A 72,089-nucleotide genomic window follows, 5' to 3' on the forward strand; every position below is an offset into this window, starting at 1 on the left:
GGAATTTTCCATTGTTAACGCCCCCGCTAACCCCTTGGGGGTGGAATTTCTTAAAATCCGTTTTTAGCTGACCTCTACTCGGCGAAAGGAATATTCCTACCAAATTTCAAGTCTACGCTTTATGGTTCCAGAGACATCGTGATGAGTCAATATATAGGTGGAAACGTCTTATTTATTTTATACTATTAAGCTGTAATGTCATCAATAAATAATCATCAAATCCACTAAATGTAAGTTAATACATGCTTTAGAGCTATACTCTAACATTATAAGTATTATTAGTGATGTGATCTGAAATTTGACGTTCAGAATCACCGCAAAAATTCTTAGGAATCGAACCCGCAACCATTAAAGGTCTGATTGAGATGTGGCATTTATTAACCATATATGCGCGCGGCGTGAACCAAACTATAGCTTGAATTTTTTTGATGCAGCGACATCTATCGTACCATTATCGTAACTTAGTAACAACTAAACTAATCTCTTCACAGTTGTTGATGATAAGAAGATATACCTGAGGATTGATTGGTGAATGTTTAATAACCATTTTTATACAATAAAAATAATACTAAAATGTTACATAATCCACAAATAAATCCAACGACACTAAAAAAACACGATATCAATATCGAATATTATATGAGTACAAAAGCTATGCACATTAACGCAAAATTTGAAATAAACTATTTAAATTAAAAAAAAAAAAAAAAAAAAAAAAACGACATAGAACATGGATGAAACGGTAATTCTTGCAATTTTTTTAGGTCACTTATAGTGTTTAACCTATTATGCATATTTAAGGTTCGGCATTTTTTTTTAGTTTAATTGGTCTACACGAAGTATTATTCCACGCGAGACATGGATTTCCGTTGAATGAAATAATATAACACTTTTCAAGTCAATACGACTTTAAGTCATCAGAATCTTTATTAAAAAACCGGTCAAGTGTGAGTCGGAAAAAAATTGCACAATATCGTTAGAACACGAAATTTCGCGTTTGTTAATAAACTTGCTATTTCTCAGGTGGATAATCGGCCGGTCGCGATCTACCGAGAAGATCCCGGTTCAAATCCTTAAGCCTCTAGATCGATGGTTTTTTCCCTTTTTTTTTCTAGTTGCTATCATGATTTTTTTATTTAAATAACTAGTTCATATTTTTTATTATTATGTCGGTGAAAAAAAAAGTTATGTCGGGTTATTATATGATGTAACTAAAAATTCATGATTTTTGCAATTTTTATTTTATCTGTGCTATAAGACGTTGCTTCGTACCAAATTTCAAGATTCTGAGTTCACAGGAAGTACCCTGTAGGATTTGATTCCATTGCGAGTTTCGAAAATTTGCAGCATAAACGGCTGTTCCTATCTTTTAATAGCGTTGGCTTAGAAATTTGATTTTAGTACAGCTCCAAAGGAAAGTAGACTTGAGTATTTGATATGAATTTCAGCTTGATATCCCCACGCGTTCCTGAGAAAAGGGCTCTTGACAGACAGACGGAAATATTATTATTAAATTTATTAAATATATTCTGCATTATGTTAAAGCGATTAATTAACTCGTAAAATAAAATAAATATTAAATTTAATAACTGTCTAACAATAAACTTTGTTTGTACACAATCTTTATAAAAGAGCACACACAAACAACACACAAAAATGGTTTTGTAGCCTCTCAGATATTCGCATCGGTAAAAGATACAGTTTTCAAATAGATTTTTTTTCGAAAACAATATGCGTTAATTCGTTTTAGTTTTGCCTGTTAATTTTCAGTTGAAATGGATTTCTATAAAAATAGATAGTATATATAGTGACTAAATGATAGCCGGTTTTAAGGTCTCACTACAATTGACTTTCTAGATATTTTTCACTAACCAATAATAACACACTTACTTTGACATGATTAAAACGGTGTTAAAAATTTTGAATAAATCATCATCATCATTTCAGCCGATCACAGTCCACTGTTGGACATAGGCCTCCATAAGTTCACCCCAGAAATGGCGTGAACTCATGTGTGTTGCCCATAGTCACCACGCTGGGCAGGCGGGTTGGCGACCGCAGGACTGGCTTTGTCGCACCGAAAACGCTGCTGCCCGTCTTCGGCCTGTGTATTTCAAAGCCAGCAGGTGGATGGTTATCCCACCATCGGTCGGCTTTGTAAGTTCCAAGGTGGTAGTGGAAGTGTGTTATCCCTTAGTCGCCTCTTACGTCACCTACGGGAAGAGAGGGGATGGCTATATTCTTTACTACCGTAGCCACACAGTAGATAAAAAGAACATTTAATTTTTAAAATATTTTTTTTCTTCGTTGTCCTATTGAAAGACACATCTTAAAGGCATAGCTTAACTCTAAGAATCAAGTATAAATATTTTTTAACGTTTTTATATTTGTGTTAATTGATGTGTAAGTGTCAAAATAAATTAAATGAAATAAATTATTAATACCTACAACAATATTCATTACTTTTATATAAATTATAAATGCTCCTAGATGGGCTATAAATTTTGTTAGACTCACCTACATTTGTAATAAATGGTATAAATTGTATAAGACAAATCAAGTCTAAGAAACGTGGTTAGATTTATGGCAATCAGAACGATTCATTGTGAAAGCGGATCCTTCATTAAATATTTACTTTGCCGAAAACCAACTTCATTACATCCTTTGTGGTTGTATTAAATAGAAAAAGGTAAAATTTAAGTAATTTCGTTTTATTTTAAATTATATAAAAACTAAAAAATAGAATTATAAAATAAATAGGGACGTAAATTACACAGTATTGTTAATTATACTAATATTACATTAGTAGCCGCTACAGATTTCTATTGTCAATCTCTCAATTTCATAAAACCTTCATTACTAAGTAGATTGTATTAGTAGAGATTGTGGCAAACATTAGTCCCAATTTGAGGGGATATTACTTTATTATCTTGGGAACTAAATATAAGAGTAAATTTGATATGAATTGGAATAGTAGGAGTGCTGAAATAGGCTCTCGCATTATTTAAAAGAATATCGCAAGCATATGTGTGAACGATGCAATAAAAAAACCGTTGAATTAGTCAATAATAATACACATATTACATTTCAGCTTTTAATTAGAAATAAATAATTGTTTTAGCAATATTAGCTCGTCCCTAACTCTATGCATCTTAAGAGTGTAGAATTACGGAAGGTTGTATAATAGTTAGTTTTTTTTTTTAACAAAAAAAGTAGTGGCAAAACTAGATAAAATTTAAAAACTTTCTCAGCCCCTTTAACATATCAAATTGGTAAAATTACTGAGAAAACATCTGTGGCGTATCCACACAAATACAAACTTTTAAATTGGAATAATAATCAAACCTGATCTTGTTTTTACATTTTTTAGAAAAAAATTTTTTTGATAGATGTCACGAATTTATGTTTTAATTATATATATTTAATAATAATAATAATAACTTTATTTGTTAAACACACTGATCCTAACACAAAATATATATACATATACATATAACATCAGGCAGGCATTACATTCAAAGTTTTAAATCTAGTAGTTACAATATTTGAGAAAAAAAAAAAAAAAAATAAACAATAAAAGGTCCATTTGTTGTGGAATTATGTAGCAGTTTATAGCTTATTATTGGCAATAAATGGATACAACTTGTCTTTATATTATTTGTTATTCTAAGCTAAATAAAATAAATTAACGCTTTTTGTTTATTTTTCTTATTGTTTTACGCTTCAGCCTGTAATATCCCACTACTGGGCATAGGCCTCTTTCCCCATGTAGGAGAAGGAGAGCTTAATCCACCACGCTGCTCCAATGCGGGCGGGCGGATATGTTCTCTACTATGAGTAACTTCCTATTGTTTTATTAAGGGTAAATTAAAAGAAGATTATTTCCAATAGATTGAGCAGAATCACAGATTAGTCGTTTTGAATATACTCATAGAGGGTATGCGTCCATATTTTTAAGGGTAATAATGCCTTCCCCTTATGTAGACGTAAGTTGAATGCTCATCAAAAGAGTTTTATTTCTTATTATTTTGCTTCTTACAATCTTTTATATTCATAAAAGCTGAAAATTGACAACATGGAAAATTACCTTATAAAGGAATATTTATATTTTTATTAAATTTTCAAATATGATTTGACGTAATTCTATATACGGGGAAACAGAAAATAAATCCATTTTTTTTTGATATATTTCGATATTAAAAATATGAGTATTTCGTTGAAAATAGAATTTTGTTTTTGTGCCAATATGTTCATCATAAAGATGTCGAATTTTTCTGTTTACGTGTTTTGAAGTAGTACTTAGAATATTAATTAGAATGCTGTCCTGGGTGTGGTGGAAATAAGATCACTATCTGAGACATACTTATCCACATAGTGGTTAAATTGTAATGTTATGAGTTATATTACTTAATGATGTACATATGATTAAATAACAATTATCAATTAGTAACGTAACATTTACAAAATGCTTATAAAAACATTTTTTTTTAAATTTCACGTTTGACAGAATACAATCTCTTGAAACAGTTAACATCATTGACAAAAATACGGTGTAATATCTAAATTTAAAATATCATACTCTAATTAAAAAAAATCAGCAGAGACTCGATTCAATAATAATCAGACCAAAATCTCATTACGAAAACAGATCTTTAGTCTTAATGATGTAATTTAAAATGGTCTTCAAGATCGTATTTTTAAACTAACGGACAGATTTTAATTAACGTGATTGCAAGTTCGTCTCTGAGACAATAGGTATTTTCGAAATAATTTCAGCGACAGAAGATAAAACTTCTTGATTAATTTACTTATTTTTCCTAAATCGATCTACTTATTTTGATAAAGCCTTTTATCCCTTAAAATATATTTTTATCCTTAACATAATTGTATTTTCTAAGAAACGTGTGTATGAATGATGTATATACGTGTACTTCTTAACATTTTCCTCAAACAGAACAAGGATGATTGTGCAAATCTGTCGCTGTCTGTGAAAAGATTCTTTCAGTGTCGCGTGTTGTAATTTCGTCATTTATAAAGTAGTCAGACGCTACACAACTACATACAAGCTATAATTGTGCTATAAATACTTGGTTGTGACAGGTCTGTCGATCTGTAGTCTTTTACTAATATGCCTCTATGGGATAAGTAATAATGCATCACGTTTTAAAAAATGGATAAGGTCTCTTATTTAAGTAAATCAGTAATTGCGTATGCTTGCAAACGAAAAATAAAACTAACTTTAACTATAACGATAAGTAATACGACGTAGATAGGCATTAAAAAAGTCAACTCATCACATCGTCACATCAGTCTATCGCAGTCCACTACTGGACATAGGCCCTTACAAGTTCGAGCCAAAAATGGTATGAACTCATATGTTTTGCTCATAGTCACCACGCTGGGCAGGTGGGTTGGTGACCGTGGGGCTGACTTTGTCGTCTTCGGCCTGTGTATTTCAAAGCCAGTAATTGGACGGTTATCCCGCCATCGGTCGGCTTGGAACTGTGTTACCCCTTAGTCGCCTCTTACGACACCCTGTCGCGAAAAATGATGATGAAATCAAAAATAACAGATTTGAATTAATTTATTGTAAAGTATAACACATCATAGTACATAATAATTCAATGCAACACACTCATGTAGTTTAAATAAAGATGGCAATTTTTTAATATAAAAATTAAAATTATGAACACACAAACTCGTAAAAAAAAACTATAGCTCTAGCTTATCTAAGGTTCGAATTATTCCTGGCATATGGTTGGAGGTTATAGAAGGTCACTTAGCCGAATCATGTTCCGAAGCACCACGTGGCACCGCCCGAAGCGCTACCTTGCGCCACGTGGTTAGGCTCACGTAGCTGCCCACGGTTTCTGGTGATGTAAACAAGCGTCGCCAACTGCCACAGAGTCGAAAACATCAGAACCAGGAACATTGGGCAAAATGTCTCGCCACGTGGTCACAAAAGAAGCATCCAGCACTGCTCGTGACTGCCTGCCAAGGACACCAACAAATTGCACCCTGAACCTGGCCGTGGCTGGAGACGAAGGAAAAGAAGGAGCCACTCGCCGTAAGCGCTTATATACTCATGAGCTAAACCCTACTCACCTGATCCCCACCTTTGGCCCCATACGCAAAACCACCCGTCACAATGACCGCGCGACGATGATGACAACGCCTAGCAAAAGAAAAGAGCAATTACGCACCAAAATAAATTAGTAAGATTATATATATTACATTCCAAGGGAAGAGAGGGGGTGGCTATATTCTTTAATGCCGTAACTACACAGTCAACTAAATATGCATTATAAGGATAACTCAATAACTACTGGACAGATCTCAAAAAAATTTAAATGCGACAGAGACAAGAAAAGCTTTTGAAATAATTTTTAACAAAAAAAAACCGACTTCAAACAGGAAACTAAAAAGTGAAAAATAAATTTACTTAGTACAAAGTAATTCGTATTTTGATTTAGTTAATCAGAAATGATTAAATAAATATTTTATAATTTTGAAGTCGTCAATTAAAAAACATACACTACCGTGCCCTACTATTCTACTACTATTTATATCTATCTATATCTATCAATATCTATAATCTATAATCTATGCATATATAAAAGCGAAAGGTCACTCATCACGAAAACTCTGAAACTATAATACTTACAAACTTGAAATTAGGCAGGTAGACTCCTTATAGGACGTAGACATCCGCTAAGAACGGATTTTACGAAACTCGACCCCTAAGGGGTAAAATGGGGGTTGGAAGTTTGTATGAGAGTCCCATGTTTTTGAAGTAAGAGACTTGAAATTTAAAATGTTTGCTTTATAGATGGTAACAAGATGTCCAAATAATGCATCGTAATATATATATAAAAGAGAAAGTTCACTGACTCACTCATCACGAGAACTCAAAAACCGCTGGATGGTCCGGTCCATCCATCCAGGATGGACAAAGATGAAATTTAGCAGGGAAGTAGATTATAGTTAGTAAACGTCCGCTAAGAACGGATTCTCCGATATTCCACTGCTAAGGGCGTTTGATTGGGGTTGATAGTTTGTATGAAACATAGTCGCGGGCAACAGTTAGTGTATTATTTTATTATAACAAAAAGTCCCCAAAAGTGTATGTGACCGATTCCCTCAAAATTTACTGAACGGCTTTTCATGCGGTTTCACCAATGGACTGAGAGCTTCAAGAGGAAGGTTTACGGAACGACTAAGCCGATTTTGATGAGATTTTGAGTTTCACTGGAAGTTTGCCGGGAAAACTTTTTGACTCACTGATTTCAACGCGGGCGAAGCCGCGGGCACAGCTAGTAAGTGCATAATATCCTTATAATATCCTCTCCTTTCTATGTTAGATCCATTTTTACGAAAGATCATCATCGACCGATCGGTCAAAAAAAGGCGTAAGTTATTGTTGTACTATGTTAGTACTTTGTACTTGTTTAAGTAAGGTGGGGCACATCGGGAAATATCCTGCTCAAAATCACAGTAGCTTGACTAAGAAAGTACAACAACTTACAGAAGATCACAGCTAAATAAACTGCGTTTAAGCAGTGTTGTGTTCCTGTGGTAAGGTGTCCAAATCTCCTGGAAGATTGGGGGTAGCGCCGGCAACGCGCTTGCGATGCTTCTGGTGTTGCAGTAGTCTATAAGCTACAGTGATCGCTTACCATCGGGCGAGCCGTACGCTTGTTTGCCAACCTAGTATAAAAATAAAAAACTATGTACTTCTATTTACACAACACTTTTAATATCAAAAAGATATCTGTCGGCTGGAAAAAGTGAAGAAGGATTCGATATTGTAGTTATTAAATGTTAGATGCGAGTAGTTCCTGATGCGCCTATTAAAGTTTGAGATTAACTTTGACGTGTGTTTATGATAAGTAAGAACGTTTTTATTGTACAAATTCTAAATATCGACGACAAAGCTTTCAGTAAAAAAGTATTTAGGCTACGATCACACAGCTTCTGTGATTTTACGACAGTATAATATGAGGGTGATAGATTTGTTTGCGGTAGCAGCAGGTAACAAAAATTCTCGTTGGGTTTTTGTACTACAAATGGTAAATATCTCTTCCCATAAACGTTATTTTATTTCTGGACAGATTATCGTTTTTTGACTTAATTTTCTTTTTTATTAAATTTGCCTCAGACATTTTGAATTATTTATCCTTATTTGTATGATGTGTATACTCAGACACAAAGATATACACGATTTTTTTTTTAATTTTTAGTTTAATGTACTATTGAGTAATGGTAATTATAGCGGTAGTTATTATTGAAAAAAAGAGAGGCATGCAAGAAATGCAAAAACGACTTCATGGCGATTTCACTACAACAGTTTACTGTGTTATTTCACATCCAGACGGTTCATCGTGATAGAATATAATTATTATGTTTACATTTTCTATTATTACACATTGTATCGTTTATAAAAAAAAATTTTTTACAGAAGATAGCGTAAACAAAATGTTACTGAAAATAAAATGAAAAATTAGTTTAATATCGAGAACATAATATACTAATAGACACTTAGAACTCGAGAATCTAATAAATTCTTCTTGATCTCCATATTCTTTACAACGTAACACGAGTATCGTAAAAATTGTTTTCGACAATAAGTATAAGTTAAACGTGTATATTTAAAACAGTAAGATACGATTCAATCATCCAGTCTTCGTTAAAATTAATTCACCCCTTTCCATTTTCCAGGATTGAGACCTCATCACAAATGACATTGTTATTGTGAAAATGAATATCAGAAATGGATCTTTAGCTCAACGTACAAATTGTAGTTACTCGAATATACTTAAATGTATACCTATACTTTCTTTATTATTTGTCAAGAATGTAATTAATTATCTGCATAATTAAATTAAAATTATTATTATTTTATTAAAGATTCTTATCAAATGTTCCCTTTTAAAACATCCTTACTATTAATTAATCTTCCTTAAGCAAATTTTCTCTCTGAAGACCGAAGATACTGTTTTAACAAGATAAATAAAAGGCACACAGTACCGAGAAAATATTAAAAATATATTTTCGATTGAAGTATAAACATATTTTATCTTTACACAGTCTTTAGGGTGGCAGTATATATTTAGTATATTATATTATTGAATACATTATATAATCTTTCTTATTGTACCTAGTCGCTTATGGTACACCAAAAACGTACCCAACTTTACAAAAGGACACTGCGCATTTTTGCATGCATATATGAATATATCTAATATATAAAATTCTCGTGTCGCGGTGTTTGTAGTTAAACTCCTCCGAAACGGCTTGAACGATTTTCATGAAATTATGTGTGTATGTCGGGTAGGTCTGAGAATCGAACAACATCTATTTTTCACCCTCCTAAATGTTAAGGGTAGTCCACCCCTATTTTTTTTAATTTTTAGATGAATTATTTATTTTTTATTTTATCATATTTATATAACTTAAACTATAAAATTATATTATTTTATAGTTTTAAAGAGAAATACAAATTTATAAACAAAAATTGGCCAAGTGCGAGTCGGACTCGCGCTCGCAGGGTTCCGTACCATTGACTAGGTAGACAAAAGTAGGTACATTGATTTTAATATCGAGAAAATAATTCACATATGAGCCCTGTAAATATTTTTATTTTTTACTTTAATTTAGTTATTTATTATTAAATTAAAAATACAACAAAGTATTTTGTGGATATTTCAACTGTGCTATTATTGATATCGAGCAAAAAAGGGCAAAAAATCGCGTTTGTTGTATGGGAGCCCTTACATAGTTCTTTTATTTTGTTTTTAGTATTTGTTGTTATAGCGGAAACAGAAATACATAATTTGTAAAAATTTTAACTGTCTAGCTATCTAGATTTTTTTTAATATATTTGAGTTGATCGAATGAAAGGTAAATTGTCGTTTACGATTTATGACGTATTAAAAAAAAAAACTACTAACTAGATCTAGTTCAAACTAGTTTATATTGGAAGTTTGCATGGTAATGTACAACATATATTTTTTAGTTTTATCATTCTCTTATTTTATAAGTTACAACACATGTTACCACTTTGGAAATGTCTCTCGCACAAAATTCATTTTAGAAAAAAATGATATATATATATATATATATATATATATATATATATATATATAGAAACCTCAATATCATTTTTGTAGTCCTCTCTATACTCTCTATACGGGTTTGATAAAAAAAAAATTTGAATTTTAGTTATAAGTATGGGGAGCCCCCAAAATTTTTATTTTTATTTTTATATGAAAATCTTAATGCGATTCACAGAATACACATACTTACCAAGTTTCAACAGAATAGTTCTTATAGTTTCGGAAAAAAGTGGCTGTGACAGACAGACAGACATCCATAAGGATTCTGTTTTTTGCCATTTGGCTACGGAACCTTAAAAATCGGTTGTACACAAAACCCATCAGTCAAGTCAGTACTACTTAATTAATTTTATAATTATTTCTCGATATTAAATACTTGTAACTGAAGTAATTTTTATTACATTTTATCTTAATATTTTCACCCACATTTATTTTGCAGTCTCTATATCAGAAATTAGCCGCGAAACCATGCAGTTATATTACTAATGTATATAGTGGAAGAAAAAGTTTGAAAAGCTCTTTTCGGTGTACGGAACGTAGTAATTTCAGACGAAATGTACGCTTAATAGCGCATGATGTATTTTACCCATTTTATTTGAAAAAATACTAAGTTGCGTTTTAAAATCATAGGTACTTAAATCACAAAGGGTCGGTCTCTTATGTGATATTTTATAGTAAATTAAGCAAGTGCTAACCACTGCGTAGAAAAACTATGTGGCCTACCTACTAGATTGATTTCATTTAAACATGTATATTTAAAAAAAAAATTCATAATCAGATATTTTAGTTGCGTTCGGAAATCCTCATTTCTATTAAGTTAAGGTTCCCTTTAATTGCAACTTATTATTAAGAAAGTCTAAAAAAAATCGTGTCGAAAAAAGAAAAATGACAAGGCTACAATTATCTTATCTAAAATTAAGTAAAAACGGTAAAAGTCAGTGCTTTCATGCATTGCGCGTCGAGTGTGTATCTATTAGGAACACAAATAGAACGGAGGTTGGTTATAAGATTATAAAATAATTATTTCTATTGTGCCTATGCAGCTCTACCGTCCTAATATCATTTTCTCAATCCCAAGATTGTCATTCAACGCCGTTATAAAGGCGAAGGCGCTTTACGTCGATAAATCCCTTTTGTTCTATCTAATATTCCTGTCTTGCTGGGTAATAAAGTGTAATCATCATTATTATTCTTGTTTTAATCAAATTAGTAGTTTATGCAACTGTCATATAATGAAGGGTATTAAAACACGAGTGTGAGTTTATGAAACGAGCGCAGCAAGTTTCATAATAGTAACGAGTGTTTTAATACCCGTGTTATATGCAGTTGCATACACTACTTTATCTTCACTAATGCAATTAATCAAACAACAAGAGTAAAAGCTGACAATAGTTTATTTATAATAATTGTTCAAATTTTGGATGGTACAATTTTGAAAGTTAATGTTAATTATTGATCCAGCAACTGTAGCGCTCGCGGGGCAAGCAGTAGAGCTCGTAGACGGAGTCGGAATAAGTTATTATATTCTTTTTCATATAATTTTCTAGATTTTTCTGGCAAAAGATTGTAAGTTAATTTTGTTGCCAATTCTAGAATATCCGGAGGCGTACAAATATCATCGTCGCTATCCATTTTTAACTTTTAATTTATTAAATTAAATTCACGCGTACGTGTATTGTCACAGTGATTTTGCCGCCATTAAAATGTAACCAATGAGAGCGCAGCTGCGCGCATGCGCGCGATGTTATAATGAGATTTTACGATATCGATGTGGATATTATACCATCATGTGAAATTGCTTAAATTGAGTGTTTTGTTGTCTGCGCTATAACAGTAGTAATTATAAGTCAAGTATTGGAAACATAAGTAGAATGTTACAACATTAGTGTAGATAAACAATATTAAAAAATTTATCCCTCATGAGTACTCACAATTTTTTTAGTTCTTTTAACTCCATCATATTCATTAGTCTTTAAACAATAATTTTTAAATTATAATTGTATTCAAATTATCGATGTCAGTCAGTTCAGCCTATTGTAGTCCACTGCTGGGCATAGGCCTACCCCAGTTCACGCCATTTTTGTATTTTAAATCATGCGTTTTGCCTATAGTCACCAGTTGTCCAACGGCCATTTGTTTTCTCGTGGATAGTCTCATTTTTAATCCTATATTTGAGAGAGAGAAACCCCAAGTATAGCCCGTTCCATTGCACGCTGAGCAACTTCAAACTTGTGGAGTAGTCCCTTCGTCAGCGTCCACGTCTCGGCTCCGTATGTTAACACAGGTAGGACGCATAGGTCGAAGACTTTTGTCTTCAAGCATTCCGGAATTTTCGAAGTGAAGACTCGACGAAGCCTATCGAACGCCGCCCAGACCAACCGAATCCTCCCATCGACCTCCTTCTCGAAGTTTAGTTAGTAATTTTTACAAATCTTAACGCGTCGGACTGTGTTTATCGTAATTTACTTCATACTAATAATAATTGTAGACTTTAGTGTACACCAAAAACAGTTATAATACATAAGCAAAGAAAGAAAGTATCATTAGATACAAAAAGCGGCTTTATTGCTAAAAAGCTATCTCTTCCACGCAACCTTAGGGCAAAGGAAATGGTCTGGTATCAGCATAGATAGGGTATAATACATTTATGATAAATATTCAAATGAACATAAACATACACACACATACATATAATCACATAGATATGTACATAGTATCTGGGTGACCAAGCTCAGCTCGGTATTTTTAGTAAATCGTGAAGGATTAGTAGTAGAAGAGAGAGTTAAAATGATTCGCTGCCGGTTTTTTCGTTGGAAAGGAGATATCCCTGGTGTGGTACCATGATAAGGAAACCAGGATCTGATGATGGGATCCCAGAGTAATTGATGGAAACTCTCGAAAATCCGCATAACTTTTTACTGGGTGTACCGATTTTGATGATTTTTAACTTAAACGAAAGCCGATGTTTATCAGGTGGTACATTTAAATTTCATCGAGATCTGATTACAACTTTTGGAGTAATCTTTGATAATGCGTATTTCCTGATTATTTTTTCGTTTACCTACATTGTATTACTTGTCGATCTAATTGAATTCGATTTTTTTTCGTTTGCCTACAAACACAATTATTAATAATGAATTAACGCAAAATAAAAATAAAAAATAACGATAAATTAAAAATTGATACAAAATACACAATTACAAGATTGAGAGTAATTGCTTTCAAAAACGAACGATTCGATGATAGGCGCTTCAACAAATCGTGTTCTTTTTTTTGGAAATTATATTTAAATACGAATTACATATTTATACATATGAATAATATTTTTTTACCGACAATAATACATACATATGTAATACATAGACATACATATATTATATTATAAATTACTTGTTTATTTTCGAGTTTTAAGAAAGTTCTTCTTGTCTTTTTAACCGACTTCAAAAAAGGAGGAGGATACTCAATTCGACCGTATATAATTTTTTTTCTTTTTTTTATGTATGTTCGGGGATAACCCCGTTGTTTATGAACCGATTTTGATAATTCTTTTTTGTTGGAAAGGGGATATCCCTAGTTTGGTACCATCATAAGGAAACCAGGATCTGATGATGGGATCCCAGAGAAATCGAGGGAACTTATTAATGGGTGTATCGATTCTAATGATTTTTAATTTAATCGAAAGCCGATGTTTATCAGGTGGTACATTTAAATTTCATCGAGATCTGATTACAACTTTTGGAGTAATCTTTGATAATGCGTATTTACTTAACTATTTTGTCGTCTACCTACGTTGTATTACTTGTCGATATAATTGAAGTCGGTTTTTCTTCGTTTGCCTGCAAACACAATTATTAAAAGTTGCAACTTGTTTATTATCATAAAAGGAAGATGAGTAAGAAGGAATTTCAAGAAGTAAATTATTATCAAAACAAAAACGGCGTTCATAGGAATCACCAAGGAATTTGAATTGGTTCTTCAGATAGGATGGGGTAACAGGATTAAATAAAGTAGAGTGAAGTAGGTTAAGGATATGAGTATTCCTGGGAAGGTGAATTGGGAGCCACTTGAGTTTTTTGCGATACCCTGATGAATACCCGTAATAATTGACCAACTTTCAGTCAAGATTATTCTAAATTTACGCTTACGCTTAACATGTAAATTTTACGTAATATTTACTTGTTCAAATAAAAATAATGAAACGCATTAATACACGTGTTTATATTTAAAAAAAATACTAAATATTTGTATGGTTTACAGTTTGGTTACATTTGGCAGGTAGACAGTTTTTGCGAAAACAGTGAATACACGAAAACATGGCTTCTTTATTGGAATGAATTTTGTCCTGTAAGAAAAGGCAAAGTAGTGGCATTTTAGACCCATGCTTATTTATATACAGGGTGTGGCGTAAATAGTGGTCCACCGTTAAGGATTCGATAAACCAGATAATTTACTGTAACATATTACAATTTTATCCATTTTTACACAAAGGTTCCGGAAATATTTTTATTTTTTTATTTTTTACGATATTTGTACCTCTTGTTACAAATTTGGTTGTAGTTTTAACAAATAGCATTATTTTTTCATTTTGATTACTGGTAATTACTGCCGAATACTAGAGCTATCGTTAAATAACATGTTTTTAATGTAAATTTAAAGTTTTTGAAAAAAAAATTGCTTTTACTCTACTTTTAACCAAAAATTTTAACATATCATGTTAATTCAAGAGCGATTTTTGTAAAAAAAAATGTACTAAGCTGTCAGTGCCCATTCATTTAAAAATATGCCTACTAAATACCGATTCCAAAATGGTATCACAATAGCAGATCCTTTTGTTTAACAGAAAGATATCCAATTTTAATTGAAGAAAAGAAGATTTTCATTAACATACATTTTAAAATTTAGTTGCGTTAATACTTATGATTTTTGTAAAAAAAGAAACTACACTGCCAGTGTCTATTCATTTTTAAATATTCCTACTAAACACAGATTTTAAAACGATTTGCCATCCCATTAATAAAAAAAAATTATTGCAATTTTAATTAAAAAAGACCTAAAATAAAAAAAAATTACTACTGTTACAGAGTGATCTTTACCTAACTTGTAAATTAGAACAAGGCATTAAAAAAAACAAGTCATACTAGTCATCGTTTATTTGGATATATCAACTTTAAACGCAGATAGTTATTTAAGTTTTTTGCGAATTGACTTGCCCTTGCTTCTTCAAAATGTCCCTCCTGAAGTCTAAGAAGACATGTGGCTACAGAAAGATGGCTGTCCCGCTCACTATGCTGTTAGGGTACGAGAGCACCTTAACACAGCGTAATCAAATAGGTGGATAGGGCGCTTAGGTTCAATAATGTGGCCACCGCGTTCGTCGGACCTAAATCCCCTGGACTTTTTTTATTGGGGTTGCCTGAAAGAAAATCTCTACAAGGAACAAATCACCTCTATTGACTACCTGAGGACTAGAATCCAGACAGCGGCTAGGAAAATCAGCGAGAGCGAGTTTACTCGACGACGTCGTTTATTCGACGTTGCAGAGCATAGCTGCGAATGGCTCCCCATTTCGAGCATTTGGTGTAATTTTTACAGTGTTTGTAATCATGTCAAAGAATAATAATAATAAACGATGACTAGTATGACTTGTTTTTTTTAATGCCTTGTTCTAATTTACAAGTTAGGTAAAGATCACTCTGTAACGGTAGTAATTTTTATTTTTATTTTAGGTCTTTTTTAATTAAAATTGCAATAATTTTTTTTATTAATGGGATGGCAAATCGTTTTAAAATCTGTGTTTAGTAGGAATATTTAAAAATGAATAGACACTGGCAGTGTAGTTTCTTTTTTTACAAAAATCATAAGTATTAACGCAACTAAATTTTAAAATGTATTTTAATGAAAATCTTCTTTTCTTCAATTAAAATTGGATATCTTTCTGTTAAACAAAAGGATCTGCTATTGTGATACCATTTTGAAATCGGTATTTAGTAGGCATATTTTTAAATGAATGGGCACTGACAGCTTAGTACATTTTTTTTTACAAAAATCGCTCTTGAATTAACATGATATGTTAAAAATTTTGGTTAAAAGTAGAGTAAAAGCAATTTTTTTCTTCAAAAACTTTAAATTTACATTAAAAACATGTTATTTAACGATAGCTCTAGTATTCGGCAGTAATTACCAGTAATCAAAATGAAAAAATAATGGTATTTGTTAAAACTACAACCAAATTTGTAACAAGAGGTACAAATATCGTAAAAAAATAAAAAAAAATAAAAATATTTCCGGAACCTTTGGGTAAAAATGGATAAAATTGTAATGTGTTACAGTAAATTATCTGGTTTATCGAATCCTTAACGGTGGACCACTATTTACGCCACACCCTGTATATTATATACATATTATATTTTTACAGTAATTTTATTAGTTTTTTTCTTTTTATTAACCAAATGAGAATACCAACAATCACGTTCACATTGTATAGTTACTATAGTAATCATTAAAAAGAAAACAGACTCAGAGTCTTGTAATAACTATGGCTTGTTCATCTAATTGATTAGCATTTTATTAGTTTTATATTTAGCGATGAAAATGATTATTTTTAAAATGGGTAACAATTTTAATATCATATTTCAGTAGCAAAGGTACTTTATTGGGTTCTACTTCAATAACATACCTATATTCATATTGTCATAGGACATATTGTGAGTTTTTTGTTTTAACACACGTATAATACACAATATGTATACAGCTAGCTATTTTAAACAAAAACACAAAGTAAAATAAACATTGTATAATCGTATCATTTCTACCTTAAATAATAAATAGCTTTAAACTTTTTTGATCACAAATAATATACAAAGTATAATACGAGTCTTAAATTGTTTTAAAACTATTTTATGTTTGAATAAAATAAACTTCTATATACTGTTTGATCTTGAATAGAAATAGCTCCTGAAAATGATATTTTGATATAATTATGAACAAAAGATACGGTCTACCTGAAGTTACCGGCAGCTGTGGTTTGATTCGATTGTTTGTTTCGGGATCCATTTGAATAAATATATGCACATATATACAAGATATCAGGTGATGTCGTCGTCATTCGATGGCAGTTCGACGATTCTAGTCAAGAGAATTTTTTTCTTTATTATTTGTTAAAAGACATAATATTATGGTGATATATTTAAGGAGTCGATTTTTTTAATACAAATAGGTATATTAAAATATATATATATATATATATATATATATATATATATATATATCTAGCCATAGCCCATAGCATCCGCGGATAGTGTAGCTTTCCAACAGTGAAAGAATTTTTCAAGGCATTACAGTAGTTTCGGAGCCTATTCAGTGCAAATGAATAAAAGTCTACTGTGTTGTAAATAAGTCATATTTATACTTTATTGTATCAATATTGTCTCTATAGGGTTGGTAGGTAGGTTATTGTTCTTTTTCCGTATGTTATTTCCAATGTGCAATTAAGTCTTAAATAAAAAAAATAATTAAAATTTTGGAATCCCACTTATATCTAAATTATCCAAAGTTACTGAAAAGCTCTGTTTCATAGAAGGTAAATCAAAATTTATAAAAGAGTGAAAACTGTAAACTCTAATATTACTCTTATAGTTTCCACAACGAGAATTATTTCTCCTAAATTAATTAATATTATTAATTTTTATCATATTTGCCTTAAGAATATGTTAAAAGAATATGTTATATATGTTTATATTATCGAGCGAGGCACCTATAAAGCGCTAGTATAATTTATCCTATCAAGAACACAAATAAGAAATGCGAACCAAGTTTAATATTGAAAATGCGTCCTTTAGACTTCACCAACAAATAATCGAAATCTACATAATTATGTAGGTGCCAAGTTCTGTTTTAACTTGGAATGTAATTTAAGCTAAAGATCTGACTCGGGAATTTTTTACTTACATGCTATTTACCCCTACATTTGAAAGTTGGCGTACTTTGTATGTACGTGCAGGGGGTTTTAAAATAATTCAGGAATCCAAGGAAATTTAAAATAAAAGACTGAGATCTTACTATGAGCAGTGCTAGCAGTATATTAAATAAATAATTTTTGTTCACCGTCACTTCCGATCGGCTGACGCCTTACAAAATAAAAAAGCAATTGCGTCTTGAAGCGAAGGTGAGCCTGATGCTTCAACATGCCCCCGGCCGTTGAAAGCTTGCCTTTCAACAGAATTTCTTCAATAAGAGACAAATTCTCGAGACTGGTCGTCGTATTATGCCAGTAGCAGTCTTGATGTCGACAACCCTGACAATGTTGTCCGTCCCAGGATGAAGGGCTACAACACGACCTATTCTCCACTTTAACGGTGGTAAGTTGTCTTCTTTGACAACGACTAGGGTGTTGACCTTGACGTTGCAACTAAGACATGTACTCCTTGTTCCATTGGCTCCAAAAATACTGTCTTAATTGTTCAATATGCTGATAATGATTTAAGTGAGGAGTTGAAAAATCGCAAATTTCCTGCACTGGGTGTGAAGTAATACGCCGTCCGATTAAAAAATGACCAGGAGTCAGCGGAAGCATATCCTCTGGGTCTGTAGACAAAGGGGTAAAGGGCCGCGAATTCAAAATACCCTCAATTTGAACAAGTAAGGAGTTAAGCTCCTCGTACGTTAGGTTACAATTTCCCAACACTCTGACTAAATGGTGTTTAGTAGACTTAACACCTGCCTCCCAAAGGCCACCGAAATATGGAGCGTATGCAGGTATAAAATGAAATTTGATTCCGTCACGCTGCTAAAGAGTTACAGCTACGTTTTAAAAAATTAGAAAGATGGATAAGCGCCTACAAATGACGTAACGTTATCAGAGTAGATATTTATTGGCTTTCCTCCTCTAGACATGAACCTGCGCAAGGCTTGTAAATAATTATTACTTGTTAAATCGCTTACCAATTCCAAATGAATAGTCTTAGTAGTAAAGCATATAAATATGACTATATATACCTTCACCAACCTACATCCACGACCCTGACGACTAGCCGAAGAAATAGGCCCCGCATAATCGACCCCAACGTTTTGAAAGGCGAAGTCAGCCGGCGAAAGTCTACTGACAAGCAATTTCCCATTTGTGAAATAATCACTTGTTGTTTGAAACGCCAACATCGAACACACTGACGATAGCAGGCTTTGACCAGACTACGCCCTTCCAGTGGCCAATAAGTTTGTCTAATTGTATTTAATAATAATTGAGGCCCAGTGTGCATAAGCTTAATATGTTCATGTTTAAATAAAAGTTTAACAAAATGATGAGTGGACTGTAATAGTATAGATGTTTCTTTTCGAACGAGAATTCAGAGTTATTGAGTCTCCCTCCTGCACGCATTATTTTATTATTATCAAGAAAAACATTTAATTTTAATAATTGATTTTTCGGAGATAAACACTTGTCATTTAATAATAAGTTGTACTCGGGAAAGGATTCCCTTTGTGATTGATAATTCTATATTATCTATACTTATACGTCTAGCGGGAACGCTGTCCGTTATAGTAGGCAAAACATGACATATTAAATCATTAGTATATGTTTCACATAAGGATTCTATACGAACTCGACACATTTTATTAATCAGTGAATTTTTATTATTAATACCTTGAACATATTTGTGTATTTTCAAATACGGTAGATTTAACTTTTTGAATAAATTCTCGGTTATTAAACAAGATGAGCTACCGGAATCAAGAAGGGCGCGTGCGATGTATTCCTTATTATACGCATCATAACATCTAATTAAGGCAGTCGACAAAAGGACGTCACCTGAGGTGCGTGTATGCGTGTGCGTCGCGATATTAGCTGAGAGTGCGACGTGATTGCTATCGCTGCTGTCAACTGAGACGGAGGACAACGCGACCTTGGCCTTGTCGGCCGGGCAATCAGCTGTTTTACTTGAAACAGGATTTTTACAATAATCAGAGTTGTGAATAAGCGTGTGATGTTTGCGCTTACAAACCTTACATCCTGATTTTTTGCAAGAATTAGGATAGTGACCGGACCTAAAGCAATTGTAACATATTTTGTAGTTTTTCAATAACGATATTCTATCGCTGACGCTAAGTTCTAAAAACTGAGGACACGAATTTAAGTAATGATCGCCGCTGCAATTTGGACAACCGTGTGAAGATGACGAATTGAACTTCTCTGTTGACATCATAGCCCTTATTTTAATATTTGGCTTTACGTTAGTAACAGAGGGACGTGATGATTCTACGCTTTCAAGAAGATCAGCACGGTTGCGCAAGAAACCCATAAATTGTTCAAATGAAATTAATTTATTTTTATCTAAGGACCCTTTAAACTGTTCTAACTCTTTAAATGTTTTAAAATCTAATTTTTTGCTTATTATGTATATTAAAAGTGTATCCCAACTATTAACAGGCTCGCCTAGTGAACTTAGTGCCCTAATATTTTTGTTTACATTGTCAATAGTGCGTTTTAATGCTACGGAAGATTCTTTAGTGATTGGTTCGATATCAAATAATGCTGTTACGTGATTGTTTATTAATAATCGTTTATTATCAAAGCGCTCGCAAAGAAGTTCCCACGCCAATGTGTAATTGTGGGCAGAGAACTCAATCGACTTAATTACAATAGCAGCTGACCCTTCCAAAGATGACCGAAGATAGTGAAATTTATTAATTTCGTCCATGTCGTCATTATCATGAATGAGACTGGTAAAGGTATCGCGAAATTCAAGCCAGTTAACATAAGATCCAGAAAATTTTGGTAATGATATCGTGGGTAATTTGACTAACTGATGCCTACATTTTGATTGATTGGATTTTAAATCGACTGTTTCTAATTTTGAAAAGTTATTTATCATTATTTTAGCTTGAGCTATTAAACTATAATACTGCGATTCTATAGTAGACCTCTCAATAAATTCGGCTTCAATATTGTCACACAAGCATTCCAATTGCTGTTGAATGTTATTAAATTCGTCATATGTATTTTCTAATTTTTCAACACGCAACTGTAACTCCATTACCTGACAAGGGCTTAAGTTAGAATCCTTTAGTAGACCTAAATAGGTTCCAAATGAAGTAAATCTACCCTTATAACTACCTCGCTTCTTTTTAAGTTCTTTTATATCGTTCATTTTGAAAGGCAGGTGAAGTCAACCTGAAATTTTATAACAATACAAATCACTATACAATGTAACAACTTTTTAAAATTATTTTAATTTATGAAGATGGACACTAAATGAATATAACACAAACAGCCTGATACTTTTAATAATAAATCAATATACAATGTGACAAAATATTTTTAAATTATTAAAAATTATGAAAATGAACACTGATTAATATAATACAACGTTAAAATTTTAAAATTTAAGCACTGCAAGTAGATGTTATATAATTTTATTGTTATATGTAGGTAGGTAAATATTACAGTAACTAATTTGATTATTTACAAAAAGCTTGTTAAAAGTTTAAATTAAGCCTTAAAATGAAAAGTATATTGTATAAAAATAAAATAATTAACTAATGTAATACTGAGATTACTGTACTGTATTAATTAAGTACTGTTAACTATGATATACAATATTTATCTAAATAGCTTAATTATAATTGTAAATAATGTATACTTAAACCTACTTATTAATTGTAAATAGCTAATAATGAAAATATACAATAAAAATTAAAAAATTAGTTACTGACCTTATATCGCCTTTTATTTCTTATATCTAAAATAGGTATTACCTTAAAATAAAGTGTTGGGTGATGTAAATTAAATAATTAGCACTGTATTAATTTTAAACACTAATGTCCAGGCCACTTATTCCCTTCACAGAGGTTTGCAGTTTCTTTGTTCTCGGAAACGTTGCTTAATTGATTAAAATAATTCCAGGTAATAATGTTTCTGAATTCCCAATTTTTCCATAATAAAATCCAGGCCTTAATAATGCGGCTCGTTATGGACCACTATGTACGTGCAGGGGGTTTTAAAATAATTCAGGAATCCAAGGAAATTTAAAATAAAAGACTGAGATCTTACTATGAGCAGTGCTAGCAGTATATTAAATAAATAATTTTTGTTCACCGTCACTTCCGATCGGCTGACGCCTTACAAAATAAAAAAGCAATTGCGTCTTGAAGCGAAGGTGAGCCTGATGCTTCAACATTGTATTTGTACCATTACTTTTTGTAAAGAACTTATTACTATTAATTTATTATTTGTACACTGTTATTATATGAAGAAAAAAAAGGTTATTATGAATATTGTAATTAAATGGCAAAAAGGTTATTAATATATTTGTAATTAAATTGTAATTAATAATTTTCATGCTAGAGGTTGTCTGGAAGAGATCGCTCTTTTAGCGATAAGACCGCCTTTTGTACATGTCTATATTTTCTTTTTCGGTGTAAATTTTTTTCTCTGATAGTGTACAATAAAGATCATTTGTATTGTATTGTAAATAAAACGAAGAAACTAAACGAACAGCCGCTCTGGTGTAGTTGGGAGTGTAGTCGCCTAGAACACTGACGGTTTGCGGGTCGATTCTCGTTCGGGACGGATATTTGTATCACCTACGGGGAACGAGCAGTGAACCTTTATTTCTTCAACGCATTCTGTAACAACGCGTAATCTAACGACGCATATTTGAATGTTGTGGTTATTATGTTAAAAATAACCATGCTAAGCTAGCTTCACACTATAAATAAAAGACATTCTGTAGCATTTTAGTATCAGCATTGCACCCGTACGAAGCCGGGGCGGGTCGCTAGTTTATTATGAAAATTTGGGGTTGTATGTAATTTTTGATGCTAAATCGTAATGAAATAAAAATAAAATACATGATCAAAATATATAAAAAAAAATTTAGCGGTGGACTACCCTTAACATTTAGTGGGATGAATAATAGATATTGTTCGATTCTCAGACCTGCCCAATGTGCACACAATTTCGTGAGAATCGGTCAAGCCGTTTCTGAGGAGTTTAACTACAAACACCGCGACACGAGAATTTTATATATTAGATTTGAGTCAAGATAGTCGAGAGTGCAGGCCGAACGACGGACATCAGAGCTCAAGCTCAGAGAGCCCTGATGAACAAGTGCGAGGAGAGTCTGGGGTGAGCGGCACGGGGTGCTGACCGTCCACCTGACGCTCCGCCCATGGGCTGCCGTCGGGTGTGGCGGAGAGCGGGACCCCCCCGGTGACCGAGGCGGAGTTCTGCGCAGCCGTCAGTGGGTTGGTCAGTAGCAGCAGCAGAAGAAGAAGAAGAAGAAGAAGAAGAAGAAGAAGAGGAAGAGGAAGAGGAGGAAGAGGAAGAGGAGGAAGAGGAATAGGAGGAAGAGGAAGAGGAGGAAGAGGAAGAGGAGGAAGAGGAAGAGGAGGAAGAGGAAGAGGAAGAGGAGGAAGAGGAAGAGGAAGAAGAGGAAGAGGAAGAAGAGGAAGAGGAAGAGAAGAAGAAGAAGAAGAAGAGTTATTTTCACGGCCCCAGGTAGTATGTAGGTAGTGGCGGATGGTGTAAAAAAATGATTCAGGGGATACTTTCCACATAACAGAATAGATGGCTTTCTTCGGTCTAATATATTTTTACCAATCTTATTTAATTTTCGGTTCCAATGGTTTTATATGTATTTAATTTTTTCCAAGGCTATTGATTACATATAAGGTATTTTTTTAAAAGTTTCAAAAATAAAATTAGATAAGTCGTTAATATATTTTATATATATATATATATATATATATATATATATATATATATATATATATATATATATATATATATATATACAGCTAATCATATAACTTTAAATCGATGACGTAGCTAGGATTTCATTTTAGAGTTCCATCTTATTAAGGTTCTTCTTGTTAAGGCTATGCTATTCATTATAGTTCTATGCTAAAAATTCGGAATTTTTCGCTTTCGCTTGATTTGAAGAGGTCTTTTGCTATTCAGTTCATATTTTATTTAAGATAAATCACAGTAAAAAAAAAAAAAAAAAAACTAGAAAAAAATCTGTCTTTGCTCGTTTAAAAACTTATAGTCTTATAGAGATGCGTATAGTTGCCCCAAGAGTTGTTCTAGGGGCAAATATCCGCAAAAGTCAATTGGGCAACTATCCTTTTTGATACGGATACTTGCTCTTTCTATTTGCGAAATAAATAAAAATTATTTAAAAATAATCAGTAATAAAAATATTCAATAGAGTTTACTTACTAATATAATTTGAACGCTCGTCAAAGTTACACAGCGGAAGATTTTTGCTAACACGGATGAAAACTGAGCACATGACGCACTTCCGATTATGATGAAAAGCTAACATAATCAACAATCCTAACATAGAGCATTCGAAACTGAGGCGTGTATCTCATCGAGGCAACTATTCGGCTTTTACCCTAGTAATATTTTTAAAGGAACAGTTTATTTTATTCTTTTTAACGGATTTAAAATAAAACTTGTTTTTAAAAAATTAGCCGCAATCTGCCGGCGTTTAGGCCCGTATATGGTATACGCACAAGCATATGCACCTCTACACCAGAACGGTTGTTGAAGACACGTGTTAAGTATCAGAAACTTCCGCTTTGATATTGAACACGGACTCTCTGCGAACTTCACTGCTGGGTTTTAAGATGTTTTCCATATGAGTTGTTAGTAATTTTAAGTTTATGGTATTGCAAGAACTATGATCACGGAACCACTTTGCTCCCACATTTATGTATAAGTTTTAGTGTGTGTGGAGTTGATATACAGAGTAAGTACAAAGATTTCATTATGTTTGTTAAATATGTACACATAATTGTCTAACATAGGAAAAGATTCTACTATTTCTAACATTACTTCAAGAGGGTTAGTCGTACCCTCACACTCCATCAATTAGTCAAGCTGTTGACATTGACGGATGCTTTCTAATATTCCAAACACATTTTGCTTGCACTTTAAAATTTCCTTTTTCTTTTATTTAAATAAATAAAAAGGATTTCCCGTTATACGACCGCACCGAATTGGATTTTTTTGTTTCTTAATTATATTCTTTATTGCACTTAAGAAAAAATTCTTATTGTCAGGACAAAATTTGTACTAAAAAAATATATATATGAATGATAAACAAAATACAGGACAAAGTTCGCCAGATCAGCTAGTTTATTTTTACTAGTACATAACTAAATTCATTTTTGGATTCAACTGAACCATGGCCATTGGTCTAATAATCACGTCACATTTTCTATCAATGCCACCTATCGTATAAAACGACCCTTCCATTTCATTTACATTTTTTCATACGCTTCGCTTCACTCCGCTTTATTTCACTCACTGACTAGACTATTTGGCTGAACTATTTATTGGAAATAAAGTGAATATTTTATTTATTTATTTCTTTATTTTATACTTTATTATACACCACAGATATATTACAAACAAAGCATAATTAGCCATATCTTCCAGACAACCCAGACATAAAAAGGAAACTTATTATCTAAATTGGGTAGGTGGTGTAGATGTATAATAAATTTACATACAAATGTCTACATATTAATACTTATAATAAAATAAAGAATTTATTGTTATTATTAGTATTATTATAAAAAATAATTTAATTTAATTTAATTTACTCTTTATTTTACACATAAAAAAGTTTACAATTTACAAAACGATTCACAAAAAGAAATGTACAACGGGCGGTCTTATCGCTAAACAGCGATCTCTTCCAGACAACCAGCTTGGAGGAGATAATGCGAAAAAAGTGGAAAGGGTGTACAGAATTAAAATTAATAGAACAGGAAGAAAACCAAATACACATACATACATGCATACATATACATACATACACATATTAAAAATATATTAACTATGCAAAAAAAAATACAGAACACATTACATAATAATATGTACATACACTACGCATATAAATACATGTCAACATAAACAATAAATATTATACATACCTAAGTATTATTAAGCAACAGTCGTAGAAGAAATAAGAATATATAAATACATACAAATATCAGTGACTAATGATGAACTGGACGACAGTATTTCAAAGTCTTGAGTAGTGTTTTTTAACCATCTTTTTAAAAGAATCCAGTGAGGTTGCACGTCTAATGTGTAAAGTATTCCATAACCGTGCAGCCTCAATGCTAAAAGACTTGCTGTAGAAGGCAATAGAGTGATTACAGATTTTCAAAGTTAGATTTTCACTAGAACGAAGAGATCTATTGTGTGAGACACAGAGAAATTCAAAGCGTTTTTTCAAATAAGAAGGAAGGAAGGGATTAAATAATACAGAATATTGGAGAGATAATATATGAGTATTCCTGCGCAAACGTATAGGAAGCCATTTGAGCTTCGCACGGAACTCAGAGACACGGTCATACTTGCGAAGACCAAATATGAACCGAATACAGAGGTTTTGGAGTCGCTCAAGTTTATTTAGTTGATCCTCCCTTAGGTCTAGATAGCAAGTGTCAGCGTAATCAAGGATAGGATGAAGAAGAGATTGGGCAACAGCAATCTTAGTAGGAGTAGGAAGAAAATTACGCAGCCTTCTTAATGAACCGACAGACGCAAACATTTTTTTGCTAACTTCACAAATCTGTGGATCCCACGACATAAATTTGTCAAACATTATACCCCGGTTTTTTACTTTTTCACTGAAAGGAATTACCACACCGGCACAAGTTATTTGTGTCAAATTCGACCAATCAATTCGTGAAATAAGCTGTTGGCTTCCGATAATTATAGCCTGCGATTTTGATGGGTTAACCTTCAGACCAAAGTCTTTGCTCCAGCTATTGATACGTTCGAGTTCCTGATTTAAAGCGTTAATCGTATTAGGTAGGTCTGTTAAGCTTGTGTGTAAGTAAATTTTGAGATCGTCAGCATATAGGTGGTAGGGAGAAAAAATATATTGAATAATAGTATTAATGAAGATTGAAAACAGGAGTGGAGACATCACGCCACCTTGCGGTACACCGGCATTGATCTTAGCCCAGTCAAAAAAAGTGTCGTTAAATAGCACACGTTGCCGGCTTACATTAACAAATAAAAAGAAGAATAAAAATATAATATATATTCTATCAAAAAATAATTAAGTTTGTGAGCAATGAACGTAAATTGAAGATAACAATTAAATGAAATGATAAAAACACAAACATACATATATTATAAACAAAATGACAAAAAAATGAAAAGAAATTGCACCATATTATGCTAAATCGTCTCCATCTTAAGATAATAATCCTTAACGTGTTTTTTTAAAAGTCAACAGTGGCGAGGCAAGGCAGACTATTCCATAATTTAATAGCCTGAACAGTAAAAGACTGACTAAAGTACTTGGACTTATGTGCGGGTAGCTCCAGCATAAGTCCTCGAGATGTTCTTAATTTTGAAGCTTCGCCGAGATATATAAATTCTTCTTTTAAATAAGAAGTTTCTTTAAAATAAGAAGAATACTTATAAGACGTTTTGGGATGAAGAAATCATAGTTAATTCACCAATTAAAAAAAAAACACCCAATAAGCATAACCATATAATGGAAATTACTTCAATAGCGGCATAATTATACCTTTGATATGAAAAAGTAGGATTATAGTAAAAGCATCGCTAATAAACACTGTTATTTCACTTTTCTTTTTAAAAACATGAACAACAATTAACTAATTGCTGTGTTATATTGTAATTATACTAGAATAACACTTTTAAATATACAATTTTTGCTTTTAAGATATAAAATTATAATAATTTAATACAGTTTTTTTTAATAGAACATTTATGTAATTCATTTCTTGACATTTTCACGCCTAAATTTTATGGGTTTAAATATATATTGACACAGTTATACCAAATAGTGATCGCCCAGCGGTGGATTAATCTCTGATCCTTTTCCTACATGGGTATATGCCATGCCCAGCGGTGGGATATTACAGGCTGAAGCGTAGCGCGCAATTAGTATATACAAATAGATGACTTAGGTATGGATAAAAATAGTTTATTTATTTTATTTATTTTCAGTCATGCAGACAATTTAATTGTTTTGTTTACGTAAAATATAAATATAGTAGCCCAGTTTTCTTATTTGAAATTTGTATACCGACTGTATGTACTCATAAACAGTTACGAGTATATGCTAATAAATGAGCAAGTGCAGAAACTAGTCTTGGCTTCATAACGATACCTGTATTAATACAAATGTGTAAGAAACTGTAGCTAATATCAAATAAGATGACATCGAAGAATAACATTTGATCTTTTGACATTGTAAGAATTTAGTGATAACACAAAAAACCCTGAAAAAAAAACACCTTTTTTTAATTAATTCGAATTACAAAAGGTTTTTCTTTTTTAATTAATTCGAAGTACAAATAATAGATAACTGCAGTTTACACTACTTTCACTATCTAAAGAGGTTTTTTTTTACGTTTATAATTACTCTAAATATGTGGGAATGCAACACAGTAATTTTGCTATCATACCGTCATTTCAACAACAACGAATCTCGTTTGAGTTAATTTCCCACTGGATTATTTCGCTTTGTCCCACAAAACACACCGCATTTTACAGTGGACTTTTTACTGTGGTTACCATTATTATAATATTTCTTTGTGAGGTACCTTGCAAAACTTTTAGTATATTTATAAATTAATTGTTTTACTACAACAAATATAATTAACTAGCTGACCCGTGCCCACTTCGTTGGGCGTTAATAATTATTTTTGATGCAAATATGTAGTAAAGTTTTCATCTCGTTCGCAGTCCTCCGACTTGATTTACATATACTATTATTTATCACTGAATTGTTTGTTCAATAACAATAAAATATAGCCTACATCACTCCTGAACAGTATAGATTTCTGTTAGTGAAAGAATTTTCATGATCGGATCAGTATTTGCGAAGATTATCCCCTACAAACAAAGTTAGAAATTTTACCTCTTTATAATATTAGTATAGATAAATTATATCATAATAATTAATTTGTGTATTTCATTCATTATTTCAAGAATTTTTAAAAATTTGATGACATAAATTTTACCAATATTATATATATTCTAGTTTAATATAAGATCAACGCTAATATTTAAACCAAACAACTGACGTATGTTATCAAGTTACTCATTTCTCAGTATGATATTATTACGTGGTAGGACTATGTATTTTAATCCAATATATGTTTACCTCGAGATAATCTAAGCATCCTGAGAAACCGATTTGAATTTGCCTTTGAATGACTATGGCTTCCACGTGTACAATATAAATTATTCGTTCGTATATGACGTACAAAACAAACATCTAGGGGTCTTGCTTTATCAAATGTTGCTAGTTTTGAAAGCGTAGAATGTCTTTAATTATGTTTTTAGATTTCTTTTATTTTCTTATAAACTACGCGATCAATATTCAAGTTTGTAAATAATGTGTAATCTACACTCATATCAAAAACAGGAATTATCTATAATGGTAAGAACTCAACAATCTGTTGGATTAATTTTGAAAATTCTTTTAACTAAAAGAACTTTACGCTATTATTGAGTGACATAGGCTACATTTTAACGAGAGATAACGGAACAATCAAAACCATTTAATCCACTCGCCGCGAGAGGAAGCTAGAGGGGTCATAATTTTAGTAGAAAAATATTTTTTTTTAAAGAAAAAATGTTAATTACACACGCGATAGGACAGTATTATAACGACAATATATTACGTTTAGATGTGCTGAATACTAATTTCATTATTTCATCTAAACCTACTTTGCACATTGCTGGTCACTCGAATTAATTAAGATACAGATATTTAGTACAGTAGGTGCAAAAATGTCTGTAATAAAATTAATGAAGTGTTCCTTATCATTACGAATTGATAGTATTCTAATCAATTACGAAATTTCGTTAAATGTTATATAAAAAAAAGTAGACTTACCTATTTTGAGATCCATTAAATGCACAAATAAAAGCTACATAGCTAACCTGAAGTCTAGACTAAGATAAGGCTTTAAGTTACAAGGATTTATGTCTAGACGAATACACGTATTTGTAAATCCGCCCTACATACCTCAGTCACGTGTGGAGCGAAGATCTGCTTCGTGTATTTTTTTCATCGAGTTCAGAAACAGTTATAATAGAAATAATAATAATAATAACGTATTGAATAAAAAATCTCCTAGAAATGGTTCCTTTTTGTTATCAAAATAACGAAAAAATATAAAATGTCAAACAACTACTAATACGAAAGTAATGCAAATGTGAGTACAATAAGGTAAAACGTAGTGTAATAATGTGCCTTCGTGTTTCCCCGTAGTATAAACTGATGACATTTCACCGCTACATAATTTCAGCTAATGAAAGAGGCATGGAATTTCAAAATTAGTGTGATACGCAATGAATCAACAGTTGAGGTGTGGCAATTATTTCTGTGAATTAATTTTCATTACAGTTATTTTTCCTTTTGTTTTGTTATTAGGCTTACTTATACCATTAACTTGAATTTGTAGATATATAATCATCATTAGTTTTTTTTATATTAAGTTGTATATTTCTAAACTTGTATGTAACAATGATATGTACGTAAAGTAAGAATATTTATATTCTGTTCGACGTATAAATATATATACCTATATGTACTTGTACATATTCATCTATTCACGATAATCTCTAATTGATTCATCTCTCATATCGCTTCCAGCTTATCTCCAGGCTATTGACATACCATTATATGTGAACATCCGTTGCCAAATAAGGATTAATCAAATTCCAAGGATCTGTAAACATATTTCGACTCCGCACAAAATGTTGTAAAGTAATAAACTCGAGTTTCGCGCACTCTGCTCTGTTTCTGTTTACCGAAGTGTATTGCCGAGCTAGATTATTTATTTATTAGTTTGTCGCACACAATTTTCATGCATTATTTATTTTATATAAATTTTATATACATTAAAGATTTTAACACAGTCATGATGATGTAAATTTTAAAACATAAAAAAGGTAAAAGAAGGTTGTACATCGTTTTATTATTTATCGAATTCTATATTAATCCTTTTCAGTGTTCTAGTTATTTACGACTTCTTTATAAAAGTACTCATTTCTGTGACCGCGAGAACAAAGGGAAATAACGAGAACCTATTTGGCGACCGGACATTAAAACTGTCTTCAGATAGAAACGCTTTTATCACTTTATTAACCGACTTCAAAAAAGGAGGAGGTTACTCGATTCGACCGTATTTGTTCGGGAATAACTTCGTTCTTTTTTTTTTTTTTTTTTGTTGGAAAGAAGATATCCAAAGTGTGGTACTATGATAAGGAAACCAGGATTTGATGATGGAATCTCAAAGAAATCGAGGGAAACCCTCGAAAATAGTAGTGACAACTAGTGCGTTTGTTAATTTTTTTCGTCTACTTACGTTAAATTACTTGTCGATGAAATTGAAGTCATTTTTTTTTCGTTTGCAAGCAAACACAATTATTTAATAAAATATATATACCGTACTATCCCTATACATAGCATTTATAATGTACCATGACTTTTTATAACTTATTGCTAATGTTTATCTGGTTAACATAGTCAGTCAATAATAAACAAACTAATTAACTCTATCCTGAAACTCCTCCATATAAGTTGCACAAAAAATATAATCAATAAATGATTTTTTTTAGTTTTTAATTTGTATAGACAGTTCAGAATACAGTCATAGAAAACTGTTACGTATATTCTTAGAACGCTTTATATAATACGAAATAAATATCTGATAAACATTCACACAATATTATTAAAGAATTGAGCGACATGAATAAAATTGCGCTAATTTTTCAGATCCCAGCGAACGAACGAAACGAGCGGCATACGACTGAGTTACATTAATCCGCATGCGCAGCCACTATATATAAAGTATTCTCGAGCGCATAACTTTTGTACAGATTGGAGAAACTTAATAAAAAAGTGAAAATTAACACAGCAAGCTGACTTTGTACAATATAGATATAAAATATCTGTATGTATTCAACGCTCTATTTTTCACAAAATGTTCTGCGTGTTAATGAAATTTAACAATTTTCTTCCCAGCAGCAGCTTCACGAGAATTTTTTTTCAGCTGTTAATTATATAGCCTTAAAATATTGGACTTGGAATATACATTTACATATCTTTATTTAACGCTAACCAACTTTTATCAAAATTTGATGGTTATATGTATATAAGTAATAACTTACATTTTCATTTTTGAAGGTATACAAAGTCATAATTTTGTACATAACTGATTTAGTTTGAGGCTTTCATATAGGTTACGTTCTCATAAATAACATAATTACCGAAATACGAATCTAAAGACAGGATATGTTTGTTTCGGTTACAAATAGAAAAAAATCTATTGAAGTTGTAGTAGATACACTCACATACGTTCATTTGAAAATAGAGCACGTATTATTGTAGCGTGACAGCACGTAGGTATGCGTCCCACAGCGAGCGTGACAACGTTCTCTTCTTCAACACGGTGTTTCATTGTTGGTCTGTTAATTATAATGTTTCATAAATTTTGGCATATAATAAGTAAAACAATGTTAACATTGGTTCAATACCTTTATTAAAAGAGTATAAGAAAAGACAATGACACTATACAGTATATAAAATATTTATGAAAAAGAATTCAAATTCTTATTTAGATATTTGAAAAGAAAGTATATACACTTACATATACAATTTATTAAAATAATAATAAAAACACATTTTGGACCCTAACAATATAACTGAGGAAGATGACCTTATTATAATTACATGACATAATATGTTACGTATATTAATTTAAATGTTACTCTAAGGTTAGGTAGTTTTTGCGTCTCGGCTCAAAAGACGCAAAGACTAGAATAGAATTTACCTAGTACGTATATACAAACAAATAGTATAAGACTCATAATTTACAAGAATTATACAAAATACTTAAAACAGAATTATGTACCTACCTCATACCTTATTCTACTTATAAAACGAAACATTCACTTATTTTTATTTTAATAAAAGTCATAACAAAAACTGTTATCTTGTAAAGTATACAATTATTACACTACACGAGAGTTCTATATGTACACTTTAAAAGGGCGGGATAGATCTGAAAAAAAAAACATCAACATTAATATCATTCCATATTAATACAAATAAACAATATTATATTTATCCTACTCATATTAAAAATGCGAAAATTTGTGAGGATGGATACATAGATAACTGGAGATTTAGAATAGTACACAAGCTAATTTTATCCCAACATTGGTAGTGTTGGCATCGGAAACCACATGTTTAAAATACAACTGTATAACTAGTAATGTATATAGCCACGGACTAAAGCCTTTGGGATGTTCCTTCGACACGCCTGGGCGGAATTATGGGGACGCGGTTGCACTTCCGCGATCTAATAGCAAAATGAACTATATAAAAATATCCGATTAAAAATACTTGACGATTTCGCGAATATTCGTGTGCACAAATTTTATGACGGCGATGAAACTTTTGATAATGTTTCCTCCTTTGTTTACCATTATGTAAATGTAGATATTTTAACCATTAAAACATTTGTGCAACATAGAACATAGAAAAACACTCCTAAGATTCGAACCATCTGACATCTTAGCTTATTTGAGTTAACAACTTAAACATTTTAATAACAGTAAAGATGTGCAGTATAAATATATACCTACACTATAGTCTTTTTTCGACTGAGTAATAGCGATGAAGGAGAAAGGATTTTATGGACGATTAATTCTAAGCGAAGCAAACACTTTTAAAACTAATAATAACATCACCATAATGCTATTTATAAATTAAACTATTAATTACTAGCAAAATTTTGTCTTATATAAACGCCATTTCCGTTCGGGTTCGGTTCCAGGTTCGTTTATCGCCTGCATCATCAAATAATAGGTCGGGTAAAAAGTCTTTTCGTATTTTCTAGTAAAAAGTCGCAATAAAATGTTTTTGGCTGTATTGTTTATAACTGACTGGTTTTGATACCATGAAAGTGTGACATATTCTATATATTAATACGTGAAGCAAAAACTTTGAACCCCTGTTTACGAAAATTGCGTGGACGGAAGAGTATGAAATTTCGCACACTTATGTAGTTTATATAGAAGAGGAGTGCAGAATGATAATATGCTTTATTTAAATGATGCATAAAAATACATTAAATCAATAAAAAACACAACATGTATTTGACACACACACGCATATATACTCTTTTGTTTATTATTAAAAAAGTTTTGACAACAGAAATTAATGTTCAAATTTATAATTTAAATTAATTATGATCAAATTTTGATTTCTAGGCGACCACTAGTTATTATAAAATATAATTAAAAAGTATATAATAGTTTTTGCCACTTTTCATTTGTTTTTCTGTCCGCCAAAATGGGTTATTCCAACGAATAAATCGGATACATTTTAAAGTTTTACTTTAATAATTGTGTCTGCTGGCAAACGAAAAAAAAAACCAACTTTAATTACACCGACAAGTAATACAACGTAGGTAGACGAAAAATAGTCAAATAAATATGCATTATCAAAGATTACTCCAAAAGTTGTAATTAAATCTACTTAAATGAAATTTAAATGTGACCACAATATGATAAACATCGGCTTTAGATTTAATTAAAAATCATCAAAATCGGTACACCCAGTAATAAATTATTCGGATTTTTGAGGGTTTTCCTCGATTTCTCTGGGATGCCATCATCAGATCCTGGTTTCCTTATCATGGCACCACACTTAGGATATCTCCTTTCCAACAAATAATTATCAAAATCGGTTCATAAACGACGAAGTTATCCCCGAACATACATTAATATATATATATATATGCGGCCGAATAGACTCAAGCTGAGACAAAAATTTGAGATGTTTATGAACCTGATGCAGGGTCAGTAAGAGTAACACAATATTGGTTTATGCATTATCAGTTAGAATCTAGCAGCGAAACCCGGCGTAAAATACACCGCACTTTAATGGTATATAAAACAAATAAGGATACATTTTTGTAACATAGATATTATAGATTTCTATTAGTAGTGTATGAAGATATCTACTCAATTATTGCTAAGGGCGTCCCACATACACAACACGGATTCATACGCGGTAGGTCAACCTTATCTAATTTTGTTTTAAAAGCAATGAAGAGGGGTGGACAGATTGACGTGGTCTATACGGATTTTGAAAAAGTTTTCGACCGTGTAGACCATGACATCCTTCTTGAAAAGCTACACGGTCTCGCAATTCATGGTGATTTGTTACGTTGGGTGCGGTCATATCTTATAAACCGTACGCTGACTGTTGTTCTTGGAGGTTATAGATCCGAATATATCCATGTACCCTCTGGGATACCCCAGGGATCTCATCTCGACCCTCTTTTCTATAGCGCGTATATTTATAACATAAGTACGGTTCTTGTAAACTCAAAACACTCTATGCTGACGACAAAAAAGTATACATGAGCGTACGCACGGTTGATGATTGTAAGCGGTTACAACATGATCTTAACAACCTATTTGATTACTATACAAAGAACAATATAAATGTTAGTATTCAGAAATATCAATGTATTAATGTTTTACTCGTAAAAATAATCCCATTGTTTTAAATATAATTTTAATGGCGTCGAAATTGGCAGAACAAAGATGGTTCGTGATTTATTTTGTAAATAGTTATTTTGAGAGCAAAATGTTAATGTCTTCTCATATTGATATAATTAGATCCAAAGCACTCAGAAATCTTGGTTTCGTTATACGAACCTGTAGTCTCTTTAAAGATCCTCTTAGCTGCAAAATATTTTATTATGCATACGTTAGAAGCATCTTAGAATACGCTTCTCCTATATGGTCCCCAAGATATGATGTTTATATAACAGCATTGAAAGTGTACAAAAGAAATTTGTTCATCACCTTAAATTTAAGTGTAGAAAAGCCGATATAAGTGATGAATACGTAGATATTATATGTCGAGCTTATAACCTTCTGACGTTAAAGGAACACAGGGAGGTATTAGACATGGGGCTATTGTATGATATATTTCGTGGCCGCATCAACTGCCCGGAGCTTGTTCAACGCATTATACTAAATAACCCTTCACAGCGCACATGACACTGCTTTATTTTATGTCCCGAACTGCTCCACCAACTATGCACAGAATTCTCTACTTACTAGATTACCTAAATCATACAATTTGAAATTTCAAGACGTAGATATTTTCAATGGTTCACAAAATATTTTTCAAAATAAAATAAAACAACAGTTCTTTTAATAAAATAATCAAAACAACAATTAAATATATATTTCATGAAGAATGTATATAATTTTCACAGCTATTATTATCTTTATTATATATGTTATATTTCCTTCCAAATAGAGTTAATTGTTTTTTTTTTTTTTAATTATACTTCCCAGAGGTATTTATAGGTTTAATATGAAATTAAGTTTGTTTTTTTCTTGTATTTTTTTTTTCACGTTTGTTAATTTAAATTTTAAACGGATGGATGGTCGTAATTGGCCTTTTTGATTATATTTCATTCTTGTTTATTTTATAATTTTTTCTGTGCTGTGTATGGTACACCCCTTATAAGAAATAAATAAATAGAAATTCACATAAGAATTAAAAAAAAATATTTATCAAATAAAATAAAACAATAGTTTTTTAAAAAAATAATCAAAACAACAACTAATATATATATATAATTTATATATATTTCATAAATAATTATATAATCTTCACTATTGTTATTATCTTTATTATATATGTTATTATAGAGTTAATTGTTTTTAAATTATGGATGGATGGTAGTAATTGGCATTTTTTTATATTTCATTCTTGTTTGTTTTATAATTTTTTCTGTGCTGTGTACCATCCCTTATAAGTAAATAAATAAATAAATAGATATTGAGAGACTTATTCGAAGACTGTCAAAATTACGTGTCACGGTTTTTCAATGAGAAGTCCCAAAGTTCCACAGCACCGTAATTTTTATTTTTAAAAATTAATTCACTGTCTACGAGATGGCGGCAAGTTATTAAACAAAATGGTATATATATAAATATATTATAATTAATGTAAATACATTTTGTAAAATCTTACCTTGAATTTCTATATAAAATACCAAGAAACTTTTTCCCTAACCTAATATTTTATTATTATTAATTACACACATAATTAAATTTACAAAACTGTTTGAAGTGCAAGAGGAATTTTAATTTTAAAAATGATAAACGCTAAAATAAAAATAAAATAGATAAAAATGAAAACATTGTCAATTTTTCTTTCACTTCAGCCTAATAGGCCTCCACAAGTTTGCCCCAACAATGGCGGAAACTCATGTGTTTTAACCCATAGTCACCACGCGGGGCAGGCGAGTTGGTGTCCGGCCACTGGTCAACTTTTTAAGTTCCAAGGTGGTAAAGAAACTGTGTTTCTTTACCACCTTGGCTGCTTTGTTAGATGAAGGCTTATGCTATTTGAACACTTTATATCATTAAACTAATTGCAGTTGATTAACGAATTAATTGTTTCTATTGCTTTATTGTTATAATCCAATAATATTATTATAATATTATTACCACACCACAACGAATCTAATTTCGACCGTTGCGTTATTTATTCTGTTAAATACTATATTACATGAAAAAAGTGTTCATAATTTTGATTCACGACATAACCGTTTTAAATTCAAGTTAAATTAAAAAGTTTCGGACACTTCAAAAGCGGCAAGAGAATTTTTCAAAACTTTGCTCACGGGGAAATCGTCCTAAGGGATTCAGTCGGTCGCTAAATAAATATGGGAAAATAAATTGAGCTTGAAGTACGTCAGCCACACAATTCAATGTTATTAAATTTGGTTCCTTATTAACGTTGATATATACCTCATATAAAGTATACACAATAAAATACCTACATGACAATGATTATGTATTACCCACAATTGTACAGATCATAGCAGCAGTAGCTGAATTAGTATTTAAAAATTTTAGAGTGATATTCAAAGAGCTTCTATTTCGCTATGAAAACATATAAATACTTAATAGAACTGTCAAAAATAATCATACTTAACTAACTAAGAAAGAGACTTACTAAGAAAGAAAAGAACCAAGAACAAAAATAATTTCAAATTAAACAATTAGTACTATATTATTATAAAATTAAACTCGAAGCCTTTATAAGTACGCAAATTAATCAAAGGCACTTCAATTATTTCAATGGCTGTTATTCAGCTTGAATAAAGAATTCCTATATTTTTATTTATTGGCGTTCCAAGATTTGGTTATGTATGTCTAGAGCCAAGTCTAATTGTTGTTTACCTGTTCAAATCTATATAATATCCTCCACCGTGGCGAGGGCGGGGATCTGTCGCTATAGCGGACCGGTGACCTGGAACAAAGCCATGTTATTCAATACATTTTCTTATAAAAATATTTGTGAATACGTAAGCAATTAAATTTACGTAATCAATTGAATAGTTGAATAGAAATTATACCTTATTAGGCTTTGCTGGAACATGACGATCTATACTTTATATTTCTATTTAAGTAACAATGCGAGTAGTCTTTCACGGAAAGCAATGATTCTCGATAAGTTTGATCAAAAAATTCATAATTGGCATTGGCACGAGGAATACTTTCTTTAAAATCACGAGAAACAGTTGTTTAAAGCTGAAGAAAATAAGAAAGGTTAAAATAAACACAAAAGAAAAAAGGTAAGATCACAAGTAAGCGAGGAAAAAAAAGTCAACTGAAAAGAAAAAAAAAACAAACCTTACAAGTAAAAAGGCCTTTTATAATTGGCTACTTATTTGATTTCGATATAATAGGTACTCATTAAAGTTATTTCTAAAACATTTGCATGCATCTTAAATTTAGTAATGTTAAGTTTTTTAGTGAACATATAATTTTCAGTATTACATTTTCTATGAAAAAATACTTCCTTATTTTAAATTTAAACACACATTTTAACTGTCACAACATAGCTTATGTTATGCATGTGCAGTAAAACGACTGATTTTTTAGATCGGCCTTGTTAGAGACTTATTCCTTGCGTGGCTATTCGAAGGGTTTTAGTAAAACTTAAATTTGATAACAAATTTAGTTAATTTATATGAATAAAGTATTATTTCAATCATAAATTTAGTTATTAATTATTAGTTTACTCACTTCATTCATTAATATTATTATTATACTATAAATAAAAATGGCGTTTCAATTACGTCTATATAAATGAAAAAAGTTATTATATCCAGTGATGCTTGTTTATTATTACTGATCTTCGCTTCAGCCTGTAATATCCCCCACTACTGGGCATAGGCTTCTTATTACTGATCTTAATCTATATAAAATATATTTTAATATGGCAATATTGATATTTATTTTTCATCGAAAACAAATATAATAAATCAAAGAATCGGCTATTAATATATTTCAATATTCTATTCTTCACAGATTCAGCTATAAATTTCAAGACGAGGGGATTATATTCTTTGGACCAGCAAAATAATTTGTCCATATTGTTTTCTTAGGAAGTGACAGGTCCTCGATCATTCCACTTTATTTATTTCGCGACGTCGCAACTTGAGCCCTCGCTTTTAACTCGCCTAACACAATTACGAAAAAGTATTTGAGAAGTGGGTTCATCAGTTTTCTTTATAAATTTATATTCATAGAAAAACCAACTTTATTTATATCAGCTTTAAATATTTAAAATACACTTAAACAACGCTGTATTTTTTTATTCTTTAAGAAAAACTGTTGATAGTTTTTTTAAGTTTAATTATTGTTATAAGATATTGCTAAAACTAGTATGGTTTCTATTTGCTAATCCAGTATAAAATAAAATAGAATAAATATACATATAGAGAGAACCTAATTTTCGAGAGCTTTAACACATTTAGGGCGAAGCGGAGGGAAAATGTAACGAACTATTAAATCGACAACTAAAGTAAAGGCGTATATGTAGCTAATATATTTTTATTTGTTTAATGCTTTTCATTTAATAGCAACAATTAAAAACTGACAGATATACTAACAATACTCGAGTTTATCATTAAAATCCAATAAGGAAATTAAGTTCAAACTCCTTATTCCGTTAAATACAATTCATATAATTTTAATTTTTTTTTACTAATTTACGAAATATTATTTAGGTAATAAAAAATAATACAATAATTTCGTTCTACAGGTATAAGTCGTCCTTAATTTCACACAGCAAAGCTGAAGGTGAAATAAAATTAGTTAAAAACATACGTAAAAAGTTCTTTGATAAACGGGTACAAATTATTAACGTTCAACACACCGTCTGCTTTGTATTTGTTTGTCTAAATCAACTTATTTTTCAAACAAAAGTGATATTAATGAATAGCTCAGCTTAGAAATTATTTGTACAAATGTTATTTAAGCGCGTATATTATTTTGTTTCAGGTTAGATTTGTTATGCCCACCTGTGTTGTAGGTTCAAGTTTAGTACCGAATTTTGCCGGCTCCTCCGCCGCGTACAGCATGCGTCGCGCTAATCTAGCAAAGGTGCACCGAAACTGTCTACTCATACTGCAGTACAGCACAAAGTTTACTGACGACGTGAATAATGCCAACACGTCCATCAGGTCACCTGCGAACAAAATTAAATAAATAATTCTCAGTTTAGATAATAATTATTATTATTTATTGTACAACGTTGAAAGATACACACAAAAGTAGTACAATTAAAAGCAGATGTATACAGTCGGTCTTATCGCTATAGTTCGATTTCTTCTATACAACGTTTGGGTAGAGCCATTTATTCTAATATAAATTAGAATATGTTTATGTATATATGTTTATGTATGTACACACAAACACATAATTCATACATATTTATATCATCCAAAGACAAAAAGACAATCATGGCGAATTAGATGACAAATAATGAGCGTTAAGATAGTTTGTGAAGCTAAAGAGTGATTTGGCTTGTCTTGTAGCGAGAGGAAAAGAATTCCAGAGCTTCACAGTTTTTACAGAAAAGAAGTTAGCGTAGAGGGAAGAAGTGTGACGTGGAGTCTTAAGCACCGGTTTTAAGCTAGATTAAAGAGAATGATCATGGGTATCGAAAGAAACGCAAAGCGTTCTTTGAATTAGTGAAGTGTGTCAGAATGAAATATAGCAACGAGAGGATATAGTCCGGTCAAATTAGACCAAAAAATAAGAGTAAAGTTACCTAAATTCCCACCAAGCTGAAAATCGGTAAGATTGTTTGAAATATCATTAAAAACAAAATTTGAAAGTTCCTCATCTTTCCCCTGTAAGGAATTTTTTTTATTCAAGGTCAAAGGTAAAAAAATGAGTTTTTCGCGATTTTCAGCAAAACGGTAAGTTTTATCATAAAAAATATTTCAAACAAAAATTGTAGATCATAAAATTATCTACAAAAAATTAATTAATACTTTTTTTTCTACGAGCCACCGTTTTTGAGATATAACGATTCAAAAAGTTGTAAAAGTTGTAATCGTCATAATATGCATGAGTACGCCACGTATACGTATATATATACATCTCTATAGTTGTAATATATGTTAAAATATTTTTCTATCGGTTATTGTAACTTACACTACTAATATAAAATATACATAAGTTATAACTATAAGAATATCAGGTAAAATGAAGCCCAGTCCCTTAATTTATACGCCATTGAAACCTTGAGAAAACATCTGTCCCCTGTTCAAACAACCTCAGTTGCTGCTCATCAACATCTTTTTAGGGTATATTACCAGGTTCAAGTGTGGCTTGGTTATCAGCTAGACCCTACAGACTGGGGTTGGAAGTTGGTTAACAATTTATTAGAATCAGTGCACACTTTACTTCCAGCTGCGCCGGAAAAACTGCTGAACTCGATTTTTTGCAACTGCAAAAAGGGATGCAGTGCTAAATGTGGTTGCAAAAAAGTTGGACTGTTCTGTTCTCCGACATGTACCGGGCCGGTTGTGCTCTAATATTGAATCACCAACAGTAGAGGATCCGTTTGATTCCAACGAGGCAACATGCGATACATCGCTATTAACGCAGTTTATATGCACTCAGGATGAAGATGAAGAGGAACAAGAACAAGAAGAACAAGAACAAGACGAACAAGAACAATAAGATCAAGAAGAAAAACAAGAAGAAGATTTTGAAAGTTATGACTCGGACGATAAAATTTCACTACTTTTTTTTAAATTAAATTGCTTTTATCTTTTCAATCTCTGCTAATATCCATTATTTTTCAATAGTTTTAAATTAAACAGGATCAAAGCTGACCCATGGAATAGGCCTACTGGGGAAACCACAAAAAAAAACCGCGCTAAGTACACTACCTCATAGGTGGCGAGGAATTGTTTGAATCGTTATATCTCAAAAACGGTGGCTCGTAGAAAAAAAAGTATCAATTAATTTTTTGTAGATAATTTCATGATCTACAATTTTTGTTTGAAATATTTTTATGATAAAACTTACCATTTTGCTGAAAATCGCGAAAAACTCATTTTTTTTACCTTTGACCTTGAATAAAAATTTTTCCTTACAGGGGAAAGATGGGTAACTTTCAAATTTTGTTTTTAATGATATTTTAAACAATCTTACCGATTTTCAGCTTGGTGGGAATTTAGGTAACTTCGAATGTCTAAATTGACCGGACTAATATGAGTAGTCCTACGAAGACGGATTGGGAGCTACTTGACTTGTTTACGAAAGGTACAGAAATGATTATATTTGCGGAGACCAAGTACCTATAAACTGAATGAACAGATTCTGGAGGAGCTCAAGCCTATTTGCTCCTCTTCAAGGTCAACAGGTATTAGCATAGTCAGCAGATAATCAATTCACTCATCCACAAATCCCACAGGAAAAGACGTGGTAGATATTTTTTTACCTTTTCATAAACGTTAATCAATTTTGAACTTCAGATAAAATATAAACTAAATACTAATATACGCCTGTAATATCGCACTGTTGGGCATAGACCTCTTGCCCCATGTAGGAAAAGGATCAGAGCTTCATCCACCACGCTGCTCCAATCCGCGTTGGTGGATAATGTAGCGTATACGAAGGCGGATACGAAGTTGTATTAATATTAGTAAACTAGTTGAATAATTATAAATTGTGACTCTAGTTCAGGATAATTTTCATATTACAATATACATATCATTAAATTATTTTACCATTTGATACATATTGACAATGCACGATTTATTTATTCAATTATATATATTCACTAGCTGCTGCCCGCGACGTCGTCTACGTGAACGCTATACAGCACCAAAAATACCTACGATTATCTATACATATAATAAAATGGTAGAAAGTCAAAACTGTACATTGAATATTTTTTTAAAAGAATACTTGGGGTGTGATCTACAATCGATCTTCTGTAGATCACACCCCAAGTATTCTTTTAAAAAAAATATTCAAGGTACAGTTTTGACTTTCCTACCATTTTAATATATGTATAGTGAAGTGTATACGTGTGAAATATTTTTGAGCGTATCGTTACTAATGTAATTATTTTACAAACATTATTTAGTTGTTTGAATATAACAAAATGGCAAAGAGAGTCGTTTGTATGGCAGTTAAGAGTTTGTTTGTTATCAAAACAAATTCCCTCATTTCCAACAATTGTCTAAATTTAAAGTTTCTTAAATAAGTCTTTAACATAAATGTTATTATCATGCCCGATAACCACATGACGCTCACACTCAAAACAAAGATTCAACATCGTAAGATGATGTGTATGTTATAATGTTACCAAGAAATTGTTGGATATATTGCTTATAATCAAGGTTACACGTGTTAATTATTCCCACTACACAGTAGCTAAGAGAATACTATAGAGTATAGATGCTTCCGATATTACTGAATAGAATTAGTAGGCACATACATAAAGACAATTGGTTGAAACTGTAAACACAAACTTTACAATACAACAGATAAAATAGTACATACACTGTACGGTACCTTTTTTGTTTAGCATCCTACATGCAATATACATTTATTATTATATATTTTTGGTTGTCAGCCTTTATTTAATCGTAAAGACAACTGGTATGCATGAATACCGCTACACTCATAATTACGCCATGTATTTCTATGTTTGAAAATCTTTTTAATATGTTCAAAATAAATTTATAAATTTTAAAAGATAGAAAAATGTCCTCGAAATAAGAATCTGTTACATCGTTCAATGTAACAAATGGTTGCTTGTGTTAAATAAAACGAAAATAATTAATATATATAAGTAGATTAAAATATTAATTTAATTTTTTTTTACCACATCTCACTGCCTTCAATAATGAGAACATAACAACATAACACTGCATACACTTTATTGTACACCAATACAGAAATAATACATACATATCAGATTGATTTTAGCAGAGTACCTATCATAAGGTGCAAAGAGCGGCCTTATCGCTGAAAAGCGATCTCTTCCAAGCAACCTAGGGGCAGAGTGTGATATGAGGTTTCTACGTAACATTAGTTTTTGCCACGTCATAGGTATATGTTTATTTGGCACAATTGAAGCCATTAATCCTAAAAAGATTTTTGGTCTAAAGAATCCAGGTGGACATGGTTTGTGCCGCAATTATCGATTAATTAGTTGTAAAGTTGTGCACTGTTAAAATGTATAGTTTTTTTAGATTGACGTTTAAAAATGAAATATCTGTCCACAAATCGTATCAACAGAATCATATTCATTTTATATAAATACATATCTACTACTAAATTGCGACATTCGAAACAAATATCCTTATACCAATTAAATTAACATAAATCTGGACATTATGTCCTTTAGTAATTCAATTGGATGGATAGCCCTTTTATTGAACAACGCTATTCGAGTACAAGCCTAGATTTGTAGTAAAACATTGGGGAATTTAAAAAGTGCCAGGTCACAGTTAAGTTAAAGCCGTCGTGCGTTGTTGTTGTTTCTCGACCATCGCTTAGCTCACTACTTAATCTTTATATACAAAAATATTAACTGGCTTTTTACAGTTTCGAATTATTTTTACGTTAAAAATCAATTACACATTGTAGACTTTGATATGTGGGCGCGTGAATGAAAATTGCTTTATTCATTTTGCTTAAAATATCTATACTAAAATTATAAAGAGGTGAAGTTTCTAACTTTGTTTGTTTGTAGGGGGTAATCTTCGCAAATACTGATCCGATCATTAAAATTCTTTCACTAACAGAAATCTATACTGTTCAGGAGTGGTGTAGGCTATATTTTATTTTTGTTGAACAAAAAATTCAGTGAAAAATAATAGTATATGTAAATCAAGTCGGAGAAATACGAGCGAGATGAAAACTTTACTATTTATTTGCATCACAAAAATAATTAAGGCCCGACGAAGAGGGCACGGGTCGGCTAGTTAAGTATAAAATGATTAATATATATATAGTACACCACTTATTTCATGTATTATGTACATGTATGATGTACAAATATTTTTAATGCAATTTTATTTAGTAAGTAATTCATATAGACGCAGAAAATATTCAATTTACATTCCATTTTATTTAACTATCATCGAGCTGTGCTGTAAGACATGTTATGGGTAGTACCTACTTGTTGTATTGTATTGTTTAAAAAAAGATAAACGACAAATATAAAAACAGACAGAAGATAGAAGAAAAATGTATATTATTAATGTTTCTTCTGACTTTCAATTTGTTCGTTCCTACTGTGAATCAAAGAAGAAAAACTTGTTCTATGATATCACGAGCTTTTCATTAAAGATTATGCTACAGTATTTTTTAACCGACTTCCAAAAAAGGAGGAGGTTCTCAATTCGACTGTATTTTTTTTTTTTTTTTTTTAATGTATGTTACATCAGAACTTTTGACTGGGTGGAGTGATTTCGACAAATTTTCTTTTAATCGAAAGGTGGTGTGTGCCAATTGGTCCCATTTAAATTTATTTGAGGTCTAACAACTACTTTTCGAGCTATATCTAATAATGCGTTTTTACTTGACGCTTTTTTCGTCGACCTACGTTGTATTATACCGCATAACTTTCTACTGGATGTACCGATTTTGATAATTCTTTTTTTGTTGGAAAGGAGATATCCCTAGGGTACCATGATAAGTAAACCAGGATCTGATGATGGGATCCCAGAGAAATCGAGGGAAACTCTTGAAAATCCGCAATAACTTACTTACTTACTGGGTATACCGATTTTAATAATTTTTAATTTAATCGAAAGCTGATGTTTGTCATGTGGTCACATATAAATTTTATTGAGATCTGATAACTACTTTTTGAGTAATCTTTGATAACGCGTAGTTACTTGACTATTTTTTCGTCGATATACGTTGTATTACTCGTCGATGTAATTGAAGTCGGTTTTTTTTTTCGTTTGCGAGCAAACACAATTATTATCAATTATATTATTTCTAATTGTTCTTTTAAGTGCCCATATTCCATAAAATATTTCACATTCAAATCATTGTGCAAAGTAGACTAGAGCATAATACTTATTAAACATAAAATCACACATAGAAGAGAATCTTTTATAATCAACAAAAGTGACTAAAAGTTTAGTAATGTAACGCAAATTAAGTTAGTTTAACGAATTAAAATAATTTATGCATTCATAATTTTCACACGTATAATAATGTTTTGTTGTAAGTAAAAATAATATACATAATTATTAATAACATGAAATCATAAAATACTGTAAAATATTTTTAGGTAATTATTTTATTAAAAAGAAAGGCAAACAAAATTGAATAAAAGCGAAAATTTGTATTTAATGGCTTAACATAATGTTTCTTAATTTATACCTATTATGAAGAAAATCTTAAGTTCTCTCATTAAAAAATAAAACCATTCGAGTGTGCAATTTCAGCGAAGTATTTGCACTGTTGCCCTATAACTTTTCGCTAAGCAGAGGGTTTTTTTTTTCATTAATTTTAAATCGCTTTATTTTTATACCTATCAGTAAAATTGTTATTTGTCAATGTTGTAGCAGAAAATTTTAATTATTGATATTTTTTTTGGGGTAAATCAAAAATTTAAGAAACCGAATAAGTACAGGATACGCAATGAAGGTTATTAAAATTGCCAACTTACAAAATACACCGTAGTCATTTCTAAAGATATTTGAACAAATGAGTTAACTATTAATCGTTAACTAGCAAAGTCATTTATCTCTGTCTAACCAGACTTTTCTTTGCACTTCGTTACAATATTTTCAATTACTGGCATTCATTCTTCACAGGTGGACAGTAGGACTCTTGACAACATAAGCACATCACAAAAATTGTTTTCGTAAATCCACAATATATTATATAACGACACCTTACATCTAGGGACAGAGGAGAAAAAATTGTGACGATTTACCTTCTGGGTAAAAAATGAGCATCGCTTTATCGTCTTCTTGCTTTTTATAACCGGCTCATGAAAAATTATTGTAATTAGAATAATTATCGTAAATAGTATTTGATATTTAATCTTTGCAGTTTAGTCTATAATAATATACAAACAAAAAACTATTATAATGTGTTTCTGTGGCATTATAAATATATTGAATCCTCCATAGATTAACACAACCGCCAACTCGCATTGGAGCAGCGTGGTGGATTTAAGGCCTGTACCCAGCAATGGGGTATTACAGAATGAAGCATAAGAATGATACAATTAGACTCAGGGTCTATTTCGCCAATTCTGGATAAAGTTTACCTTGCAATTAAGTAACGATTAGACTTTAACAACCGGAGGTAGAATAGGTCGTTAGGACCTATTTCGCCTCAATAAACTATAGCCTTTACATACATTTTGGCGAATTGCAAAATCTAATAAAATACATGTTACAGTGGAATTTTATGTGTTGGATATCATTATCAGTCAAATAGCATTATCCACAACTGGTGAAACAGGCCCTTAAGCTGTTAGATACAATATAAAATCATAATGGAGACAGGTGTCTGAAGAAAGTAGATTTGAAGCCTTCCTAGCGATGTTCATTCGCTATTAAACGAAACTTTGTGTGGGCTTGTCGCAGGTATATATTCGATTTTATGTTTTGTTTCAATTTATATTTGGTTATCAAATTGACTGGAGTCTTTATTACCCCTGCATTTTATTTAACTAAATATTTGTGTCTCTTTTTATCACGCTTTTATTAGCTTGGGTTGTATGTATGTATATATGTGTGTGTGTATGTATGTATGTATGTATGTATGTAATGGAATCTTTGAGCATAACTTTCACCACGGTTGTTTTTACTTTTTTTTTTTGTAATAACTGGTATGTTACAAAGTAAATATTTTATTCTTTTCCAAATATATCTATATTTCTTTCTCACTTTCGCCTTGCACATTACATTCTTGGTCACGTTTCAAAATCACTGTTCTAACCTTACAATTATTGTGTTAGACAAGTCACCCTTGACGTGATATGTCATTGTTTAACATTATCATGATAAAATCGTAACTCAATTGCATTTGCATCATTTTTTTATCATTTTTGTTATCTTCATCTCAGAAAAGATCAGAATCAGCAAATATTTCTTTTCGATGTTTAAGATTTCAAAAAATTGCAAATTATTGCACAATAAATATTCTATGTTTATAAGTTAAATAACTTCGAAAAGTTTCGTTAACTAAATCGACAGTAAACATTCGAATGATTTTGACAAATATTTAGTTATTGTGAGAACATCCTACATGCAGTGGGACATATATGTAATAAATGTAAGATAAAATTAATCAGTAACCGGTGAAATTGGTCGTATGCATTAAACGACGAATTTAACTGTATGGAGTCATTTAAATAAAGACCTACAATCTGCAAACAAAGATTCAAATTTCACTAAATATTCAAATTAGTATTTTCAATAGATCAAATTTATGATAATTGAATCGTCGCGTATCGTCGTTTCGCAAAGAGGATTCAGTATATTTGGTTTTGTAATTTCAATTCCCCGTTTCTCAACTGAATGATATTGTTTCGGGTCATATTGACAATTTGTACTTTTATAAAGTAGTAATGTTTTTTTACTTACATATTTTTTTTTAAATTTGAATACTTTTGTACATTCAATATAGACATATTTAATGTTATAGAGTAAATAATATTTTAATTTAGTGCTTTCTAATACAAATTTTGTAATATTTGTCAACATGTCCTCATACTCTAAATTAATTTATTATTAACGTTGAACAATGTTATGTATTAACGTCACAATTTTAACATTTTAACGCTTTATAATTAATTGAAAAAAAAAAGATAAGTGTTCCAGATTCAAACCGAGCTGGCACTTTTTGTGTGTATTTCATGATGTGGCGATGAAAGAACACAGCAAGAACATAGCTGATTTGGAAAATGATCTCAAACTTATATATATATATACAAGCACTACAATGGATTAAGCTCAACCTCGAGCTTTCGGCAGATTTTACAGTAAAGTACAATGTGTACAATAATATAAAATACTAGACGTACCCTTTTGTCTTGATTTGCATAAATATTACGAGTAAAAACGATTGTGTTATGTGTAGTTTTTCATAGCCTATTCTAACTGTTAATCTTGTTTTATTATTTGTAGATTTTATTATTAACTAATAAAAATATCTAAAAAATCCTTATATTATATTATCTATTTACAACGGTAGTTCATATTTATGTCAAAGTACAATACAAAAATGAAACCGTGTGGTTTCGTTTTTACAGGTCATTATTTATTAATGTCTTCCTCTGTTGATTTTGTTTAAATCCGTTGGTCTTAAATTTTCACCGACTAAGACTTAAAGAGCTTTACTTATTTAACGCTAATTAATTACTCGCTTTTGCTATCTTTTTATTAACTTTGCTAGTATTATTACTGAGATTGTTTACCTAATTCGGTTTTTTATTTTCGTAATTTATGAACTGTCAAAATATACAATATAGAATTGTTTTACTATGTAGTATATACTGACAATCTATTTCCTAAACTAAACCTTCAGTCGTATTTTTAACCGCAGATCTAAAGAACCAGTTATCAATACCTTTTCATTTAAAAACATTAATAATTAATAAATATGTACTATTATTTTACATGACAGATACTTCGTGGTCGAGATTATTACTTTTGAAATTCAAGTAGATTATTGCATTTGGCAGATTTTCTTTTTAAATTAATTATTTCTAAACATATCAACGTAGACTTATAATCGGTATCAGTGATGATTATGCAACATAGAAATGCGATCAAGCTACCTTATACCTAATTTGGCTTTTTTCTTTTGTAATACAAGTCTTTACGACGTTTACTGACCATTAATATTTTATTGCTGTCGTAAGAGTTCGGGAAATGCGGCGTACTTAAATGGGATGTTTACTGATTGTGTTACTTTCTCATTAACGTAGGGAAAATCGATAGACGACAGAATATTACATTACCTAATATTTTTATGACGAGAATTGTTTATTACGGTACCTATTGTTATGCTCGTTTATCGTATTTTCGCCGGTTATTAAACGACTTTAATGTTCTCTCTCATAAATACCATATTATTATTATTATTTTATTTTAGACTTGATACACTGAGAATCGTGTATACAAAAGGTTCCATGTTTTTCTAGAATGTCTGTCTCGACTCATTGCATATTTTTACATAGTTTCTTTATTTTATGCGCACTGTCTTGACTTTTGAATTGACTTAACCTACTGCCTATCTCCTCCCATCTTCTATCTGCCTTTTCTCCATATATACCGTAAAAGAGACTCATTCTTCCCCATTAAACACGAAGTCAAATTATATATTTTTACTTTTTGTACATTTTTTCGATATTGTATTGTCAATACTCCATCGATAGACAATGGAATTTTACTACGAAAGTTCTTTAGGCATGTCACTTGTAAATACATCTCTAACAGCTATTTTATTAAATTGTTATACCAAAAATATACTTAATTTAAAGAGGCTATAAATATATTATCATATTATCAAAATAACTTTTATAATTTTATGTTAAAGATGATTTTTATCTTTATCGTGATATGTGCGGATAACATAGTAATAGATTTTGTTTGTACGCTGTCAATAAGTGACGCAATGAGACGTGACGCGCGCGACAGAATGCATAACGAAGATAATGCTTTGAGTGATAATTAGGTATATAGGTTAAGATGTCTGCTGCTACTTTATGATTGCTTTCAGACCTAATTATCTTAATAATAATTACATTTTATTTTTTATGTACGTTCGCAAATTTTCGTGTGTTTTCTACCTGTGTTGTGTGTATGTATGTATGTATGTACCTCTATGTCGATCGATTTTAACAATGTAAAGCCTTGTTTGAAAGCCTTTGTTAAGGTATAGGAGCTAACTCCATTATAATAGGATCTAAACACGAGATTTTTCAATTTTGTAGATATCATGCTCGTTAAATGTACACACACCGGCATATTTAGCGGATCATAAAATAAAGGTTTGATATCAGTATCATATAAGGTTGCTGGGTGGTTTATACGTCATTTAATTTAAAAAGAAATATTTCCATATTAAGAAAACAACTGAACATCACATTTTATGCAATTGTTTTAATTTTATTCAAATACACCTTATCTGGAGCGAACTTCGAGTATTTCTTCCTTCGTGGCGTGTGGACGAAACGGCACGTGGAGGAAATATGCGATACTAATCACCATTTTCCTAATTTAATTAATTGTTATTTTAATATTAATTTTCACTTTTCCCGGTTACATGAAAAGTTCAAAAATGTACCATTTTTCACAAATAGCCTTTACTCGCAAAATCTGTTCTTAATGTGATCTCATTTTTAGAAAAACAAATGAAACTTTAAATAACAAAAGAAGTGTAGTAAGTAGATTTTAAAATAAACCATATTTTTTTAAATTATGGACCTTTTTTTGTGTTCCGCTAAATATGCCGGTGTGTTTATATAACTTATAGTCACTTAGTCAGTTTTTTTGTATTTGAGACCTACAAACCTTACGACGAGATAATAAGAAAGACCATAGAACTCTGAGAGTTAGGAGATAAGTATTCGTGTTTGAGACAAAACTTTCGTAGAACTTACCAGGTAACTATGTACTCGTAAATACGTTTCCACTAAAATGGAATTGTGAATAATTTAATTATTTATTCCTTGTTAGGCATTTTTTTGTTTATTTTTTTTAAGTTGGTTAAATTTTTTACGTCAAGTAATTTCAATGATAAAAATGTGCCATACCAATATATTTTTAACTCACTAAGCAGTTCATTTTTAGTTATCGGTTTTGTATTACTAGTGATCAGTCATAGGTCATGGTAGGTCATGTACATGGACATAGGTCAACATGGACAACTCATGTGTGTTGTCCATATTCACCACGCTGTGCAGGCGGGTTAGTGACCACAGACCTGGCTTTGTCGCACCGAAGACGCTTCGTTCGTCTTCGGCCTGTGTATTTTAAAGCCAGCAGTTGGATGATTATCCCGCCATCAGTCGGCTTTATAAGTTCCAAGGTGGTAGTGGAACTATGTTATGCCTTAGTCGCCTCTTACGACACCCACGGGAAGAGAGGGAGTAACATTTTTTAATGCCGTAGCCACACAGCGAAATTCGACCATAATTAATTTAAATTATAAGTTTGAACATTATTAAGGTTTTGTTGTCAAAGACAAAATTCTAAATAATTTTATAATAATAAACATAAGAGTATGTATATGCGTGTGTGTGTTAAATACATACATGGTATTGTGTGTGTAATGTTTTTTTTTTTTGATTAAATCTATTTTTTACGCATAATTTAAAAAAATATTAGCATTCTGCACCCCCTCTCGATAAAAACTATAAGTGTGCGAAATTGTATAATCCTCCGTCCACGCAATTTTTCTAAAAAGGGGTGCAGAATGCTAATATTTTTTTAGGTTTTTTTGCTTCGCGTATTAATATAAAGATTATTAGTTCGGATGGTTGTTCGTTGCTGTTTTATTAAGATTGTACATACAACATAACCTTTTTGTTACACTTGTTTGATCGTAATTCTTAAGATTATATCATGATGTTGTTTATCATATTCCATAAATATCTCACCAAACATATTATAACAGCTTTTAAAAAAGTCTGGCGCTAATGCACTCGCAAGGCCCAAGAGGCCTTGTGGAACTTCGGTGGAGAGAAAGAGTCCAAGGACCGCCAGTAACATCCTCGTTGTTCTGTCTGTCCGACTTGATCGTCTCGCTGATGACTCTTCAGCCAAAGACTGCTTTTCAGCCTACAAGAGAAAAAATATTAGGTTTTAAAATAAAACAAACAAATTATAATCTATGTAGTGTATATTTATATAATTTTTTCAAATTTTCAATCTTCACTAAAATACTTTTTACTCATCCACTCAAGTTCAAAAATATTTTATTACCCTAAGTGTTAATACAGTTTTTCAATTATTAATTTTATCATTAAAAATTTATTTTGTTGACCTAAGTATAATTGACTTTGATATATATTTTTGTATATTTTTCCATAATGTGACACAAAGTAATGTGAATCTTTATAATTTTGAGGAAAATTTACTTTTTTAATATTTAATATTTATTATTGAAACCGAAAAATATCAATTTCAAGTTTTACAAAATAAATTAATTAAATTGCTTTTTAAATATCATTACGCCTACTAAAAATATGAAATAAAAATAATGCATATAAAAACTTTACATATACAATGTTTGAATTTTTATCTGAAAACACTCAATATCCATACTAATTTAACATTCACCAAACGTCAAGCAGCAATTGTAGCACTGTCGAGCTAGTTTTCTTGTTCTGCCCAAGATTCGAACAAATTAAGGTAAAACAATGATCACTTTTGAAGGCGCAACAATTTATTACTATAGCTACATTTTCGATAATTCACATGGCATAGGCCTCTTTCCCTATGTAGGAGAACGATCACAGCCTAATCCACCACGCTGCTCCAATGCGGGTTGGCGGATATATTTCCTACTATGAGTAACGATCGTTATCAGGTGTACTTGGTAACCGACGGCTTAACGAGCTCTTCGAGGCACGGTGGGGAAACCGCACAAACACCCAGACCACGGCAAACATCTATATGACCAATACAAATGTCTATGGGGAGCGGGGATCGAACCCGCGACGGTCAGCGCAACAGCCAGTGCTGTGACCGCTGCGCTAACGCGTCCTCAAACTTATAGTCTTTATTTTATAAAAAAAAAATCATCGATGTAATAATTTGAAGTATGGAACTGTACTTCATAGTCATGTCTAACAAGTGCGATGTCGAATTCTATTTTTAAACGTTTGTTACAAATGTGTTTTCATATAATTTATTATAATGTCTTATTGAGAATAAATATCAAAGTCATTATTTTATGGATTTTTTTATAAAATTCAATTTTCGAAGACATAGGGAATCCTAAAATCGTTTCTTTGATCTAAAGTGATCTTAAGTATTCTTGCCGATGTTCTTCTCAAAGTGAAACTTTTTAAAACGTAAGCTTCTTTGAAGTTTATAGACGCAAAAGAATTTGTTTTAATGCGTGTTCAATTAAAACACTGTAACATTATAATCTGTAATAAGAGTAATTGTAAAGTTGTTAACGAGTTGGTAGTACATGTACGTTAACTTAAAATTGTATTAGCAAATTAAACAATGTCTGTAGATAAAACTAAACTTTGTGGTCGGAGGTGGTTATTTATTAATTAATACTTTATTATACAATACATTAAGGAATTGTACAAAAGGCGGACTTAATGCTAAAAGCATTCTCTACCAGTCAACCTTAGGACGTACAAGAGCAGACGATTGTAGGTGTGCAAAATTGAGTATTAGTAAAATTCACATTAAGAAGAAAAAAAAAGGTTAGTAGTAATTCAATAAAATTAACTACGAGATATCTACGTTAAATACACGTTACTGACGACATCGCTTTAGTGTTGTGGTGCGTGTAATGTGTATGCACTTCAACACCAGCGATTCCAGGTTTGATTCCCGCTCGGTGTAAATATTTCTTTCCGGTCTGGGTATCTGTCCTTGTAGGTCTCCCCACCGTATTTCGGAAAGCACATTAAGCTGTCGGTTCCGGTTGTTCTGATAGACACCTGATCGTTACTCATAGTAGGGAATATATGCGCCTACCGGTGGAACAGCGTGGTAGATCAATCTCTGATCCTTATCCTACACGGAGAAAGTATCAACACGTCTTAGTCTTAAGTGCTTTAATCAGTTAAGTGTCTTCGTTCTTGTACTATGTGTATTTTAGCGTGTTCGCCAAAATTACTGAAACAATGTTTATATTTTTGTTTGATACTTCATTTGGTAGTAGAGAAATTTGACGAATGCTAAAACATTTCTCCATTCGTTATTAGGGTAGAATAAGAAGTCTTTTCCCAGGATTGGGATTTAATATTATGGTACACACACACGTACTCGTAATGAGTATAAGATACAAGAGCCACATTACTGTGACCCTAATTCGTAGTACATTTTGAAAACAAAATAATGCTTAATATTGAAAGCGTGGGTACGTTAGAAACCGGATTTAATTTAAATCATATTCCCGTGTAAGTTAATTATCTTAAAACAACAAGTGACAAGCAAATAAACTGTTTATTTATAACCATAAAGCAGGACGCTCTACCCTCTAATCAAACTCAAAGGGAATCGTTTGATAACAGGCTGCCACCGAATTACATAATAAAATAACTATTACAAACAGATTACGTGTAATTTATTCAACGCGAGTCGTGAAATTTTGTTAATGAAGTAAGCTCCGGGCTACTACTAATGATGATAATAGATTTTCTTTTGTATTAAGTTCCAATATATTGAAAAATAATTAATACTACCAAAAAATAAAATTAATACTACCAAAAAAATAAACATCGTTTTGGACGGCACTACGTACGCTTCTTCACGTAACAGTGTTTGTGTATGTGTGTGTGTTATATTTTCCCACTTACATACGCCGTAACTTTGAAATAATATTACGGGTTAAGGAAAAACTACAAAGAAGCGCACGTAGTCAGTTCAGCCTATTGCAGTCCACTGTTGCACGTAGGCCTCCCCAAGTTCGCGTCAAACATCCCGGTTTTCCGCAATCCTCATCCAGCCTACACCGGTAATCTTACGTAGATTGTCGGTCCTACGGACCGGAGGACGTCCCACATTGCGTTTGCCAAGACGCGGTCTCCATTTCAGGACCCGTTTGCTCCAACGGCTATCGCTCCTGCGACACAGATGACCAGCCCACTGTCACTTCAACTTGCTAATTCTGTGGGCTATGTCAGTTATTTCCGTTCTCTCGCGGATAGTCTCATTTCTAATCCTATCATTGAGAGAAACCCCAAGCATAGCCCGTTCCATTGAACGTTGAGCGCCTTTAAACTTGTGGACCAGTCTCTTCGTCAGTATCCACGTCTCAGCTCCGCGGGACGCATTGCTCGAAGACTTTTGTCTTCAAGCATTGCGGAATCTTCAAAGTGAAGACTCGCGGAAGCCTGACAAACGCTGTCCAGCCCAACCGAATCCTCTTATCGGCCTCTTTCTCGAAGTTGTTGTGGCCTAGTTGGATAGTATGGCCTAGGTAAATATAATCCTGAACAACTTCGATCGACCGATACCGGTCTCGGTATGACTTGGTTGTTAAACATAACTTTCGTTTTGTCTAAGTTCATACCGAGACCGACACGTCGGGAGGACTCTCGTTTTGGTCGGCCAGCATTTGGCCTAACTCATCCAACGTCTCCGCAAAGATGACGATATCGTCGGCGAAACGAATGTGATAGATGTATTCGCCGTTGACGTTGATGATTCGTTCCCCTCAATCCAAGGTGTCAAGACATCCTCCAGCGCAGTGATAAACAGTTTCAGTGATATTACATCTCCCTGTCTTAACCCACGCCGGAGGAAATTGGGTCTTGTTCTCTGGTTCTGAATATGAACGCTCATCGTCGTCGCGTCGTACACACATCTCAGTACCTCGATATATCGCCAACGTAGTCCTCAAACAAACAACAACGTAGAACCTTCTCCATTTCTAAGTAGGTTAAAAAAATATATTGTACTTTGAAAGTACCTATGAAACTTTCCTTATTTTGCTTTAGTAAAAGGTTAAAAATTTATTGACAATTTACCTATTATATGTTCACTATAAATTTAGTTCTAAAAGGCGTATCTAAATTGCTTTTTGACACTTTGAGGAATATTAAGTTAATTGAATAAAGAATTTCAGTAAGTAATTATATTTTTTGACGAAGTTTGAAAGTAATTATTTTACCTTGTCGTAAGTAACTCGATATTAATTTTATACTTGCCTCGTTGGATCCTATAGTCGAACGCTTTAGCAACTTTTGTCGTCTTCTTTCTGTAGTTGTTAACTTCGAAATTAAACAAGTACTTAACACAGACAAAGCTATGCTAGGAACCAATTTTAAAATAACACTGTAAATCCACATTATTGCGGTAACTAATTCTTTATTTTTAGACATTTCTAATACATATACGGTCCGGTTTTGCGGTAACGATAAGTCCTCGGCAAACTCTGAATTATTGTGTGATGTCACTTCACTCGGTATTATGTTCATTGCAAAATATATGGGTAAACATAAAAAAGGACAAATGACATAAGCGCTTACTATTGCCATAGTTGTATTACTTTTACTGCACCATGTTCTGTTTTTTTGCGGAAAAGCAATAGCCACATACCGCCAAACAGCTAATGTTACTGCTAGCCAAATCGATATCGTGTGGAATGTTTGACTAAAAATTGAATGGAAGTAGACAAAGACCGCCCAGGCGTAGGTATTTTTATTGACTTGTGGGCCTATTTTGATGTTCATATGCAAAGCGTACGGAATGTACTCCAGCATGACGAGGAGATCTGCCACAGCGAGACCTGTTAGAATTGAATTTGTAGGAGTGGTCATTTCACGACGACTAAGTACAGCGATATTAATAGAGTTAGTAGCGGATCCAATAATACATATTACTATCGCGATATAGCCATGTAGCCTACTATACGCTTTGTTAAAATTGGTGGCGCCGGGCACGCAATAAGCATCCGTCGCATTTGCCATCCTCGCAATTCATTCAGGACTTTACACACGATCATCGGGTTTGTTGACCTATTTCCGTTTTCATCTCCGTCCAATCCGCTTCATTTATCTATTATCTGCAACAAAAAACATTTTATTTTCAACGCACTGAAAACAATCTCTGTAAAGACTGGTAAAATATAAGGCTTATTATTATTGAATGTTTATCCATTTGTTGTCGGAATAAATCCGTTATGATATTAAATTATCTTGTAATACTCGATTATTGTATTCGTAATACCAATATTATATGGCGGTATATATGCATGACCTCTATGTGGAGGCCGTAGCCGGCATATGGTTTATGCGTGTCTGACATTTAGTGTTAACAAGGCGAGTTTAAACTAAAAAAAAAAACACGAAAAATTTACATAGTTTTTATTACTATGTGCGTCATCGTTTGACGTAATGTAACTAATACTCTAATTGTTTTATCTTTTGACTATGATATAATACAATATTAAGGAAATTTGTTTATACTATAAATATAAATAAGTAGGATATTTTTTCTTACGGATTTTTACGACTCTATGAAAAACTAATCGAAATAAACAGTACTTACAAAAAACCTAGATGTGTACTCATAACATACACTAGTGCGCTAATTTATTTGGAGCATATCGAATACTTAAAAATATACTACTCACTTATTTTCATACTTTTTTGATCATGTATAACAATGCAAACTTTATCGTAAGTTTTTGGGACATAACATCTTAAGCTAAGAAAGCAACATTAAAAGAAATCTCTGGAGGTATGCATATATTTACGCATATGATATCAACGTACTCGTATACTAAATGTTTATAATGTGTTAAATGTAAAGGTATTGTCGCTTCACTTTGGTCATTAAATTTTGCTTGAAATGTTTGACAACAGCTTTTAATTTTGATTGCTATCGTAAATTACAGTCTTCGATACGATGATGGTATAAACGTAATTATTATAAAGGTTAAGAGACACGTGTTCATATAATTATTTTGATTGGCAATAAGATTTTTTAAAATTATAGTTATTAGAACAAAACATATATTTCGTCCAGGCCTCGTCAACAATCACGATCCAGTACCGTAAAAAAAAACTAGCTAAATTCGTTGGCGTTACTTTGAAATCATCTGTCGCGCGGGAATCTACCAGTGTTGTGCTCAGTGCAAGTTAACTATTCTAGCGACTTTGAGACCAAATTCATTCTTTTGAATAACGTATCTCCAACCACTAAAATACTAACATATATTTCGATTCACTTATCTATGTTTACTCTTGTTTTTCATCTGATCTCCTTAATTCTGACTCGATAGATCCATAGGGATTAAGCCCAACATACCTAATTTTATCGCACACTGAGTTACCCTGAACTTTCATATTAAAGCCTTATTAAATAAAACCACGATTAAGTTTGAGTCCCAGCAACACGCACTATTTGAACACGTCGTGCTTCAGGTACTGAGGAATTTTTCTCGAAAACATTTCGGAATTTACAGAATGTTCCCTAACCAAATGTGAATCAATAGCGTACCATCTCGCATGTATGTCCTTAAGTGTTAAACATACATATTTGTATATTAAGACACTAAATGAAGATCGATTCTATAGAACAAAATGTTTACAAATCGTCACTGAATTAAAAATCAAATAAAGAGCTCAGTATTTGTGGCAACGCTAGCATTATGTTGAAATAATCTCCTCGGGGGCTCAGGAACAAGTTTCTCGTAGACGTACGAAATTCTGAATAGTTTAAACTTGATTCAAACATGGACTTAGGATTTACATACATTTCAAATTTTCACCACACTATTCGATTTGAGATTTTATAATCGGAAAGAGTGGTGTAAATAACGAATCTTTAACGCTTGTATTTCAGAATTTAAATATATATTCTAGATATTTCTTAATAATAGTTTTCACATCATGTAATTAATTTGCTAACAATCTCAAAGAAATCCCCGCAGTGAAATAAAAATAATTTTCCAGGTACTAAGGACTGCATAGAACAGCTCGTTATTCTTTACACAGATACAAAAGCAAGTTGTTCCATTAAATAAAAACAAAGAAATGCTTCCATAAAATTATTAAAAGAAAGCGTAAAAATACGTTAATAAAAATAAATGGCAATTCCTAACATAAAAATATGCAAATTAATCATTCTATCTCATAATTAATATTATTTATCAATAATGAACAAACAGCTAACTTTGACTACTTTGTACTTCGGGAGTTGTGAGTTCGATTCTCACCTGAGTCTGGGTATAATATTTGTATTTATTTATTTTTGTATTATTTACATAAAATAAAATAAAATTGTAAACTTACATTTAATAATATTTTTTAATGTTTTTGTCTAAGTGAGGTCGATCCGAAATAATAATCTGTTCGAAAAAAGTAAATAATAGGAAAAAATTGAATGAATAAGTTTATCTGTTTTAGCTATATTAACAGACAGTTGTTTATTGATCACGATTCAGCCTGTAACATCCCACTGCTGGGCCTATGTCTTCATGTAGGAGCAAGGTCGAAGCATAATCCACCACGCAGCTACATTGTGGGTTGGGAGATGTATGCTGTACTATGAGTTACGATCGCTATTAGGTATATAATATATGATGACAACCGGTATCGATAGCTTAACTTGCTCTCCGACACACGGTAGAGAGACCCCCACAAAGGACACAGACATCCAAACCGGAAAGAGATATTTGTATAGATATAAATATCTATCCCGGACGAAAGTCGAATCCGTAAAACGCCGGTGTTTAGACGCGTAATGGTACGGACTACGGTTATTTATTGATATACTTCTAACTTAATCTATCGCAAAGACCCGTGATATACAGAATTCTACGAAGGATTTCTACGAAGTTCTCTCGTAGAAGCTTATCGCTGTTTATTAATATTTTCATTAAAGGAAAAAAGAAATTATACGAAAAATGTGTGTTGTATGCTTCTTATGACCTCGTCGAAAATTAAATATTCATTACACTTTTTTTTAATAACTTTTGATGTTCCTATTTGTCAGAATCAAATTGGAAATTCGGTTAAATAAATATACCATACTACCAGTTTTCATAGCTTCTTCGTAGCTTCATCTACGCAGCCTTTTCCTTTTTTTTTGTAGGTTATCTGTGAACGATTAGGATTCTCTTGGTTTCTATTTTATCAGCTTAGCAGCGGATTCAGATTGACGGTATGTACCTCACAGATGTTTGTCATAGTCAGAGCGTTTGACAAAGGATATCGTACTACTGGGCTTCACTGTGAGGCGTTGATGTATTTATATTTATAGTACAATAACACATTATATTTAATTTGCTATAGTAATAGCATTATATTTAAAATGAAAAAGTTGCCAATTCCTTTTTTTATTCATAATTCCAGCAAAGTTAATGTTCATAGTCAGTTTTGCCTCTGGCTCAAGAAATAATTTATACCTTTAACCGTAAATATCTTTTTTCACGACGATGTAGTTTGATGTACGAAAAACATTTTGTCAAAAACTTTTCTTAGAAAGTTTTCGAAGTTGACAAGGCTACCATGAGTTTTCTCGAGGACGCAGTTCTCGTCTTTTTGTATTTCTTTATTTTTATTATATTTATGTATAACATTACTATGTTGTACAATATTATTTAATAACTGTAAGTATATTTAGTAAGAAAATTACAATTCTTCAAAAAAAAAAAAAGATTTGCCTTACCCGCAAAATATTTATTCAAATAATCTTTTTAAATCTTTGCTGTAAATATTAAAAACAATGTGTGCCATACAAAAGTTTCTTAAAGTATAAGTTACTTTGTTTGTTTTTTTTTTGCGCAGGTAGGAAAACATTGTAATAAGTTTTTCAATAAACATTTCTCATAACGCACATTAAGCCTTGACATCGTCAAACTTAACAGAGTACAATAGAGAAAGACAATTATAAAAGATGGCATTCTATATGTCTCGAGGGTTTTATATTTTTCCTTCTAACAATCAACTCCAGGAGTCTATATTTTTTTTAGTAATGTACGTATTATGTGCTTCTTTATAATAATAGCGTCTACGAAGAAGTTTCCATTTAAAAAATATATATAAAAGAAAAATCATTTTTTATCTTTGGCAATAATAAAAACCGATTTACAAACTCAATTTCTACAAAAAGAAAACTAAAATTTGTACGAGCATTCTGCATATAGCAAAGTTAGGTTATATTAGTTATATAATGGCTTCACATTCGTATACACATAACCACTGATGCAAGTTTGAGTAGAACTTTAGGAAAAATAAAAGTTGTGCGTGGCGTAACTACTTCCCGCTTTCATCAATCTTCGAAATATAATTTATTAGAATTAATTAGTTAAATAAGGATATTTAGTCAAGATATATTACAGAATTGCTATCGAACAATGTTACTATTTAAATGATTGGAATATGATTTCTGTTTTTGAAAATAGACATTAAATAAGGTAAAATTGTAACGTGTGTCCACCAAAATGACCTAACAGCTTAACAACTTAAGCGATAGTTAAATAACTGCTATTCAAAGTGTCTGTAAATTAGACTATTCATTAATTACAGAACAGAACAATTAATCAAAAAACAATAAGAATTACTTTTACGATCCCAGGAGATATTGCCACAATACAAAGCTATAAATATTCAATTGAATTTTGATTCAACCAAAATCATTCCGTATCTAGATAATCTTTAATAATTTGATTACGATGCAATCATTAAAATTGTTTCTATTATCAACTTAAATAAAACATGAAACCTTAATCTAGAACTTTCACTATTAAAAAATAATCGCAGTTTATAATGACATCTTTATACTTATTTTTTATTTCGGTTAAGATGTAAATCTAAAACGATGTCGATAAAAGAGAACGTGTAGCGGGTTAAAGCAAATACCGGAATTTTACTTTCATGTACGCAGATAAAAACGTAATGTGTTCATCACGTCTACTTTGACTGGCTCTTGTTTTGTCAATCGCGTAAGAAAATTGCAATATATTTTAATGTAGGGTTGTACGTGACAATTTTGTGACGTGACTAAAAGCACAGCGGGGATAATTTATTGCTCACCGCAGCGAGTGGAAAAGGTACACCCATTTACATACGTCGGAATGTATAATTTGAATTGAATCTTGTATATTACATTTTCTGTTTGTTTATATTTGTCTGTTCTTATAATTTGTATAGAATTAGCTATTGCCTGTGACTTGATTTGCATTAAAGTATAAACATCGCATATTAAGAAATGATATGAGGCCCGTGGTATGAAAAAATGTGGAAAGTGAAAGACATCAATTTTTTTTTTTTTAAATACCACGGTAACCGTTATTAAGGAGTACAGAGAAGTTTATTTTTAATATCAAATCTATGAATTTCTAACAAACTATAAACTTTATTTATTATTAAACATATCTTTATATGCTTATATTTTTTATTTCGTGGATTTTTAGTCTATAATGAAACTTTTAAGGAGAATCTTAAATGTTCAAATAATTTAAGTATATTATTATTGCATTGTTTACTATTATATTTTATTATTGATTAATAATTACTAGTGGTCGCCTAGTGGTTGAAATTCGACAATAATTAATTTAAATTATAACTTTGAAAAAAAAGATTATATTATATATATATATATATATATATATATATATATGTGTGTGTGTGTGTGTGTGTGTGTGTGTCTATGTCAAATACATGTGTGTAGTGTGCATAAAGTTTTTTTTTAAATGTATTTACATGCATAATTTAATAAAATATTAGTATTTTGCACTCCTTCTCTATATAATGCGAAATATCATACTCCTCCGTCCGTGCGATTCTCGTAAAAATAGGTACAAAGTTTTTGCTTCACGTATTAATATAGATTATTATTATATTGTTCTGCAAAAAGTTTTTCAAGTGAACGTTAGAGTACGACATTATTTCTATAATTCTCAGAAACGGTTTATTGATGTGAAAAGGTACAATTTTGACATGTATGCTATTTTTTTTTAATATTTTTTGCTCTTCGTAATTATGATAATTGTGATAGTTAAAAACTAAACCTAGAAAAAGATGTTATCTTGTTTCATATTTATTTTGAACTGAATGTTTTCCTCTTATATTTAACTACTTTTACGAGTCGCTTTGTAAAAATTAACCGTCTAACGATACTACTATCATAAAAATTTGTTTTATTTTCATACAGAATTATGTTATTAGTCAGTTTAAGCTCAAGGACTACAATCATTTCTTTTTGGTGTCTACATTTTTTATAGGATCTGGTTACTTGTTCTTAACTACATGGTCATGGTCATTAAATAAGATAAATACTTATTTAAAAAATGAAACTAGAATACTAAAAAGCTTTAATTGTATTTTTAAGGTGTTTTTCTTCAGACTTATAACGGAAGTCTTTTTTTAGGCTGGAATATTGGGATTTCAAAAGGTTCTATGAAGGTTATATACCACAATATAGCTTATACTAACACTCACAGATTTTGAGCAGGATATTTTCTGTTGTGGTCTACCTCAATAAGCTTTTTTAATTAATTTTATAAACTCGTTATGTGCGTATTTCATAACACACTCAGATTTATTATGTAATGTTTAAATTAAGTCTCTAATAATTAGAATAAATCCAGCGAATCGAATATTGGATTTTTTTTCAGCTAAATGTTTAGATCCCAGAACATTGTCGACGATGGACATTTCTATGACGGAAGGCCGTAGTAGGTTAAATGTATGTCAACTAAATTGCTTCAATGATCACCTTAAGTCGAAAAAATACTGTGAATTTAGCCTCCTGAAAAGGTGAAGAAAAACAAATGTATATGGTTTGAGCATGTTTGCCCTTTCAAGCCGATCACTCAATCCGACGTAAATTGATGAGGTTACATAAACACACAGTCAATATTTTGTAAAAATAACTTGTCTTAAAAATATTTCAATTTTCATTATTAGTTATTGAAATATTATATGATACGATGCTCTTTTGGTTTTATTAATTTTTTTCTGAGATCAATTATAGAGTCCTAAAGTCTTAATCAGATATTCGTAAATTTTATAAAGATTATATTTGCAAGTCTAATATTTGTAACAGAAATAGACACTTCAAATAATTTTGGTTTTTAAGTCTTTAAGATTTATCAAGTAATGAGAAAACGTTGTCTAAAGTGTAGCAGTAAATTTTAGTTCATAATCACTATTAGGATGTACCTGCAGTCTAATGCACAACCCTTGGGAACTTTGTCGAATCTCTTCAAACCAAAGTGGACTCTCTTCTCAAAGACGAGCTATACTGGATTCTCCTCTTTATAAAATGGTTTCAACAAATTCGATGCATTTTCCTATTTTTTTTTTCAAAATATATAATGTTCATTGAGTTTCATTTAATTTTTGGAGCATTCTTTTTTCTGTCTCAAACAAGTTTCCTTCTATTCATGTAGTGTACCCATTACAATTGATATAAAAGAAATGTGTTTGCTCAAAAACATTTTGAGATTTGTTGCTGTAAATGTAATAAAGTATGAACATGTACTCAATCATAAGCAGTTACTTAAAAAAAAGAGAAGTTTTTGGTTTAGCAATACGACTTTTCCGTTAGCCGATTCACGATTTTTTCGACTACGCTATTTAAACATGGGGCGTAGTCACACAAAAATACAGTGAGGCATTGTGTGCCCTATTACTTAACACTTTAAAAGATTTTTATCGAACTTGATATGGTGGCTGTTTCAGTAAACTTGCCGGTTATGAAATTTTTATTAATTTAAGTAGCTGACTAAATATTTGAATTCTTGCGGAAGCCGTCATTTGTGGATAATAACTTGATGATTTTAATGTCGGCTTACTTCTCAGCACTCTTATATCATATCAAACTTGCGAAAAAATAAATTTAAAATTATAGAGCAAGTGGAGCTTAGATCTTTGAGCAAAACGGGGAAAAGCTAACGAATAACGGCTTAGTCATGTCAGCTTTTACCTAATCTTTGTTTTCATATGTTAATTCGCGTTGGAAACGTATAAAGTTGTGAACGTTCGAAATTAATATGTTATGATAACTGTAGTACTGTTACTACCGATTAATCAATATCTATATTATTATTAATTAGTTGGTAAACCTTACATGTTAACTTAAAATGAACCAGCCATACATTTAAAGGTTTTTACATAACGGGTTTAAAGTTATTTGAACTAATTACATATGACGTCTGTAATTTCTGAACTAGTCAACTTTAATTCAATCAACTTTAATTTTATGAAATTGAACTATTTGTTAATGAATTTCAACTCAATTACCTATTATATTTTTGTCACCTGTTCCAATGGAACTGTTCTGAATTTCAGTATGAAAAGTATCTAAAGCCTTAGCTTGTAGTAAAAACTCGAGTTTACATCATCATTTAAAAATGTATTCAGTAGTTTTGGCGTGACTAGACCCAAGGATACAGACGTAAAATAAGTAAAGTATTTTTTTATACGGAGCAGCAGTGTCGAATTACAAAAAAATAACTGTATAAAGTCCCTTTATGATGCAAAATTGTTTGAGAGGGCAACGTAATTTTAGCCTCCTTACCTAGATTCTCACTCTCAAAGGGTAGCCGTTGGCAATAGCGATCTTAACGAGCTATTTCAGTCTGATTAACACTTAATATTGAAAAAAAAAATAACTGTAAAAAAGAGGCTTTTTTATGTCACTAGGTCGGCAAACAAGCGTACGGCTCACCTGATGGTAAGCAATTACCGTAGCTTATAGACGCCTGCAACACCAGAAGCATAGAAAGCGCGTTGCCGACCCAATCCCCAATCCCCCTCCAGGAGCTCTGGTCACCTTACTCACCAACAAGAACACAATACTGCTTGAAAACAGTATTATTTAGCTGTGATCTTCTGTAAGGTCGAGGTACTTACTACCCCAGTTGGGCTGCTCCATATTTTGAGCAGGAAATTCCTGCTGTGCCCTATCTCAGTTAAAAAGGCTGAATTGAGTGAGTGAGTTTGAGTGATAGAAAAAAAGAAACGTTAATACGTTTCTAATAGCATTATTTTTAACTAAGTGAATCGACACTTCTCGTCCGAATATAACAATCTGAATATCTAATCCGAATATCGAACGTATTTCTTAAACACTACCTCAAGGGTTTATACAGGATTGGTTGGCGCACCAAAATCAATAAAAATGAATCGTTAACGTGCGCAAAATTGTGTGATTTAAAATAGTGTTACGAAGTTTGTAATTTTTTTACACAATTAACTTTACATAACGTACTCAGTAACTTAACTGCTGTCGTTTTGTTTGTTATTTATTTGTCGCTTTTCTACGAATTGAAAAACATTTTTACAATTGTTATTCGGCGTGAACACGTAAACTATGTATTGGTAATGAATGTACGAGTATTTTTACATGCTTGAAGACGCGTAATGATATGACTCATTACATGTTGTCTGTTAACTTGCGTGCTGTCAAACTACCCTTGTTATCTTTATATTATACGCACTATTTATTTCGTTTCTTAAGGAAAACGTATCGTATTACGTAACCAAACAAATTAAATAAAGTAAAAATACAATACTAAAAGCAAATGCAACAAATCTATTTATTTGTAAATATGTAATTAATGAGAATAAGTCTTATATAGCCCGGTGGCGCAGTTTATGGTGTTCTGCGGGTTGTGGCTTCGATTCTTGCCTGTTATATATTTATAAATTGTATAAATATATTTATTGTGTAATTGTGTTGTATTTGTATTTATATATTTATAAATGTATTATTTCTGTATATTTATAAATATATATATATATATATATATATATATATATATATATATATATATATATATATATATATATATATATATATTAGCTATAACACACACACACACACTCAAACAAAAAACTCACGCTCCAGCCTGTATATCCCACTACTGGGCATATGCCGCTTTCCCCATGTAGGAGAAGGATCAGAGCTTAATCCACCACGCTGCTCCAATGCGGGTTGGCGGATATATTCTCTACTATGAGTAACGATCGCTATCAAGTATAAAACGCAAAAGTTGTATGAAGTTTACTTTAAAAGGTTTATGGAACTATTTCTTATTTCTATTGATACAAGTAAAGAGGTCAAGTACCTAAATGGGTTCGCTGATAACAAATAATCACCTCTTAATCAATCTCAAGTCAATGTAGGTCGTTTCTCAATTTTTAGGAGACAGGCGTTTAGAGATAACGACGAAACCCATAAAACTCGGGTGAACAGTTACGGACCACCCAAATATATCATAAAATAAATACATTAATTACGTGCCAAACTTGATTATCATTTTTAGTTATTATTTCGAAATTAAAAATATTGATTTGTTGAATAAATAAATAAAAGTTTAATAATGAGAAACAATATTCCGTTATACTTACTACTTGTATTATAGCCAGAATATTGTCAGCCCCTCTCTTCCCGTGGGTGTTATGAGAGGCGACTAAGGGATAGCACAGTTCCACTACCACCTTGGAACTTAATAAGCCGATCGATGGCGGGATAACCATACAACTGCTGGCTTTGAAATACACAAGCCTAAGACGGACAGCAGTGTCTTTGGTGCGACAAAGCCAGCCCTGCGGTCATCAACCCGCCGTGGTGACTATGGACAACACACATGAGTTTACGCCATTTTTGGCTCGAACTTGTGGAGATATATATCCAGCAGTGGACTGCGATAGACTAAAGTGAATTGTATTCTATTCTATATATAAGAATACTTTATTTATATATTTTTTTCTCTTATCTACGACGTAGTCTTTTTTCCTATTCTTCTTTATAATACACATTTCCTAAGATGTGTTCAGTTAGCCTAAAATGGCAATGCATAACAAAAAAATTACATAGTGTTATTTATTTATAAAAAAATTGTAAAGTTAGACATGTATTGGCTTCTTATATAATAGAATAATAAAGTAAAATATTTTCACACTATTATAAAAAAGACAAACCTATCTCGTTTCTCGTGCGACATATTTTGATTTTAAAATTAAGTAAATTATTTCTCTTTCAGTTACAGTATTCTTAGTTTATTCACTGGATTTCATATTATAGAATTTGTCATCACGAATAAAGGTTTTGACAAGTTTCACATGTAACTGATATGTCTGATCCTAGGATTATTCAATTATATTCAAATAATAGCTAAGAAAATAATAGAAGCTAATAGGATTGAGGCAGGGCACAATAGGATATGTCTTGCTGGAAATCCGGAGTAGCCCGATTAAGATAGTACCTCGACCTTATAGAAGATCACAGCTAAATAATACTTACTACTAAGCAGTGTTGTGTTACTGCGGTGAGTAAAGGTGAGTAAAAGTAAAATGGCTAGAGCTTCTGGAAGGAGAGCTTGGGGGTAGGGTCAGCAACACGCTGGCAAGGCTTCTGGTGTTGCGGGCGTGTATAAGCTACGATAATCGCTTACCATCGGGTGAGCCATAAGCTTGATTGCCGATGTAGTTGTATAAAAAAGGACTCTTAAGAAGCAAAGAACTCCGACAAATATAATATTGTTAGCATAATCTCGATTATTTTAATACGTTTCGTGACGTCGTGCAACAGTGTTAATAAAAATAGTTCCCTACCCGCTAATACGTTTTGTAACGTCATGCAACAACGTCAATAAAAGCAGTCCCTACCCGTTCAGAGGGCTCTTTTGCTTCTCGGCTTTCGGAACGATAGGTCGTTGTTTCATGACGAGTGCGTTGATCATTTTTTTATATTCAAAGTAATGGTTGTTTGCTTGGTTAATTTAAATTGTAATTCTCGGTCATTATTTTCGATTAAGTTAGTGGTTAAGGTTAATTTTTGTGATAATTGTTATATTTGTAAAAATGAGTAATAAATAGAAGTCAAGTGTTCGGTTTTCTTTTTTTTTTAAATAAATAAGTTTGTTTCTCCTAAAATCAGAAGTGGGATTGCTCCTTACGACACCACTTCATAAGCAAACAGCCGTTAATTTGAAATAGTCATGCCGCGTTCACGATCGTGCGGTTCGTGTTCACATAGTCGATCAGGTAGGACTCCTAGCCGTGAAAATAGGCAGTCCTGCGGTAAATCTATAAGGAACGAACAAACGCGCAATAGGGCGTCACGGGTAAATCGCCGTCGTCATAGATCGCGAAGTGAATCTGACGATGAAAGGTTATCTCAGGTGTGTGCAATCATCGCGAGTGGGCGCCGTGTCATCTTACTGAACGTTCCCTGCGACCACGCAGGCTGTGTTCGGAGAATCGCGAACGGTTATCACGCAGTAGCAGTGAGTATTCGTTACTTTCGGGTAGATCTCGTTCGTGAAGTTGTAGTAATTCGATTACGATATACGATAGATGCGATTATGACTCGTCTGTCTACTATCGAACAATCGACAGTCAACTCATCACGAAATTCATTGCTTAAACCAAGCCGCAGAGTTATTATGTCTCCAATTTTGATACGGCTGTGCACGATTTTGGAGTGTGAAAGTAAATAGAACGAAGTGAATTAATAATTGGGACGATTTAGTGCTTATCGCGAGTCACTAATTGTTTTAAGGGCGATGCCAAAATTTGATTCAACGAATGGACCAGTAATGATCGTTCGTCGTTCAATTTCTGTCGCGAGTTTAGGTCGTGTGGGTAGTTGTTTACGGGATGAAGTGCAGTCGTGGTTAAATGATTGTGTAATGCAGGATAGAACGTGAAGCAGCTTTAAGTCGAGTATCTTTTTAGAAACAGGTAGAATATCTTGGTTGATTAATTTACCAAGGTCAGGTGAGGCCGAGCTTTAGTAAAATTGAGGCACTTATTCAGTCACCGAAGCCTACCAACGCAAGACAGGTTAACCAATTTCTAGGTCTTACAGGCTATATCTGTATTGCCAAATTATTAAGAAACGGCGAATCTTTGCTGTAGAGGACCTTGTCTTTGTGATTAAAATCTAGCAAGCACTTACAGTGTGCTTAGCGCACTCCCGTATAACCGATACGAGTTGAAGTTGCTGGCAGGCTCCTATGGTAAGACGATACGAGCAGCCTCTGAACACATGGTTCAGTGGCTCGGCGAGTGGACGCCGGACACGTGCTTCGTATTCTTCGATAGCGGTTGGTATACACCGCCATGGTAGCAGTACGGGTAAGCAAACGTGGAGCCTCTGCTATCATTATCATTACAGCCTATACAGTCCATTGCTGGACATGGGCCTCCACAAGTTTGCGCCAAGCGTGGCGTGAGCTCGTGTGTTTTGTCCGTGGTCGCCACGCTGGAGAGGCGGGTTCGTGGCCGCGGGGCTGGCTTTGTCACGCCGGGGGCACTGCTGCCCATCTTCGGCCTGTGTATTTCGGGGCCAGCGGTTGGATGGTTGTCCCGCCACCGGTCGGTTTTTTGGGTTCCATGGTGGTGGCGGAACTGTGTTGTCCCTTGGTCGCCTCTTAAGACATCCGCGGGAAGAGAGGGGGTGGCTATGTTCCTTAGTACCGTAGCCACACAGTACTATATTTACACTGCTATATTTTTCATGAATTAGCAAGCTAACCAATTGCCGTATTTTACAGCAATGTACATGAATAGTGTGGTATGTGAGCTGCCTTTACGTGTGGTCACGCGTGTCGGCGTAGTCGTGCGTGTGGTGGCACCGTATAGTCGTGCGTGTGGTGGCACCGTATAGTGGTGCGGTGTGGTGCGGAGCTGTACACGTGCGATAGCACCTGCACGTTGCTGGCACGACGTGAGAAATGACCGTTTTGTTATTTGAGACAAGCGTAATACTGCCTCTGTCTGCTTTCTGTGATGGGTATTGCGTAATACTGCCTCTGCCCAAGGGATATCGCGTAATACTGCCTCTGTCCCTGGATCACATAATGGGTATCGCGTAATACTGCCTCTGCCCGTAAGGTAAAGTAAATGTTGTGTGATGGGTATTGCGTAACACAGCCTCTGC

At 32.0% G+C, this 72,089-nt stretch overlaps 1 protein-coding gene and 1 long non-coding RNA gene across 2 annotated transcripts; one reads left to right on the plus strand and one right to left on the minus strand.

The window, feature by feature from the left end:
- The first annotated feature begins 18,988 nt into the window (after positions 1-18,988).
- Positions 18,989-30,244, plus strand: LOC123654004. The gene is made up of 3 exons (XR_006743173.1): positions 18,989-19,071; positions 30,095-30,101; positions 30,228-30,244. It is a non-coding gene; the product is annotated as an uncharacterized LOC123654004 (long non-coding RNA).
- Positions 30,245-32,661: 2,417 nt separating this feature from the next.
- On the minus strand, positions 32,662-58,153 carry LOC123654005 (G-protein coupled receptor dmsr-1-like). The gene is made up of 5 exons (XM_045589966.1): positions 57,392-58,153; positions 53,150-53,330; positions 40,554-40,720; positions 38,425-38,494; positions 32,662-33,200 (listed from the first exon to the last, which is right to left on the minus strand). The coding sequence occupies exons 1-4, from the start codon at positions 58,151-58,153 to the stop codon at positions 38,477-38,479; spliced, it is 1,128 nt and encodes a 375-aa protein (XP_045445922.1). The 3' UTR covers positions 32,662-33,200; positions 38,425-38,476.
- Positions 58,154-72,089: the final 13,936 nt, after the last annotated feature.

Source organism: Melitaea cinxia, chromosome 5 (genome assembly GCF_905220565.1).
Source record: "Melitaea cinxia chromosome 5, ilMelCinx1.1, whole genome shotgun sequence".
Taxonomy (NCBI): domain Eukaryota; kingdom Metazoa; phylum Arthropoda; class Insecta; order Lepidoptera; family Nymphalidae; genus Melitaea; species Melitaea cinxia.

Coding starts and splice junctions, on each gene's coding strand:
- LOC123654005 (XM_045589966.1), bottom strand. CDS start 58,153: ATGGCAAATGCGACGGATGCTTATTGCGTGCCCGGCGCCACCAATTTT. Junction 53,331..57,391: donor CGACTATAGGATCCAACGAG/GCAAGTATAAAA, acceptor TTTCTCTTGTAG/GCTGAAAAGCAGTCTTTGGC. Junction 40,721..53,149: donor AAGCTGTTATAATATGTTTG/GTGAGATATTTA, acceptor TTTTGTTCGCAG/GTGACCTGATGGACGTGTTG.